The 55,000-nt window shown below is 43.7% G+C and overlaps 1 protein-coding gene across 1 annotated transcript; it reads left to right on the forward strand.

The window, feature by feature from the left end:
* The first annotated feature begins 25,445 nt into the window (after positions 1 to 25,445).
* Positions 25,446 to 30,213, forward strand: LOC307235001 (ras-related protein Rap-2a). Its single transcript, XM_080006930.1, has 2 exons — positions 25,446 to 26,443; positions 28,734 to 30,213. The coding sequence occupies exon 1, from the start codon at positions 25,832 to 25,834 to the stop codon at positions 26,381 to 26,383; it is 552 nt and encodes a 183-aa protein (XP_079863056.1). The 5' UTR covers positions 25,446 to 25,831; the 3' UTR covers positions 26,384 to 26,443; positions 28,734 to 30,213.
* The last annotated feature ends 24,787 nt before the right edge of the window (positions 30,214 to 55,000 follow it).

Genomic DNA, 55,000 nt, shown 5'->3' on the forward strand with positions numbered 1-55,000 from the left:
TGTGTGTGTGTGTGTGTGTGTGTGTGTGTGTGTGTGTGTCTGTGTGTGTGTCTGTGTGTGTGTGTGTGTGTGAGAGAATATAGCGTATGAGGATGTTTTTCCATCCGTGTGAGAGGAAGCTGATAGCATCTTTTTTGCTTGTCATTCACCTCTGTGGGTTAACTGTTATCTCCAACCTAAATCTGTTCGCGCACCACCCAAAACCACACACACATTAATGAGTTTCGGTGAAGCGCTTATTTCGTAATTTTTTTCTTTTCAACGTTTGACATACCGCTGTTTCAGACTTTTCACTGTTGTATGTGAATTTCCTTTCACATTCCACACACACACATCCATGCGATGATTTTAATGAGCCTAAAACATAACAAATACTGTATGAGCTTATTGTCGAGTTTGTACAGTAACAGCACATTATCCTATAATCTCAAATGTGATTTAGATCATCGGCACACATTGAGGAGTCACTGAGTAAAATATTAACCAGTAATTAACAAGTTTTTACCCGACTGTAACCTGTTGATTGGAAAAAAAAGACGACTACCACAATGGCACCCTGAGTAACTCCTGAACTTCCTGCCACATTCCAAACACACACACACACACACACACACCCACACACACACACACGCGCACGCACGCACGCACACATCCATCCATCCAGTTTGGTGCAAGCATAGATTTACTTTGTAGATGCCGAAACTGAAGCTGTTATTGATTAGTTTGTTCCAAAACTGACAGCGATCCGGGCTTCTTCTTTTAATAAAGAGTAAGAAGTAATTCAGTTGACAGCCTTTGGGGGGAATATTTGCTCCAAACAGACACCTTTGTCTTTAATACTGGGGCCTGAGAAACGTGGAGCAGAAAAACGTGGAGCTAAACTTAAACAAATGAACTTCCTTTCACAATATATGGGAGCTGGGAAGGCAGCGTTACGTCTGCTGTCATTTAGATATTTACTAAGGACAAGTACTTTGCTACTGTACTTCAGTAAAGTTTTCATGTTCTGTACTCACTTGGGTACATTCAGCTTTGGCGGCTGTGGTGTGGGGACGGTGTGGTTTGGCGTAACCACACCTGACCTGGATCTAGGTAATTGGTGGATCCAGGATCAGAGTGGCTGCATACCTGCTACCCGTTGGTTGGTCTAACAGGCAACAGGTAAAACCCCCCCATTATTTTTCAATGAGGGTTTAAATGTTTTCATGCATTCTGTATTTTAATGTATTTTAATGTATTTTTTTAATGTAATGTAATATGCCATGCTTTTTTGTAAATTGTAATTGGGATATGTACTGTACAGTATCGACCTTAGCACTTATCTGCAGAAATAAAAAGTCTGTTATGTCAGGGTACTGAATATAACAAGTCATTTAAATTTTAATACTTTAAGTACATTACAGAGAAAATAGCTTCTTACAATAAATACTATACTATACGACAATACTTACGACTATGCTTCTTCCCAAACTATCAATTTGACTATAACTGAGCAGCTAATTTCCCAAAAACCTATTTAAATTCATCATCTTCCCTTCAATTTCCATAAAGTCCATGTTTTTCTACACTTAAGGCCACTGCAGCAGTGGGAGGCAAATTAAGCGATTTTTAGATTCCAAGCAAGTCACACAATTACCAAAATATACACACAGTGTTGAGCACTTTGACAGATAACTAGAGTGGGTGGTTAGATGGCCAGTGTTTCGCCTTAAAGAACAACAGAACATCTACAAACCGTCGTAAGGATAAATATAAGGGAGGATCGGGACGGGGGAGGGGCGGGGGGGGGGGGTCTTGTCATTTTCGGCTTTGTAATAAACACAAATATTGGCAGAAAAACCGCGGAGGAGATAAAAAAATGAAGGGAACAAAAGGAGATAGAGTTTAGCTGTTTAATGTGTGTGTGTGTGGGGGGGGGGGGGGTGTCGATGAATACCAAGGGTGGAAAAAAATCAAGGTTATAGTGAAGGAGGAGGAGGAAGGGATGGAGGAGAATAATAGTGTGAGGTGGGGAGGAGGAGGAGGAGGAGGAGGAGTAGGCTGCGGGGTGAAGATAACATACCACCGCGAACCTACGCAGCTAGACAGCTCTTCATCTCCCTCTCCGCCTGACGTCAATTCAAAGAATTTTCCCCGCATGTCACTCAGTCGGAATAAACTGAATTAAACCCCATTATGCACTGGAAATGAATGAGCCTAATACATAACAAAATATTCCGTTCGGACGGTAACAGCACATAATCCTACCATCTAAAATTGGATTTGGGTCATCAGAAAACATTGATGACTCACTGAGAAAACATATAGTAAAACATATTAACCGGTAATTCACCAGTATGACCCGCCAAACGTGGTTTTTACTCAAGTGCAATCTGTCGAATGCAAAAACCGGGGGTACCAAAACGGTGCCCCAGTAACCCCACGCATTCTAGTGTAGTTCAAATTGGTAAGGTAAGATAAGATAAGTACTATAACACTTTATTAAACATGAGATAAGATAAAACTTTATTAACCCTATCAGTAAAGGCAGGTCCCACAGCAGCAAAAAAAAACAAAACGGTGCAAGTCAAACTCTGTGTATTATGTTTCAAATGCATGTGCTGTCAAGGATTTCATCATTAAGAATTGTGGGAATAATGGATGACTTTTGTATGCAGAGGTACATTCGATGCACCTATATACGCTGTAAAGTTGGCACCATAAACGGATGTTCAGTAATAATTATAGAGCTAAATCGTCATTATACAGTGTTGTAACTCTAATCAGAGAAATTAATAAAATAATAATAAATAAACAAAAACAATATTCATATTTGATGAATTCCTAATACATTAATTGATATTCATTCTCCCACACCTTTACAATTGTAGTTGCAATTTTATGAATTATGCAAGCGTTTTCCAAGCGCAGCGGCCAATTCTTAAGTCTTTGCAGAAAACAAACGACAATTGTAACTTGCGTTGGCTCACTTGTTGGTGACGTACATATTAATGGACTGGACATTCTATACTGATATCCAATAATCATAATATAGTTGTCTAGAGTTCTGCTCGGGTAAAATGTTATAGATTATGTCTTATTATAAAAACTAAAGTGTAAGATTTTAACATCTGTTTTTAAAATAATGTGATCATTTGTATAATTGCATGTATAATTATGTTTAATTTCCTTTGTGTTTGCACACTGTGCTCTCTCCCTCTCTCTCCCTCTCTCTCTCTCTCTCTCTCTCGATTAGGAGGATGAAACAGTGTCAGAGAGAATTCTGCACAGCGAGAAGAAAAAGCTGACAAAAACGCTCCCTTAAGCGGCCGCATGGACACAATAATCACAGCACGAGGGAGCGAGGGAACGAGGGAGGCATGCCGATGAATGAAAGAGAAAGGGAGAAATAAGTGAAGAAAAGAGGGAGCGATAGAGGCAGCGATAGAGGGCGGGATAGAGGGAGAGAAAGAAGCCGATTCAAGGATTTATGTCAACTTGGAAAAAGTCTCTGGGACTCTCCTCTCTCCATGTATCGCTCTCTCTATCCATCTCTTTATCTCCCTCTTCATCTGTTCCTCCATTTCCATGGTGTGGTGTTTACTGCACGAGCCAGCTCTCTCTTCCGGTCAGACTTTCTTTCTTTCTTTCTTTCTTTCTTTCTTTCTTTCTTTCTTTCTTTCTTTCTTTCTTTCTCTGTGATTGTATATACAGTATGTGTGTGTGGGCTGTAGGCAGAGTTGGGAAGAGAGTCCAAGCTCCAGTGAGTGATTAATGGCCTGGGCTTAAAAGAGGTGAGGTGTAAAATCACAGCACACACACACTTTCACCTTCTCTGGAGCCATGTCGGAATAACTGTGTGTGAGGGGAAAAACAAAACAAAAAAAAAACCAATACACGTAAACAATTTTTTTTTTTTTACGTGATGCGCTATCAAAAAATAAAGTCTGCCATGTTTTCTAAGAGGAAAAGCAATATTCCAAATTCAATTCCAAGACAGTGAATGAAACTGCAATTATGAGTGATGGTGAAACCCCCGTTGAAATAGGACCCAAAACTATTGTGGTGATTAGTTTGAGAATTATTTGAAAATTATGTAGTAGTTGAAGACGGAGTAGTTTAAGACTTATAATTCATGACCAATTCAAAAGGAATAATGATTGTAAACCATTTACGGAGGAATGATCATGATCCTTTAATGTCATGGTCTAAACTGATGACCCAAATTTGAAATTATTTATTTAAAAATCTTCAATATGTAATTTTGCCACTAACACAACTAAAATTGCCCCTGTGTATTGCTGCCTGCATCCATTGCTCGTCTTTGATTCATCTCCTTGTATCCATTCGAAGAACTGTAATACGTATCTCACACGAATAAACTGGACCCAGTGTATTGCTGCCTGCAGATATATTCATTAGGTGTCCAGCCTGTATCCAAAACTATCTGGAACACCAACTTCTGCAAAACACACACACACAGTTTTCGGTTATGAAACTTCAACCTCGTGGTCATCCAAACCAGCTATTAGCGAAAAACCCTCCAAATTGTATCCACGATTGCATCCACAATCTGATGCATTTCGCGCCAAAATATGTCCAAATCCCGCAAAAACTATATTTGTGACATACTTCAGCAGAACCTACGAATACAGTGTCATTAGGTGAGGTGTCGTTTAAATCGCTATGTCATAAGGATCTCCTGGTTTAAATTTCATCCAAATCTATCAACATACGGTGCAGATATTAAGCGAAGAAAACCGATCGACTTTGACCCTCATGTGTCTTGGTTAACTGACATGCCACTATTTGTAAATAAATGAACGAGGTGATATTTACAGGAGGACGCTTTATGACGTCATCATACTTTTTACTATAAATATACAGATTCCGATTGAGAATATCCAGTCAAACCATGTCCAGTGTGCAGTGTGGACTCGGCCACTCTCTAGTGCTTCAGCATTACCAACTATTGATTTACGTGTATATTTATATAGCTTCTTACCTGGTAGATGTGAGTAGATCTGTTTGATTGAGATTTTAAATCCCTGGTCCCCATTACTTTGCCAGCTTAATGAAAAATACAATAAAAAGTATTCCACAATGGGATGGAGTGATGCGTTCAAGATCCAGAAAGGCGTCGGAAAAATTGAAGCCGTGCATTGGTAATTACTCACAGAAATATCATGACGCTTTTCGTATTTAATGGAAACATAACTTACTGAAAATGTTATCCAACAAAGAACTCAAAAAATTACGCAAATTTGACTGTTATCATAAATTGATGTGAATACGTTATAATTGACATAAACGAGACACAACTTCACCTACTGTCACTGATACTCCAGATGTACTTCAATGTAACAAGACAAGTTATATCAATGATAAGATGTTGTTTAAAATAAAAATAAATTATATTTTTTTAAATAAACGTCATGTATAAACATTTTGCTCAACCTACACTTAACAAACTTTGATGAAAAGGCAGAAAGTGTTAAGTTTTGACAAGTTCTTCTATAATAACTCTAACGACAAGTAATGTAATTTATGTTATATGTATGAAATGTAAGTTAAGTAATGTAAAAGTTCCATAAATGTTGTCTGCATTACAATATCGACAAGTAATGATAATAATAATAATAATAATAATAATAATAATAATAATAATAATAATAATAATAATAATAATAATAATAATAATAATAATAAATGGGATTTTTATAGTGCCTTTCACAAACCCAAGGACACTTTACAATGGGAAAAACATAAAACAAGTAATCTATTAAACTGAAACGAAAAATACTCATTAAAACGAACATTTATTTATGATATTTATAAAATAAAATTAATTTATTATTATTGTTATGTAAAGTAATTACAAAGTTTGTTTTTGTTATTGTTACAGATGCCGAACAATATCCTAAAGTCTAAGACAAAGAAGCAATTGTCCAAAAATCCATTCCTCAAGGTCAGTCAATAGGATCATCCCCCAGCACTTGACCAGGAAGCTGAGACTGCTGGGCCTGAACACCTCCCTCTGCAACTGGATCCTGGACTTTCTGACGGGGAGACCCCAGACAGTTCGGACCGGGAACAACACCTCCAGCACCACCACGCTGAGCACAGGGGCCCCCGGGGGCTGTGTGCTGGGTCCGCTGCTTTTCACATTACTGACTCACGACCGCACAGCGCTACACAGCTCGAAACACAACATCAAGTTCGCCGATGACGCGACCGTGGTGAGTCTCATCGACAAAGAACGACGAGTCAGCATACAGAGAGGAGGTGAAACAACTGACAACCTGGTGCTAAGTCAACAACCTGTCCCAGAATGGAGACAAAACCAAAGAGACGGTTGTTGACTTTAGGAGAGCACAGAGGGACCACGCGCCACTGGCCATCGACGGCTCCCCAGTGGAGATTGTGAAGGACTCCAAATTCCCGGACCCTCAACACCGGCTCCACTGTAAAGAAAGCCCCGGCAGCGTCTCTGCTTCCTGAGGAAGCCGGGGAGAGCCCGCCTCCCGCCCCCCCATCCTCACCACATTCTACAGAGGGACTGTAGAGAGCATCCTGAGTAGCTGCATCTGTTGCCTGGTTCGGCAACTGCACCCACCCGGACCGTAGGAACCTGCAGCGAGTAGTGAGGACAGCTGAAAAGATCATCTGAGTTCCCTCTCCCCTCCATCTCAGACATCTACACCACACGCTGCATCGGCAAAGCAACCAGCGTGCACCCAACCCTCACATGAGGCACCGAAGCATACGGTCCCTCACATCTAGACTATGCGATGGCTTCTTCGCCCAGGCCATCCGACTCCTCAAGGCTTAGTCACTTTACTTTTCTGCAGCCACTTAACCCGCTGGACGACATGTAGCGTGTCGTCCAACTGTGTTCCATGTTGCACCGAGGTTCTTGGGAAAGGTTATCTCATTGCACTGTGTACTGTGTACATGGCTGACGTGACAATAAACCCTCTTGAATCTCGAATCTTGAATGAGTCACAATATTCAACAAAAAAAGTACCAAGGAAAAATACTGTGAAAAAAAAACACTAATGAGAAAACTTTCAATATCAGTGTTAATTCGCCATAACTGTCAGTATTAAGGGGCTCATTTCAGCAGGATGATTTATAGTTTGGAGACCTGCCAATGTTGTAATAGATTCCAACTCAAGGAGAAATACAAGTGAAACATGAAATGAAACAGAAATGACAAATGATGCAGTGCACGCCAAACGGGATGTTACAGTTACTATTACAATGTCTATCATGCAGCATTACCTGGTCAAATACACAACTATCCACTTCATGACAGATATTTCAGCCACCCAGCGACAGTTTGTTTCAGGAGGCTCCTTCCGTGTCAGCTACACCAACAACAATATGGTGACTGTAATTTCCAAAGTAGAAACAATGGTAAAAGCAGACACAGAAGGTGAATCATTTCTTTATTTACCTTTGTGAAGATGGCTTAGTTTTTGTAATAAATAAATAACAAATGTCAAGCTGTCTTCATAAAAATGAGATTCCTGAACATTGTCCTTTGTTGTTCAACAACTACATTTAACACAGTGTGTGTGTGTGTGTGTGTGTGTGTGTGTGTGTGTGTGTGTGTGTGTGTGTGTGTGTGTGTGTGTGTGTGTGTGTGTGTGTGTGCGCGTGTGCCTGCATCCATTGCTCGTCTTTTTTTTTTGATTGATCTCCTAGGCATTTTTCGGCCTACAATTCTCCCAAACAAGACAATCTCAGAGCTTATAGACATGTTTGAGGTCTCGTTGGAACCAGAACGTTTCATATGTGTTGTTGTCCAAGTTTGATTCAATTTGATTTTTTCTAGGACTTATATCAGGAAATATTGATGAAACTTTACAAACTTACCGAAAATTGAAGAATATTGGCATTACATTGAGAACACAGTCACTTTGTGATATCATGAATTAACGCCATATAAATCCACAGTCATTGAAATCCAAAAATTGTAACTCGTGCTCCATTGCACAGAATCCGGAGAACTGTAGTATGTATCCAACATGACTAAACTGGACCCCGTGAATTGCTGCCTGCAGCTATATTTATTACTTTTATTATTAGTGTTCAAACCCTATTGTTATTGTCCAGGTTTTTATTATTATTATTTTCCAGCCCACAGCGGTGAATCCTTATTGTTATTGCTCTGACCTTTATTTTTATTAATCTTCGGCAGCTCGGTGGTTGAGGTCTCATTAGAACCAGGACGTTTCAGACGTCTTGTGGGTCGAGTTTGATAAATATCGATATTTTGGAACAGGCCTCTTCGCGACATCTTCATCCGAAGTTATATGCTGTACGTCCAAGCTTCGTCTCTCACAAATTGTTCACATCCAATCACTTGTGAGTGCGACACCGAGACAGACAACTTGAGCCAGTGCTGCGTTTACGTGAGGCTCAGAAAACTGTCACTCGTCCTGCGTTTTACAGAACCACGAAAGCTATAATCGGTCACAGAAGGTGTTTTTGCACCGCAGGAAGTTCTAAGAAACTTTGGAGGAGCCGTCTCCTTCTCTTGTGTCATCCAGGAACGATTGTAATTGTTAAAGCAACGTTCTTGAGGGACATTTGAGCTAAACGACACAAGAGGAACGTTCAGTGAGGTAAGTGCAGTACGATGTGTTTTAGGGAACCTCGGAAACCTGGAATACGTAATATTATTGGAATACGTTATATTATTTTTAATCTCTGCGTTTTCGGGCAAACTTTTAAAAGTATCTCAAACAAGTACCTCAAAAATGGCAGGACGCACAGGCATGATTGAGGTCCCATCAGAGCCGGGGCGTTCCTAGACCAGACGTCCTGTCGTTCGAGTTCGAACAATATCGACCGACATTAGTGGCAGAAATGAGTGAAAAAATTTCGTCGTTTTAGTACTTTCGGGAGCGGGCCGCTTGTGACATCATTATCCAAAGTTATATAAGTCCAAGCTTTGTTTCTTGGAAGTGAATAGCATGCATAGCATTCACAGACAATCCACGTAGACAGACAACCGCAGCAGGGCTCGAGGCTAACTGAGTCCCGGGGACGATAGAAAATGTGTTTGGGAAGAACAGAGATCTTCTCCAGGACGAAAAGGGATTTTCGCGTGTATGTATCAGCCCGACAGGTGGAAATAAATATTTTTATAACGCCAGAAATGATGCCAAATATCCATTCATTATCTGGTATCAGCTGCGCTCGGCTCGCGCTCTCCACTCTGACAGTGAGTTGATATACACACCCACACACACACACACACACACACACACACACGCCCCGCTGTGTGTGTGTGTGTGGAAACGATCCTTCTCACTAGCAGGGCATGTCAGTTTATTTGTGTGTTACGTGTGTGTGTGTGTGTGTGTGTGTGTGTGTGTGTGTGTGTGTGTGTGTGTGTGTGTGTGTGTGTGTGTGTGTGTGTGTGTGTGTGTGTGTGTGCGTGTGCGTGTGTGTGCGTGTGCGTGTGTGTGAGTGTGAGTATTTCCATTTCCAATTTATTTTTTATTGTATTTTATTCTATATATTTTTATCTTATTCTATAAGTATTCAACTTACTGTATTACGTTTTAGGAGTCAGTTAGTCGGTCTATTAGAAAGGAATTTTTCTACTTTTATTTCTTATTTTTTATTTTTTCCCTAGGACATATTGTGTGCTATCACCGGGTGCGTTGCATTACATTTCACTGCATATATGTATGAAAGTATGTATATGTATGTGACAAATAAAAAATCTTGAATCTTGAATCTTGAATCTTGAATCTAGGTGTAAACTCATCTGACGCGGTGAGTTGGTGTGAAAGGGCAACCCCAGACAATGTCCTGATTATCCGGACATCACCTATACGCTAAGGTTCTACAACTTCCGTTCTGGTGGTGGAGCAAGATCCATCTCAATCTCAATCATCATCCAATTCTTTATCTATGTGCAGGTTGTAGCTCTGGACGCGCATTCACATTGTGTGTGGTGCGTGGTATGTATGTCTGTATCTGTGTGTGTGTGTAAGCGTGTGTCTTATCTGCTTGACGTCAGCGAGACTTTTCCTTTGATATTTCATCTCTTTTGCCCTTTTTGTAAATAAACACATTGTGTTCGCTGCGTTGTGCACAGCGGTTGCTCCGCGAGACGAGCAACCGGGATACGACAGATCGGTGGAGCCAATGCGGCGTTGGGCGTAAACTCGGAAAAATCGTGCTGTGTTGTTATCGTTTGGATTTTTATTACTACAGTATTATTCTTCTTGGCATTTTTCGGGGCTTAAAGTGTCTGGAACAGGACAACCACTGGACACATGAACATGGTTGTTGTGTGTTTGTGTTATTAGAACCAGGACGAGGCAAACATCTCGTGGTTCAAGTTTCATCCAAATGGATTAGTGAAAAACCGACAAAATTTGACTGGAAGTTGCCGAATGTTCGTGCATCTCCGAAAAGGCAAAACGTTCGAAAACTTCCGCTCGGGTGTCGGAGCGAGATTGGTTTGTGACACCATCATCCAATTCGCTGTATATGTGCAGGTTGTGGCTATATACATCCATTCGCTCCGTGCGAGCTACGTGGTGTGGACTCCATCGCGATGTAGTGGTTACAAATTGTGCATGTGTGTGTGTGTGTGTGTCTGTTTATCATCTTACCTGCTTGACATAGGCTGGGCATTTTGTTTGATATTTATTCTGCTGCCCTTTTTGTATATACAAACGCATTCTGTTTGCAAGTAACCTGGTGCTCTGTCCCTCCTAATATTATGACATTGGGGCCAGGACAACCCTGACCCGTAACACGCAAACTGTTGGAGTCAAAAACAGTCCTAAGCATGTTCCTTGTTTGTGTCCTCACACATGGAGTTCGCTTGCAGCTCTAGACCAACGGATCCGAATCGTCCCCGTATCATTTTTAGCCCCAAAAGTTAAAAAAGTTGCTGAAATGTCTCTGAGGGACCTGCAGTGTTTAATCCGTTTGAATGGAACCGTGTTGTCGGGAACGTCCACACGGAGCAATTTCCTTCGACGGGGACACCGTGAGGCAGGACTCTGTGGACTACAGGTAGGAGACAGCCACCTTCTAATTTTTTGGAAAAAAGTAATTACACGCAACAAGTGTATCAGCTTGTAGTAGTAATTCAGTGTGTCAACAGGACTATTTTCTTTATTATTACACTTTTCGGGCTAAGAAGAGGAGAGGAACACAGGATGACATTCAAGAGTGCAATCTGAAAGAGATTAGTAACTGCAAAGTGGTGGTAGGGGAGTGTGTCGCTAGGCAGCATCGGATGGTGGTCTGTAGGATGACTCTGGAGGCCAAGAAGAGGAAGAGAGTGAAAGAAGAGCCAAGGATAAAATGGTGGAAGTTGAAAAAGGAGGAGTGTTGCATGCAATTTAGGGAAGGGGAAAGGCAGGCAATAGGTGGGAATGAACGGTTACCAGATGACTGGGAAACAACTGCAGAAGTGGTGAGGGAGACGGCCAAGAAGGTACTCGGTGTATCATGCGGGAAGAGGAAGGAAGACAAGGACTCTTGGTGGTGGAATGAGGAAGTACAGGAGAGCATAGAGCAGAAGAGGTTGGCGAAGAAGAAATGGGATAGAGAGATGAAGAAAGTAGACATGAGTACAAGCTGATGGGGCGCAAGGTGAAGAGAGATGTGGCAAAGGCAAAGGAAAAGGCATACGACAAGTTGTATGAGAGGTTGGACAGTAAGGAAGGAGAAAAGGACTTGTACCGATTGGCAAGACAAAGGGACCAAGCTGGGAAGGATGTACAGCAGGTTAGGGTGATGAAGGATAATGATGGGAATGTGCTGACTAGTGAGGAGAGTGTGTTGAGAAGGTGGAAGGAGTAGCTTGAGGAGTTGATGAATGAAGAAAATGAGAGGGAGAGAAGAGTGGATGATGTGGGAATAGTGGATCAAGAAGTGCAGCAAATTAGCAAGGATGAGGTGAGAACAGCATTAAAGAAGATGAAGTGTGAAAAGTCATTTGGCCCAGATAACATACCTGGGGAAGCAAGGAAATGTTTAGGTGAGATGGCAGTGGCGTTCCTAACGAGACTGTACCCTAACGAACACCATGCTGGAAAGGGAGAGGATGCCAGAGGAGTGATGAAGAAGTGTACTGGTACCCATGTTCAAGAATAAGGGAGACGTACAGAGCTGTAGTAACTAAAGGGTAGTGGAGGCTTGGTTAAGAGGAGAGGACGGGATCAGCGAGCAGCAGTATGGTTTCATGCCAGGAAGGAGCACTGCAGATACAATGTTTGCTTTAAGAATGCTGATGGAAAAGTACAGGGAAGGCCAGAGGGAGTTGCACTGCGTCTTTGTGGATTCAGAGAAAACATATGATAAGGTGCCGAGAGAGGAAGTGTGGTATTGCAGGAGGACGTCGGGGGTGGCAGAGAAGTACGTAAGAGTGGTGCACGATATGTATGAGGGCAGTCAGACAGTAGTAAGGTGTGTAGTAGGCGTAACGAAGGCATTCAAAGTGGAGGAGGGATTGCATCAAGGATCTGAGCTCTGAGCCCTTTCTTGTTTGCCGTGGTGATGGAAGGTTAACAGATGAAATCAGGCGGAAGTCTCCGCGGACTATGATGTTCACGGATGACATTGTGATCTGTAGTGAGAGAGGGACCAGGTTGAGGAGAGCCTGGAGAAGTGGAGGCATGCATTAGAGAGAAGAGGAATGAAAGTCACCAGGGGTAAGACAGAAAACATGTGCCTGAATGGGAGGGAGGGCGGCGAAAAGCTGAGAATGCAAGGAGTGGAGGTGGAGAAGAAGGATGAGATCAAGTACTTGGGGTCGACCATCCAAAACGGCGGAGTGTGCGGGAGAGAGGTGAAGAAGAGAGTACAGGCAGGGTGGAGTGGGTGGAGAAGAGTGTCCGGAGTGATCTGTGACAGAAGGGTTCCAGCAAGAGTGGATGCGCAGAACAGAAGCTTTTGGAGGCGGATGAGCCGCTGTGGCGGCCCCTAACGAGAGCAGCTGAGGGAAGAGGAAGAAGAAGACACATTTCGGGCTAAACGTGTCCGAGACGACTGCTGCAGCTACGGACATGGTTGAGGTGTCTATAGATGGGATATTGCAGACATCATGGTGGTTCAAGTTTCATTCATATTCCAAAATCAATAATAATAATAATAATAATAATAATAATAATTATTATTATTATTATTATTATTATTATTATTATTGATATTATAATCATTGCCATTATTTTATGTTAATTACATATTTAAAAAAAAAATATTTAGTGTTTGATGTTTAACCTATGTTAACCTATTTGGTGTGTTGTTATTGTTCATCCATGATATTAATCTATACACTCCAATGACAAAAGTTCAGAATTATTTCATATATCGTTTGTTGGGTATGTGTTTAGTTCTATGGCTATTTCTACAAGATATGACCAGCTCAGCTCAGCTCAGCTCAGATGAGATAAGGTAACACTTTGTGGAAATTAAATATATCCTTGAATGTATGTTTTTCAGCATGATACCTATGATTTCAGCTGAAACGATCCTTCTCACTAGCAGGGCATGTCAGTTTACGTGTGTGTGTGTGTGTGTGTGTGTGTGTGTGTGTGTGTGTGTGTGTGTGTGTGTGTGTGTGTGTGTGTGTGTGTGTGTGTGTGTGTGTGTGTGTGTGTGTGTGTGTGTGTGCGTGTGTGTGTTGCATATGTGTGTAAGTTGATCCTTTGTCCTGGATTCCCTGCTAAAATTAGCCACCTGTCGGCTATGGGTTCATGGTCGAGTGGTCAGATGCAGCAGCAGCCTGCAGAGTCTTCGCCTCCAACCCAAACACCGTCGTCATGAGGTTCAACGAAACGTAACAGATCCCTGTGTCTCATTCCCTCCTCGTTTCTGGACTACCAACCTCATCCTCAACCGGGTAATTGTTCATTTGGCAGCAGGGGATTAGCCCGGTGTCCGTCCCAGGGGTTAGAGGGGAGACACCATGTGGTGGACACCTGATCTCTATGGAGTGACATGGGATCTGCTCCGCAAAAACATGAAGTCAGAACCCACTCACCTCATTCACACATCCAACCTCATTCAGACCTCATTCAACCTCCTGAGGACCTCATCCAACCTTGTCCAACCTCATAGAAACCTTATCAACCTATAATATTGAACCTCTTGAGGACCTTATCCAACCGCATTCAATCTCCAGGGGACCTCATTCAACCTCCAGGGGACCTCATTCAACGTCCTGAGGACCTTATTCACCCTCATTAAACCCCATCCAACCCCCTTCAATCTCTCAAGGACTTCATCCAACCTCATTCAACCTCCTGAGGATCTTATTCACCCTCATTCAACCTCTTCAAACCTCATTCAACCTGGTCCAACCTCGGAAAAGCCTTATCCAACCTCATCTGTCTGTCTGTCTTTCTGTCTGTCTGTCTGTCTGTCTGTCTGTCTGTCTGTCTGTCTGTCTGTCTATCTATCTATTTCTATATCTATATATCTTTCTATCTATCTATCTATATAGCCCAGTTAATTACAAGGATAACATTTCCGGCACCGGTAGTGGGTTTCCAGAATAGATGGGGCAAGGGACAGCCCAGCAGAGGTCATCCAGTTCAGACCAGGACACGCCCCAGGATGTATGTGGACCTAGCATGCAAATTAAAATAGAGATGGCTATGAAATAAATCCTGAAATAAATAAACAAGGCAATAAATATGTAAATGAGTAAATAAACGCCCCAGTGTGATCATTTTCAACCTGTCCTACACTCTCTGCCTCCGGAGAATGAACGTTCTCCCCCCGTTGTACCTCTCCCTGTCCGCTCGCTCTGTCTCCGGTTCTGCGCTCCGGCAGAGACGTTGTACAGACACAGAAGCACATGGTTCTGGCATAAAAGACAAGTCTGGGGTCTGAGTGGCATTTTTAAGAAGTAAAATAATTAAATTTAAGAATATAAAGACCTAGCTCTGTAGAGAATGAACGTGTTTCAGTTTCTCGTCTTTGCAGCCTGCAGTTCGGGTCGCATTTGGATACATTTTGGACATACATTCGGATACATTTTCCAGAATTTATTTTTTTTCTTCCCAAAAACAAATAACTGAAAAAATATTTGTACGGAATAAATATTCCTTAAAAAACACACTATTTGTGCTTTGCCCATACCATATTCGATTCGGTTCCACCCCTACTTCACAGGCTTGTTCCAGCAATGTTACTGCTTCCATTCACAACACAGCCGTCCCGGCATTTTCCTGAAAATGATACTTGGTCTTGAGGTGGGAAATTGCCAGAACAGATTTCCCAAAATATTGATTCCTGCTCCCATTCACAAGACCCCATGCGGGAACGGGTCCGGAACCCTGCTGGGAAGGACTGCATGTGTGAACAGGGATTTAGTTCAGCACATTTTTAATGTGTGTGTGTGTGTGTGTGTGTGTGTGTGTGTGTGTGTGTGTGTGTGTGTGTGTGTGTGTGTGTGTGTGTGTGTGTGTGTGTGTGTGTGTGTGTGTGTGTGTGTGTGTGTGTGTGTGCGTGTGTGTGCATGCGTGTGTGTGTGTGATCATGGAGACAATGGTGGTTAACACACAGAGAGAGACAAAGACAGCACAATATGTTAACACACACACACATGCACACACACACACACACACACACAAAATCACATTCTACACAAGAATAGATAGATAGATAGATAGATAGATAGATAGATAGATAGATAGATAGATAGATAGATAGATAGATAGATAGATAGATAGATAGATAGATAGATAGATAGATAGATAGATAGATAGATAGATAGATAGATAGATAGATAGATAGATAGATAGATAGATAGAATTTAATAGAAACACACACACACACACACACACACACACGCACACACACACACACACACACACACATTTACCCATTTAAATGTGTGAATTGCTGCCATTGTGACGGCAGCCGCAACAATTACATTTCATCACTGAAGCACACACCACACACGCCTCAACATTTACATTCCATCTCTACAACGTTACACTGACTACAATACTTACATTTAACTTTAAAAATCCTAATATTCAAGTATAACACAAAAAGATTCCACTTGCACATATCGCTACAGATTAGTATCATTGTTAGTATTAATCTCCATTCTTCCTCAAATGGACTCGAAAAAAGGAGGAAGTGAGTATTTCGGCTCCTCTGCGACTTCTAAACTTTAACCTCCTGCAGCCTGCACCGTATGTATTATTAATGACGCCCGAATTCCACGAGTCAAAGGGCGGCTTTGTGGATGCAAGAATAGAGGCTGTGTCTCCCTTCCCTTTTTTGTCCTCTCTCTCTCGTGCTCTCTCTTTCTACTGTGCCTCGTCTTCCCGCTGTTATTTCCTCTCATCGTGTGATCACTGGCGATAGAGATTTGCGACACTGGGGCCCGTTCATTTGACTTCATTTGAGAGTTTCCACAGTCAAATAAAACTTAATTAATAAAAAAATGACACATGTTGTAATTTCTTCTTTAAATGCGTTGAAAGTTTGTGGCGATAAGGGCTGCAGTAGTAGTTAAAGTCATATAAACACAAAAAAACAAACCCAGAAATTATGACACCAGTATGGAATGCATTCTTTCATAGTGTTAACCAACATGTTTTTCCTGAAGATAGGGAAACTGGATTGACATTGAGTATAATATTGAAATTTTTTTATTGAATGTATTATGCAAGCTTGTTTTTTTATTATATAATTTTATTTTGTTTGCTATTTTATCGTGATTTTATTTTGTTTGGTATATTATTAGGGGTCCCTAATATTGCTTTTGTTAATGAAAAATTGACCTCAGTAGTTTATGGATGACATGGATCCGCCGCACTTGCAGACAAGATGAATAAAATGTGTGTCCGGGGCAGTCCCGACATCGCTTCGTCCAAGTTTGATCCGGTTGATCGTTCAATTATTGTGGAATAATTTCGTAAAAAAACTGTATTTTTTATCATCGCCGCAATTCAAGTATATGCACAAAAGACGGCTCGCACAAGTCACATGATAGCACTGCAGTCTAGTGACTGGTCAACAACCGATTCCTCAACGAGATGGCGGCACGTGCAGATGGGGACTGATGTCAGAACTTCAAGGATGTCACGGATCAGACGAACCCACAGACATTCTGAACAAGATTTGTATCCGGGGAAGTTCCAACATGGTGTTGTTCAAGTTTCATCCAGATCGGCGGTTCAGAATTTTTGATGGGAGTTTATGATCAACAATGACTACCTCACCAAGATGGCGCCATGCATAGATATATGCTACAACGAAGAAATTGTTGCGCTCATGCGCAAGTTGACAGAGTACACGGATCACATGAGTCCATAACTCCAACCGTACCAAGATACTGTCAAGCACAGATAAAGTCACGATTGGACTTCAACTAAAGGAAGATAGGATACGTACTCTTAACCATACGAAGTTGCAAAGTGACAGGTAATATTTTCCCAGAAGATAATTGGATTAAACAAAGCGCAGCGTATTAAACGTCATAAATATACGCTTCTGAAGACAACTGCCACGCACTAGAGTAAGTTCTACAAACTAAAAACCCAATAACATTACTGTCATAATTTACAGACATTAAGGAGATATCAATGTATACAATCTTCCTGAATAATGATAATTGGTAAAAAAAAAAACAACCATAAACAATGACAAGATACAAGGAACATGTCATTATTGTGTATGTGTTTTGAAATATTTTATTTTTTTGGTTGTTTTTGGGTCCCCTTCCAGATGCCTAATACAGGAGAAGCCCAAATTCCAAGGCAGCAAAGAAATGATGGGAAGAATGTGTTGCTTTAAAGGTCAGCCACTCTCCTCTTAAAAATAAGGCTAAAATACTTTCTGAAACGTCTGAACAAAACTCTGACAATTCTGGACCAAACTCTAACGTGAGGACTGCGAAAACCTCCGAAAGAACGACTGGAAAAACGCCTAAATCTCTGACAACATTTAATACAAATGAAGTTCCTTTAAATATACCTGTTGATTGTCCACACATCTCAGCGTTAAGAGGCTGATTTCATCAGGGTGATGCATGGTCTGGCTGTCAGATTGACAGCAGCACTTAAGAGCAACATCCAGAATGTTTTGACATAGACAGAGAGTGACCCAGATGATTTTTCGAGTGAAAGGAACTAACCTCTTATGAGGAAATGAAAACGTCTGGGAGAATAAAAGACAATGTTTTCGGAAGAGGTTATATTGCAACACCACGATTTGCCAAGGCCACACTAATTCTGTAAGACAACATTTGCATGAACTCTTGCTGAAGCGGTTACTGGCTGAACTGGGCTTGAAAATTATGACTTTGCATTGCGGAATATGGCCATGCCGATTGATAAAGCCCTTCACGGTAAATAATGACGCATGCTTATTAACAATTGCTGGCAATACATTGGACAGTTGAAATATGACTCACCCAGCAGCTTTGGAGCTTATTACAACAACATTAACAACAGGTATTTCTGTTGTACTGCACATGCATCCAGTGAAAGTCAACCGCTATTTGAAAGTAAGTTCCACAAAATAAAAACCCAATAACATCACTGTCAGAATTTATAGACATTCCAAAAAATATCGATGCATACAATCTACCTGAATTATATTACTGGTAACAATAATCATATGCAATTATAATAATACAAAGAACATGTATTTATTGTGTATGTCTTTTGAAATATTGTCATTCTATTTGCGTTTTTTGGTGTTGCCCACTACACACAATTAATTCAATAATAGATCCTCAACAATTGAAGCACGTTAAACCACTTACCTTAGTTTATTTATTTATAGGTTTATAAAATACATTACTATTGTGAAGGCAGTTTCCTGTTGATTTACAAAGTGCCATAAAATAATTCTGTTCCCCAAATTGGATTAGTAATCTTGATCAATAATCAGGATCACAATATTGACAAAAATAATCATGATTATCATTTCAGCCATAATCATGCAGCCCTTCTTCAGAATGATAACCGCCATTAGTTGCAGAGTAGGAAACCCACCCACATCGCCAAACAAAATCAAAGAATTAGACTGTTACCAAACAGGAACGAGTCAACTTCTGCAGTCGCAAAACACACCGGAACAGAGAGCGGAAGCACACTCGTCCATTGAACTTGAATGAAGGGACGACTCCCCTGCACCCCGGGTATTGCTGCCTGCAGCTATATTTAGGCATTTTTCAGGCTAAAACTATCTGGAACACGACAATCACTGTACGCACAGACATGGTTGAGGTGTCGTTTGAACCGGGACATTTCAGATGTCTTGTCGTTCGAGTCTGATCAATATTCATGTAGATTTGGAGCAGAAATTAGTGAGCAACTGTTAAAACATTTTCCCGGAAGTAGAAGAACATTGAGAGGATTTAATTGGTTTCAGGAGCGGGCCGCTTTGTGACTTCATGCACTGATGTGATATAAGTCTCGTTTCCGTGTCCGGGTGCTCATTCGCATTGCCAGGGTTGCACGGTACAGACCGCAGAGTGGTTGCTCTGCAAGAGGAGCAACCATGAGACAACAGACCGGGGGAGACGATGCGGTGTTCAATGTAAACGCGGAAAATCGCGCCGTGTTTCAGAGAGCCCAGAAAACTGTATTATGTACCTAACGTGACTACAGTGGCACGGTGGCGCACTGCTCCTGGCTGCCCCGCCGGAGGAAGGACAAGCCAGGATGGGAGAAGTGCAGAGGCCTCATTTCTCCGGCCACCATCCAAAGCGTGTGTGTGTGTGTGCATGTGTTGTAGTGTGGTGTGTTGCGTGATAATTAAAGATTCTTCTTCGTCTTAAAATGGACCCTGTGTATTGCTGCCTGCAGCTAATAATAATAATAATAATAATAATAATAATAATAATAATAATAATAATAATTTGGATACTACTACCATTTGATTGTGTTCAATTAAAGTAAAGCACTTTTTAAGTTTTATGCTATGTATGAAAGGTGATGGGTGAATGAAATAATGTCATTAGGTTAAGATAAGGGATAAGATAAGATAGTTCTTTACTGATCCCTCCAAAGGGAAATTCAGTGTTTTCATCAGTATTAGGATTGTTTAATTGTAGTATTATCAGTTTTACTACTATTGTTATTGCTGTTGCTTTTATTATTATTATTATTGATGATTGAGTTGCCATTTTGTGCTACATATGTCTCAAAACTCTCTTGGCGCGTACACTTAGATGAAACCCTGCTGCTCTCTGCTGGACACATTACACAGCTGCAGCACAGATAAATAACTGGTTGACTGAAAAGCACTTTTTTCTTGCTCATGTTTTTGGATCCAGCAACAAGGGCACAGATAGGGATGGTGGGAACAACAGTTGCTTTAAGGTGGGAGAGATTAGGGAGAAACCATCCTAGTTTGACGACCGACTCCAGTCGAAATGCATCCAATCCATCCTAAACTCCATCCATAATTCATATTGTGACACCTCGCAGCACATGGGCAGAGTGGGGCTCTGCAGTTAAAGACCACAAGATGGCCACGGAGAGTATATACATTACAATGTGCAGCCATCCAATTGGAATGATGAATGAGCACTTCTCCCCACGCTGAAATCTTCATAAATCAATAAAACAAACACTGCCAGGAGAGATATGTCTCAATACATATTGGGGGAAAATGGAACATGTGTTCAAGGTCATCCATTAAAATATAAGAAGCTATCCGAGTCAGACCACCCGTTTGTTCCCCCGATACGACTATAATAAAGGACGAGGGCTTAGAAATGTTTTTGGTTTTTACCAAAGCTCAGTCCAAACTTTGGGTTTGCCCACTCTGTCATGCATTACATTACCTCTGTGATCTGAGACATTTTAATTACTCTACTCTGGCCCTGCAGGGGGCCTTAAGGTGTGGGGATTAAAGACCTGTCACTATCTGGTTTATTGCTTGCTTGCAGATTCCAGCTAGGAGGATGTGTATTCCCTACTTTAATTAGGGGATGCTTGTCTGAAACTAGTATGAGATTCCTGGAAATATTCAAAGTGCAGCAGATATATTCTCTGTTATGTAAGATATACCGTCTCAAATGATTAATTATCATGGTCTAATGGACTTATTTCCCATATATATATATATATATATATATATATATATATATATATATATATAACAGCTGAATTCACCAATGCAATGGAAAACTCATGTTGGATCAGCAATATGTTTTCTTCATTATGTTGCAAAATCTTCTTCACTTGAAAATTCCCCTCATGGGGAATTATAGCCTGTGTATGTGTGTGTGTATGTGTGTGTGTGTGTGTGTGTGTGTGTGTGTATGTGTGTGTGTGTGTGTGTGTGTGTGTGTGTGTGTGTGTGTGTGTGTGTGTGTGTGTGTGTGTGTGTTGTGTGTGTGTGTGTGCGTGTGTGTGCGTTAAGGCTCAAGCCTTAATGGGGAATTCAAAAGATGGGGGGGCGGGCGGCACACTGGACTTTATGTTGTTTTGTTTTGTTTGGCGAAAAGGGGAACAGTGATTGGGGGCCGTTAGCAGGCACTTAGTTTGTGTGTGTGTGTGTGTGTGTGTGTGTGTGTGTGTGTGTGTGTGTGTGTGTGTGTGTGTGTGTGCGTGTGCTCATGAAGTAGAAGTACTAAATTACTGTGCTTTTCCGAGTATCTGTACTTGGGTCTAGTCAGTATATTTAGACTGACAGATGAGACTTTTACTCCACTACATTTCACATTATATTGTGATCTATACAGCATAGCTTGGATTTAGATTTTATTTTATGTCTACTTAAGTTACTTGAGTTTTTTTTTAATTGACTGATATTTATTTACATCTCGACGGCAAGCAAAAGCAAAATGGGGGCTCAGTTTGATCGCTCAAACTGGTGATTTTTGACCAGCTCATTGATTTGGTCCATGTCCTTGTCAATGACACCACCGATGTTGTATTTCTGGTAAATAGGATATGCATGATGAGCACTCACTCACAGAAAAAGGCACATTTTTACTGAGTAGAAATGTCAATGTTGCACTTTTACAGAAGAGCTTCGCGTCAGGTTTTTGAACATTTTACTTCAGTCAACGTGTGTGTACGTATATTGGTGTTTTCAGTTAAGGCAATGCACCAGACATCAAACAGTGCCACTATCATTTTACTGTGTTCCGAAAAAATAAACCCCCGAGAAAGTCACCTGAGTGCCAACGCGCCATGAGGTCGGATCCAGGACTATCACTCTCACCGAGGTGACAATCCACATCACAGGGGTTGAGGGTCCAATTACCCCCACCCCCCACCGTGGGGTTTTCTTAATGAGATTTAGGGAGGGAACCGGCTGCAGGGGCTACTTTTGACTGACCACATGACAGACCACATTTTTTAACCATGCACTAAGGTTTCTTTTTTTGTGTGTTTATGTGTGTGTGTGTGTGTGTGTGTGTGTGTGTGTGTGTGTGTGTGTGTGCGTGTGCGCGTGTGTGTGTGTGTGTGCGTAGAAGTGGTGGTGATTTGTGGAGGAACTCAAATATTCTTTGTTCTTCTTGCTGACTTTTCCCAGGCTTCAATAAGAGGTGATGAGATCACAGTGAGATTTTAATCCTCAAAGGCCCCGTGTAACAGGAAATGATCCAAAACAATGTCCCTTGCACAACAGAGCTGCTGGTATGCAGACACACACACACACACACACACACACACACACACACACACACACTCGTTGTTAGGTAATGTTGAGTAATAAGGAAAAGAAGATTATTCAGATTTTGGATTGCCTAACATAGCGTAGGCGTGTCTGACAATGCGTTTGTCACCTGTAAGCTCTTGCTGCTGCCGCTGAGTCACTTCTTGTCCTTCGCTCTCATTAGGACACTCACTTATAATATGGCTTTTTGTGGCGCAAGCAGGTGCTGCATTCAAAATGTTGGCGTTTAGTTTAGTTTAGTTATGACAACAAATGTAAAAGGAAAGGCCAAAATGAAATCAAAATACGCCGGAGAGGCTGAAAACAAAATAAAAGACGATGATTATATCAAGTGGCTCTTTCAACAACCGTTAAATAACCGTATAATCTCAACTAAACGTTATTTTTTAAATGGGGCCCCAACTATTGGGAGAATTATTTAGATAATTATTAGAGAATAGCTTGAAGTAGTTTAAAACCAACAATTCAAGACCAATTATTCAAGAGAAACAATAATTTATAATCATTTCATCGAGGAATGGCCATGCTAAATAGATGACCCAAAACGGAAATTGGTTATAATATTTACTTCTTACTTTAAAACAGCTGCGTTGCTTTTTGCTCTATTAGGGGTCCTGTGGGATGGACCCCCTATTGTAATTGCTTGGGAAAATGTATCTGAATTTTTCAGGCTAAAACTATTTGAAACAGAACAACAGCAGAAGTAAGGACCAAGCTATCACAAACATCTCGTGGTTAAACTTTCATCCAAATCAGTCCACCTACAGTGCAGAAATTCACGAAAAAGCCGAACAAATTTGATCTATATCACAGACGTGGTCAAATGCATTCAATGCATTTCATGCTGAAATATGTCCAACCCAGCTAAAAGTATCTGGAACACAAACTTCGGCAGAACATATGAACATGGTTAAGGTGTCGTTTAAACCACTATGTCACAAGGATATTGTGTTTTAAATTTCATCCAAACTGATCCACCCACGTACGGATATTAGTGAAATACCGAACAACTTTGACCATGTCCAGTGTGCGGCTTGGACTCGGTCACTCTGTTCGACCAACTATCGATTTACGTGTATATTTATATAGCTTCTCACCTGGTACATGTTAGTAGATCTGTTAGATTGATATATTATCTCTGTAGTCCCCATTACTTTTCCGGATTCATGAAAATGCAATAAAAAGTAGACCACAAAAACCTGTCACCGCGTTGAGTCGAACCCACTGAAATGTGAGACTGAGTGATGTGTTCAAGATCCAGCGAGGCGTCGGAAAAATTGAAGCCGTGAAATGGTAATTGCTCACAGAAATACCACAACGTTTTTCGTATTTCATGGAAACATAACGTACCGAAAATGTTATCCAAGGAAAAAAGTCAACAAAATTTTTTTAATTTGACTGTTATCGTAAATCAATGTGAACACGTCATAGTTGACATACGAGACACAACGTCCCCAACCGTCACTGATACTCCGGATGTACTTCAATGCAACATGGTAAGTTATAACAATGACAAGGTGTAGTTGAGAGTAAAACACAAACGTCAGGTACAAACATTTTGTTCAATCTAAACTTAACAATCTTTAATGAAAAGTCAGAAAATGTTAAATTTTGACAGGATCTTCCAAAATAATTCTAATATCCAAATTAATGTTAAAGTTCCATAAAAGTTGTCTGCATTGCAATATAGACAAGAAATCTATTAAACTGAATTTTCCAATTTTCCATTTTTCCAATTATTAATTGAAAAAATACAATAAAGTAGTAATTTCAACTAGCATGTCATTTTAAATTTCTGAAATGAAATGTATTTATTGTTATTGCTATGGAAAGTAATTACAAAAGTTGCTTAGTTTATTGTTGCAGATGCCGAAAAATAGCAAAAATTCAATGACAACAAAGTAGCCATTGTCAAAAATCCAGTCGTCAAGGTCAGTCACAATATTAAAAAAAAAAAGTACAGAAGACAAATTCTGTGAAAAACAAAGTGATGTAAAAACTTTCGATGTAAGTTTTTGGATTTATTGTCAATGGTGGACGCCTGGTTGTAATGGAAACGATTCATACGTAATGTCATGAAAGTTGGATTTGTGAAATGACATGGACGTTACTTTCAGTGTATCTTGCGGCACTACACAAAAGAACAAAAATTGCTACAAGAAAGTTTGGTTCGTGGAAGGACATGAACGCGACTACATGATCTTTGTAAGTTCAGTAAAATTTGATGCATTTCACAAAAAAATAACGTACCCAACTTGCCTCTGTGTATTGCTGCCTGCAGCTATATTCAATATTATTATTATTAGTAGTAGTAGTAGTAGTAGTAGCCGTAGTAGCAGTAGTATAGTAGTAGTAGTATAGTAGTAGCAGTCGTATCATTGACATTTCACTGCATATATGTATGAAAGTATGTATATGTATGTGACGAATAAACCTCTTGAATCTCATTATCATTATTATTAGTAGTAGTAGTAGTAGCAGCAGCAGTAGTAATATAGTAGTAAAAGTATAGTATAGTATTATTTAATCAAGTAGCACAGTACATCAAATAAAACCTGTCTCATCCAGGAAGCTGTGGCTGTGTTGCGCGCAGTGACTCAGGCAGCAGATGGATGATGAGCGGTGCTGGAATCCAAGGTGTGACCAGGGGCCGCGCGGAGGGCCCCCGCGGAGGGGCCATTCCAGGTCACACTGCGCCTTTAACGCGACGCAACTGTGACGTGGCACGCACCACGCACGCTGCGTGCCGAGGGTGGGCAGGAAGCGGAGCGCGAGCCGCCGCGGTGCCACATTAACGAGGACACGGGGGGAAAGCCACGGTCCGCGTCCACAACCGTGCGACTACCCGTGGGAGAGGGGGGCTCGGCTCGGCTCGGCACGGCGCGGCGCGGCACGGCACGGCACGGCGCGGCGCGGCGCGGCTTGGCATGCGGGGACGCGGCTACAACCGACCGCATTCACACCGTTGACACGGCGCGACGATCGTGCGCGACAACCGAAGCGACCAACCACGCCCGGTTCATCCGCGCGGCGGCTCTCACCGGAAATCTGCGCGCGGTTTGAACCAAGAGAGGCACCCACACCCACTCCCACACCCACACCCACTCCCACGGCGGCGGGGTGTGTTCGGAGCGGCCGCTGATACGGAAGCCGGGAAGGAACGACCCGACCGGGACCGGGACCAGCACCGGGAGCCATGAGGGAGTACAAAGTGGTGGTGCTCGGCTCCGGCGGGGTCGGCAAGTCGGCGCTCACCGTCCAGTTCGTGACGGGCTCCTTCATCGAGAAGTACGACCCCACGATAGAGGACTTCTACCGGAAGGAGATCGAGGTGGACTCGTCGCCCTCCGTGCTGGAGATCCTGGACACGGCGGGCACGGAGCAGTTCGCCTCCATGCGGGACCTGTACATCAAGAACGGCCAGGGCTTCATCCTGGTCTACAGCCTGGTGAACCAGCAGAGCTTCCAGGACATCAAGCCCATGCGGGACCAGATCATCCGGGTGAAGCGCTACGAGCGGGTGCCCATGATCCTGGTGGGCAACAAGGTGGACCTGGAGGGCGAGCGGGAGGTGTCGTCCGGGGAAGGGAAGGCGCTGGCGGACGAGTGGAACTGCCCCTTCATGGAGACCTCGGCCAAGAACAAGGGCTCCGTGGACGAGCTGTTCGCCGAGATCGTCCGGCAGATGAACTACGCGTCGACCCCAAATGGCGACGACCAGTGCTGCTCGTCCTGTGTCATCCTCTAAAGGGGGGTCCGCTTTTGAGGAACCACAAGTTGATCTCTGCCTGTTTTTAAGTTTTCGACGGTAAGTGATGCACGGTGTGGTGGCGTCCGATTTAAGGTGGCATCCTTTGACGGTACGATTTGATGCCGTCCGGTTCCTTTCCCAATTGAAAACCACCGTTAAATACCAGTTCCTGTTCGGGCATTTAACTATATCGCGATATTGCGATAGCCGATGTCTAGTGTCCCATCACAATGTCATACATACTTTGACCAATATCGTGATATTACATACAATATCATTCAGCTATTATCACAATACTCTTCTAACCAAAACCCCAGTGTCATCGAAATATCAGTATTATATATCCATTAAATGTACATATATGTATTATACATATCTTATGATACAATATTGTGATAGTACGATGATCAAAATCCCAGGCGATGTCAAGTCTCTTATCACAACGCCGTTATCAAGACATGAGACAAGGATATCGTCTGGGATTTTCTCCATAACGTCGCGGTGCATTTAAATGTTGTTTTTAAAGTCATGGCATTCTCTGAACTCAATAGACTATTATAGTTGTTTAAGGATACAACGATAACCAAACTCGATGTTGCACAATATCCCTATTTTGACATGAGACTAGACGTCGTCTGGGATTTTGGAGATGATAATGTCGCGATATGTCCAACGTAGTTCAACGTTGCCTTCGGGGCTGCGCTCAAGTAAAGCAAAGGCAATTTTCCGAGGTTTTGGGGCGATTCAATGCCTCGACTGGCTCGGTCAAAATGTCGACATAAAATTATTATTATAAAACTTATATCGTCTTGTATTCGCCCATAATCATCACCCAAAACATCATCTAAATGATCGCTATCGAACTATCCATCAAAAAAGACCGTCAGTAATATTCTATCTTTTTTAGCCAGTATCGGGCCTGCCCCAGTCCTTGGAGACGCTTGCCAGTTTAGTTTTTTTTAACAACCTGTTGCCTTGGGGGGGGACGTGCAGTCGTCGTTTTTTTGTTACGCAGATTGGAGCGTTTTAGCTCCCTTTGCAGAACCGGCGCAGTCGGCTGAGTCTGACTCGTAAAAACAAAGTATCCTGCGGAATCTGCAAGAGCTAGAATGTTGTTTAACAGGCACTTAAAACCTTTCAACCCCTCCAGCGTTTCCAAGCGCTATTATTGTTTGCGCCGCCGTCGCAGAGACAACCGGACCGCTTTTTAAGATTTCCACAGTGCCGAGTTCCGTGTAAGACATCCGTAGCTGTCAACCCTCCAATTTTTCTCGGGATTTTCCCGCATTTTTCCCCTCCCCCCGCTGTCCTCTCAAATTTTTAGTTTCCCGGAATTTTAACCTTTTCAAAACAAAAATCAATTGGCTGTGCCGCCGACCTCCGCTGTATCATCTCCGCTGGTGAGGGAAGAAAAACACACACACACACACGCAACGGGCACTTTGCCCCTGCCTGGCACGTAACACTGCGATCCCCGCTCCACTGAGCCATCCGCTGTGCGTCCCCGTTCCTCCAAACAAAACCAATAATAACAGTGTGTTTTTTAGCTTTTTGTTTTTTTTATATTGTAGATGTATTTACTGTAACAAAAAAAAGAACTTGTTATCCCTGGAGGGAAATTGTGGTGCAGCTCACATCAAAAATAGGCAATAAAATAAGGACATAGAATAAAAATAAAAAAAAGAGAAAATAAATGGCAACACACAATAAACCTTGACGTTAACTAGAGGATGGGAGAAATGTGGAAAATAAACAGTAAGTTAAAAATAAAATATAGTCATACACAACAAACCTGTTCATAAACAAATATGAAACCAGTAACAGTAAAAAGGGACAAAGAGATGAACAAGAAAAATTGGCAATGGACAAAAACCAACAACGCCAACAAGAAGACATGTAAAAGAAACCTAAAACGTGAACAATAAAATACACCAGGAAAAAATCAATAAACCGGAAAAATGGGCCTAAAGATAAACAAATGAACAGTGACGATTTGGCAAGGAACAAACAATAAACCTAATGAAAGATATTACATATGAACAATGAATTTGGCAAAAAAAGAAAAATCTAATATTGTCTTTTATCTAATAAACCTAAAATGGAATAACAAAAAAACATTTAAACGGGAAACAAGAAATGGCAGTCTATAGTAAACCTAGAAGTTGACTAATTCGCCAATATACAATTAGAAGATGTGTTTTGGGTGGTGGTGGTCAGCATTCTGGGATCGGTGACACACTCTAGGTCAGTGTCAAGAAAATGAGCCCAAATTCGGGAAGAAAATGATGTCATCTGAAGTCACGTTCAAGTCTTCTGACTCTGCCCTTTCCGTGGCGGTGTGTTGCAGGACGTCTCGGAGGAAAAGCGAGTGGAGGAATGCTGCACGGGCAGGGGGGCCCAAAGGAGGAGACGAGGGGGAGGGATGAAGGGAGGAAGGGGCTCTCCCCCTCTCCCTCTTCGGGAATCCTCTCTCCGGCTGGATCGATGTGTCAAATCCAGAGTTCTCGCCCTTCCTCCCTCCCTCCCTCCCATCTCTCCATCTTCCATCTTCCATCTTCCATTTTCCCACTCGGAGCCGAAAAGGGAAAAAGCCCCCAGGTGGAATGAAAAAAAAAAAGAACAAACTTGACGCACAATGATGGATATTTCTGTACAGGAGGAGACGGAGGATGGATGGATGGATGGATAGATGGATGGATAGATAGATAAAGTATATTTTGTTTTAATATACCTGAGCATTTCTGGAAAGAGAGTGGGTGGCGGGGGATACTTTGCTTCTCCATCTCCTTAAATTTGGGGGACCTTAAACTGAAGTAAAGACAGGGACGCTGACCCCACCCGTGACCCCAGACGACGCAAACCCCCCCCCCTCACCCCACCCCTTGTGTTGAGTGCCTTTTTCAAAAAAACGAATCAGCTGTTCAGACTCAGTGCCAACCGTGTTACATCACCACGCACCTCCCAAAAACTGGTCCAAAAACAACCCCCTCCTCCTTCTTCTGGATGTTCTCCTAAAGGGCTGGTGGAAGGAACGTACAACACATAACAATTAATCTTAAAAGCCTTTTCATGCGTGGAACGGCTGGTTTTCCTTCTTTCTGTCTTGCAGATGGCCTTTCTTTATTTTCTTTTTTTTTTTTTTTTGGTGTTGTTTTTGGAAAGACTTAAGAATTCATTTTTAAGCAACGTCCACTTAACGTGGCAATCTCGAAGATTTCTGTTTGGTTGTTTTTGGCGGCACCTGTGGCGAAAAGCCGTAACTGCAGGTGCGGGTTTTGGAACGCACTAAATAACTGCGCCGCTTGCGATTTGAATGCATGGCGGGAACGTCACCACAGACACCCGGTTCTTAGAACTGAGAATACTGCAAATGCAAGGGCTTTCATCACTGGGCCATAGGCCCAATCACCTTTATGTTACCTCATTCAGCGATAGATAGTGACTTAACAGACATTTGTTTCAATGAAAATCTTCGAGATTGGGCACTTTTAAGTTTTTGGCCAAACTTGTATTTTCCAAAATGCATAGGTACTGGAACGTCTACACTTGATGGCAACAAACAAACAATGCTTACCATCCAGACCGTGTAAATCAGCATAATTCTGTTTTTTGGTTTTTTTTGTTTGTTTTTTTGTTTTTTTTTTGTGTTTGTTTTTATTTTGTTTTAGGTGTTTCTAACAGGAAATGTGACAATGTACCTTTTGACAAATCTAACCTGATTGTAAGTTCGATTTCAGGCCAGCCATCCGTGAGTGGCCGGTCTGTTTAAAAAAAAAAAACAGGAAAAAAAACAAGACTTTTAATACAGATTGCATTTTTTAAAAAGACACTGCTGCTGTGTTTTTATTTTATGTTATATTTTCATGATCTCCTTTGCTCCAATCTCATTCATTCACAATGCTGGAGACGGCCTTGGAACGTCATAGTCAAATGACGGTCTAATTTAGCCTGAAAGCGTCATCGGAGATTTGTTTTTTGTTCCTCTTTTTGTGCGTAAATTGTGCTAATTGCAGGTGGAATTGGGGACCGAGGGGAATGGATGAATTGTTTGATCACGCCTGAGATGTATGTGTGAATGGAATGACACTAAAACACGGCAACAGTACAGAAAGATGGTGGTAAGGTGTCAAATTGGAAGAGAGAGAAATCCTTCTCTCTCTCTCTCTCTCTCTCGGTGTGAGTGTGTGGGTGTAGCAGAGTATTTCTGTTTGCAGCCCAGGTCTGGGTGCAGCGTGTGGGTGGAGTTGTGCAATGTGGAGAGTTCTTCTCTGGAAGCCCGGTAGTGAACTGCAATGTTTACCTGTGTTGAGTACCTGGCCTTGTGCCGGAGAACAACAGCGTTTCGGGGGCCTCGACTGTCTCCGTCCGAAAGCCAAATTTGAACCTGGAGTCGAAGGTTTTTGAATAGAACTACGCCCTATGTGCTGTCACTGTGTGTGGGCGTATGTGCTCGTATCTCCCTGGCCTATTTGCCAAGACGGGCCAAAGGTGTCGTGTGTCCTCGACCCGACCGCATCACATCCTGTACATACAGTGTGTAACGATATTGGGGGGGAAAGGGGAGAAGTGAGGGGTCGTATCGTGACGTTCTAAAGAGAGTGTGAAGTGTTTCCAAACAACGGCTGTGAGACGCTGCCGCTCTGCTCTCACCGCCGGGCAGGTGCATGCGCACGCATCTGTGTTTGGTGGGAGACCGTGAGGCCGATGGTTCTAACCATGCCCATGCACTGTTACGTCACGGTGGGAGGGGATGGTTCCCGTTTCCAGGGCTGACTGCTGGGAGTCGCGGCGGTGGCCATCCCATAAAAAAACACGTTATCTAAGGGAAATTGCCACCTGCGTTCCTACACAAAGGCATTGGTAGCGATCGCGATGAGACGTACAATGAGCTAACGCTGCGTTCCTTCGAACTTTGGAAACTCGGGGGGAAATTCTGAAATCCTACCGGTGAGAAGCGCAGAGGACGGCGGAATTGGAAAGTCAGCGTTTTTGGGGCAGATCGCGCTCCGCCCGAGTCGGCCGAGATACCAGACCTGACGTTGCGGCAACGTGGCGGCGCACAAACCTCCCCTTCGCATTATTATTTATTTATTTATTTTTCTTCGAGGGTCTTGGAACGCGTCTCAACTTGGAAAACTCCCGTAGATTTGGCTCCTGTGCAGATGCTGGTAGGAATCGCAGGCTTTCGGCCGAACAAACACAAAAGTTACCGCGGGCGTGAACGGTTTTCCCAAACAGGCGGTGGAAGGAGTGGAGCTCGGAAGCGGGGGAACTACCGACGACTCGGAAATAACGGTTTTGCACATTCCCGGTGGAATGCGGCGCCGGGTGGCGAGTGCCTCCAGGCCTGTAGCAGTGAAGTAGATGTGGAACGGGTGAGGTAAGTTACTATATAGATACTGCACCCACCCCCACCCCCGCTCCGACTGCTGCGCGCTGCAGTGGTAAAAGTTTGATAACGCAAGAATTTGAGAGAATGTGGAGTCCCGCAATGTTGTCTTCCTGTTTTCTTTTCATCACTGCGTTCTTCCTGTGATGAGCGAGAAGGTGAAAGTTTCACTTCCTCTCTTCTCGGCACCGACCGCAAGCGGAGCCGCTCTGAATGGAGGTGACTTTTTCTTTTTTTTTTTGTAGGTTAAATTTCAGTGTTTTCTAAGGTGTTGTTCCACCGCGGCCGACAGACGATCGGGAGGCCTCGGTTGCCTGCCGCCCTGTCATGGGAGCCGGTCATGTGGTGTGGTTGCCGTGGTTACGGAGGAGCTGTGGTCTGGTATGGAGTGCACCGGGTGGCCTTGTGACCCATGACCCATTGAAGTGATTCCACTTTTGAAAATATTGCTTTCATTGGTAAAATCTCTTCACCTTACAATTGAGATATTTAGATGCATGTTTTAGGTTGAGGAAAAACAAATAAATATATTTGTTTAATAAATTAGACCACTCATTTAAAATGGAACCCGTGAGTCCAATCAAATACGTTGCCGTTGATGTAACTGTGACGAGGCTGGGGAGGAACGGAGGAATTCCAGGGCAAATCAGACGATTTCACACAATTTTTATCGTTATCACAATATCAAGTATCAAGTCAGACAAAATCCTACGTTAAGAGGCCTCAGAAACGCCTTAAATCTATTTTTACACACACGTTTCCTGTTAAGGAAAATAGAGTTGCAGGGTAAATTACAGAGAATCGACAAAATGCCATAAACTGTGATCTTCGATCTGTGATTGAAGTGTTAAAATATTTCCCTTACTTTGCATAAAACAAAGTCAAACCACTGAAATCAAACCAAACTCCCTCCAATCATACACAACATGACAATCACACCTAAATGACGAGATTCATTCTTGACGCTCAGCCCTTGCGGCCACCACAGTCCTTTTCAATGGTATAATCACAATGTTCTCTGTCATCAAAATATGCGCAATATTAACATATACTGTACATGTCTTTTAGAGAGAGAGAGAGAGAGAGAGGGAGAGGGTGGTGTGTGTTTGCATTTTTTACATGGGGCTTAATCACTATATAGGCTCCTCGCTGAATTACAGGCTTCTCTTACGCTCCCCACGTCAGCGGGCTATTTCGGAGGCTCTGTTGTGTTCGGCACTGTGGCCTCCTCTGCCTTTTTTTTTTTTTTTCCGTTTTCTTTTTATATTTTTTTCATTTGCAGATGTGGAGGAGACCGTTGTGTATCTCTCCTCAGGAAGTCATTTGACTGTTCTGCCATTTCCCCATTCTCCGGGCTCTTTTTCGATTTGGGTACAAAGTCTCTTGTTACTTAATGGTACGTTTAAGATAAGAAAAAACTTCCTCTTCGGGAGGTTTGTGTGATTGTATTTGTGATAGACTGTTTCTGTCTTTCATCAGTAACCACAAAAAAAATACATGGCTCCCATTTTGAATAACCTTTCAAAAGCTTGACAAGATTCCTGTTTCTATCCTTGTATTTTCACCCTTCTCCTAACACACACACCCACAAACACACACACACACATACACACACACACACAACAATGCAATTAAACCAAATTATGTGCACATACACATTTAATTACACACTGCAATGCAGCTGAAGCACTCCCCTCCCCTTGGTCTGCACAGACTTGCTGCATGGCAGCAGATGGTTGGATTACAACTGACAGCTTTTTTTATTGGACAATTGTTGCTTAACCCTAACCCTTATCGCTGTTTGACCGTACAGGGCTTCAAAAAAAAAAGTGGTGTATTCTGAATTTCGAGAGGTCCTGAGATGAGAAGATGCCAAAATGTTGCCCAAAGTCCTTTAAAAAACATTCAGATTCAGTGTGTGGCGGTCGCTGTGCACTGGTGTTTTTAAGGTGTTCAGTCTCTTTTTTTTTACGGTCGAACGCTAGACAGAGCCTTTATTTGAACACACACGGGATCGGTATCTTTCAGTTTGAGCCAAAAGGAACTGAATTGGAGAGGAGCTTTAGCCTCAAGGCGTGGCCCTCACGTCTCAGGGCCGACTGTCAGAACGGGAATGTCCTGGGATTCCTCCCATTCCGCTCATTCCTGTAGCCGCACTGTTTGGACACGTCTTCCCTGCCGCCGTCACACGTCTCACGGATGGAATGCAATAGGAGGTTTCGAGACGGTGAAGAGGTCCTGCAGAACCTTCAAAGCGGTCAAGGTTTTGGAGCTTTCGCTCACGGCTCTGATTGGATTCCGACGCCGCGGGATGAAAGCGCTGAAAGGGAAACGTCCGTAGAGGCAAAGGAGATTGGGGGATGGAGGGCGAAGAAGGGGTTTACGATGAAGGGGTCTAATCAAGGTTCCAGACGCCACCACCGGGTCGCAAGATGGATCCCGTCTCGTCAGACTTTAATTTTACTTTTTTATTTATTACTTTTATTTTTAACCCATCTCGAGATAATTACAGCACAGTTATCTTGGCGCACACCGGGGGGGGGGATATATCTAGGCCAAAAGATCCAGTTAGACAAGACTAGACACTTGCGAAATCCCCTGTGTGGCTCCCTTAACTTTTTGTTCACTTGGGCGTGCGTCGATGAGGAGCGGGCCCTGGTTGGCCATTCAGACGGAGTTCAGATGCAATCACTATTTAATCATTTTCCGGGGGTGGAATTAGGTCGTTAAGTGTATTGAGGCGTAGGGATTCTATTTTGCCTTGCCCTAGGTAAGACTAAATTCATAATTGGCACGTTGGGCTGATGGGATCTATGATTTTAATGTGGGCATGCTTGATTGGAAGTTCTGGGCTTCCAAAGAAAGTAACTCATTAGCCATAAGTCATTTGGAAATGGGTATTATTTGCTCTATTTGTCTCTCCCGTTAAGCAGAAAATTGTGTACATCTGGGGTTATATTACTTTGTCAAAAGTAAAAGTTAGAATTCAGGGTGAATCCACCTCCTCAGCCGTGCATTTCTGGCTGAATTACCACGGAAGCAAGGCAATAATGACTTCATTCTTTGTATTTAGTCGTTCATAAACGACTACACTCTTGAGGCAGGGATGGCTGTGAATAGTCAATATTTGTTCATGGTGGTTGGAGGATTCGTTTTGAGATATTTAAATGTTGTAAATTACTGAAAGGTGGAATTTGATTAGGATAATTATTCTGCAGTGTTGGAGATGCTCCAATCCGATGAGATGTGGACACTCCTTACGCCACTCTGCCGTGGCCTTTTGCAAAGCGTGCTCTAGTCTTCCACGGCAGGCTGGGTGCGGCCTCTGGCCTGGTTGCCAAGACGTTTGCTTTTGAACGTTTCGCTCGTTTGCGCCTCGCGGTGTTTTTCGACACAGTCGAGGTATGACCTCCAAGCCAAGGTTCCTGTGTGTGTGTGTGTGTGTGTGTGTGTGTGTGTTACGTAAAACCAGAAAGCAATTTACACAATTCAAGAACATAGTCCTCAGCTCAACAGCACCACAGCAGCACCTCAACCAGGAGGATTCAGTACTATAAAATAAACAGCTTAGCTATTTGTCACATTAGTACTATTATTATTATTATTATTATAATTATTATTATTATTATTATCAATAAACTACTATTATTAATATTATTAATAATATTATTATTATTACTAATTACATTATCACGAATAATACTATTAATATAAATATTTATATAACAATATTATTATTAATATTAATATAAATATTAGTGTAATAATATTATTATTAATATGAATATTATTATTATTATCTATCCTCCCTTCCCTCAATCTTCCTACCCCATCTTCCCATGCTCTTCTTCCCTCATGGTCCATCATGATGACATCCTCGCTCCACGGTTCGATGCCTGGTCACGTGACTCTGCCTCTTGCAACCCTGGCGTTGCCCCCCCCCCCCCCCCCCCCCCACCACCCCCCATCACCACGGGAACCTCTGCATTTTGACTAACATGCAGTGACATCTTTGACCTCCACCCCTTCCCCCCATTCCCTTTTTCTTCTTCTTTCTTCTCTGTCCCAATTCTTCCTCTCGTCACATCATCGTTGTGTCCTCACTTGGTTTTGACTCCATTTCTCTCGTAGCTTGCTCCCCAAATGTAATTTATTTCCAGTTATTACTAAGTGATAATCTATTCTAGTGATTACCAAGCTATTACCAATTGATTAGCAGGTAATTATCCATTAAAATAATGGTCAAATGAATGCTTTATTTACCGTTTTAACACGAGGAAAGCCAGAAGATGCCTTCATCCCGACATCAGAGCGGTGATTGAAATTCTGCTCCTGGTCGCCTTCGCACCTTCCTCCTGAGATGCTTTACGCAACGCAGAGTGTGGGAGAGAGAGGGCGACCGGGAAGAGAGCACAAGAACGTTTCATTTAGAGAAAGGAGAAAACACAGAATCTGTTATATATCAGATATTAGATATTTTTGCAAGCGCCCAATCGCTCCATGTTTTACGTTATCTCAGGGGAAGGAGGGGGGCGTCCTTTATTTATATTACATTACATTACAATACGTAATTAACCAGACTTGGAATTTCTTTATTTTTTATTTTTAGGTGGGGGGGGGGGGGCGTCTTTCATTGTCTCATGTCCTTATCTTTGTGGTATTTCTAGTACAGTTGAAGGGAGACTACACCACTTTACTGCCACTGAAGAAATTGCCCCTGAATTTGCCAGGCTTCTATCAGAAGCACAATCTGTTTAATAAGCCGAGTACATTTTCGTGTAGGAGGAAATTGAGGGAACAGTCTGAAAAGAAATAGATATACATAGGTGAAATAAACAAAACATATACAGAGAAAATAGCCGAATAAAAGAAAAAAAAATAGAGAAATCTACAGAAATACAGTATAGTATAGTGTATATATAGTATAAACTAAAAGAGATTGCATGCACACGACAGTTATATATCCTGATGTTCTTTGTATGACCAAATTTAAGACTTGCGAAAAATACTCCATTTGACAAAATATTGGTCAAAAACTGCATACGCTGGTTTTAATCCCACCGGGGTTAGTGCTGATCAACACCGGGTGATTTCCAGAACATTTCAGAAAATGTGTTGAGTGGACGTGTGCCGGAAACAGTGTGGACAAACTGCCGTGGTGTGTAAGAGCGTGTTGCTCACACTGCCCTGAGGTCGGCCGCTCCCCACAACGCCTGAGCATCCGCTACACACTCGAATAAAACCAAAACACAAGCGCGTGACGGTGCAGAAGCCGGAATTGGGCGAGTCATGCCACTGAGTTAACACATGACATCTGATTTGTTACCACATGAGTCACACGCCTTCTTTCGTTTTCACCGAAACTTGTTTAGCATAAGCCGAGAGTGTTTTTGTGTGGCTTCTTGCGCGCGCGCACACACACACACACACACACACACACACACACACACACACACACACACACACACAACCACATACGTATGAGTGGGCCTATTGTCTAAGAACAAATACTAAGACAGTGTTTGTACAATGAAGTATGTGTATATTTAAGATGTGGGAGCGTGACTTAGCTCTGAACATAGTGAGTTGATTTCTGGGATTGTGTAATTTATTTTACAATTATTTATTTATTTAATTATTTTTTTTGGAAAGGCTGAGTCTACGAGGAAATTGCTCGTATCCTGCGTGGAGCTGTTGGACAGGAAGTCTCCAGTGACACTGGAGACTTCAGCTCCAGTCCACTGACCAGCTCCAGCTCTAATCCACTGACCCACATTTATGGTCTCACACACCAGCGACATTGTTATTAAAATAAAAAAACACTTCATATCGCACTGCGAGCACCACATATATTTGGAGAACAAAGACCTTTTGATAAACCATATAAATGTATAATTATGAGATATCTGAACCAGTAGCTCATGTTTTTTCCTGAAAAAAGAACCGTAACTACCATATATGCCAACTGTTGCACCTTTTTTTCCACAGTGCTTTACTACAAGTGCTTTAAAGTCGTAATCAGTGAGTATTTTCGAGAAAAATAAATAAATAAATAAATAAAAAATAAAAATCCCATATTTGATATTTGTATTATGACATTTATTTAGCTGGCACACTACTGTATAAGAAACAGCCATGAAATGTTTCCATTGTTTCCATCAATGCTTCCATTGTTGGTGACGGGGTCCGCCACCTGATCGGGCGCATGCAAGAAGTGAATTAATTTGATAAATTGCATAGATCGTTGTGGTCCGTAAACTGTCGATATGGATGAACATTCACGAAAAAGAACATTGCCCTCACGTGAAAAAATGTCCCCACTATCTCAAGGGACCAAGAAAAGAAAAAAAAAAAAATGAAACCAATCGATCAGAAGAAGGCAAACTTTGGAAAGCAGGAAGTGAAGATGAGGGTAAACATGAATGTTTAAATAAATAAATACATCTACCATTAAAAAAAAAACCCACTGTGGCAGTTTCGCCTACCACACGCCACCCAAGTGGCGCCACAGAGATACAGAAGACTATTGTAGGACTATTGTAGTTTTTTGTAGAGAGAGGGCTAGTGAGAATTAGCCCAGGAACAGATGGAGGTGTGTCATGACAGGGCTCCTCTCCTGAGTGAGTGTGGGGATGGGGGTTTTACCTGTTGCTCGTTAGGCCAACCAAGGAGCAACAGGTATGCAGCCACTCTTATCCTGGGTCCCCAATTACCAAGATGCAGGTCAGGTGTGGCCCCATACCACATACCCCCGACACCAAACTGAGGCCAGGGAGAAGCCTACTCCCCCACCACCCCACCCCACCAAGCAGAGAACAAAAATGAAAAAAAAAAGGCTAAAACACAGACTCTGAAACACTGTTGTTATGAAAAGGACAGACTCTGACACAGGGTTCCTGTACCTTAAAATAATAAAACACGGAAACAGGGTTTCCATACCTTAAACCAACAAATGTCCAAAAAATAAATTAACTGTTCCTGGTTACCCCGGAACAGCACGGTCCCCCGTCTTCCTTCCCCCAGGGCGACGATGCAGACTCCCCTCCTCTCTTCCGGAGCGTGGGACCTCAAGCTGCTGTGTTGGCTGATTGGGGCGTGGCCTGGCTGCTGGCCTGCTGGATGGTCCCGGCGGTGGTTGCTGGACAGAGAAGCTAGCGGCCAGCGGTTACCTGTGGTGGTTGCTGCGGCTGCTTCTCCCCCGGAACTCCGCCGGACCCCCTCGGTGCTGCTGCTGCCAGTCGGGAGAGGGTTGGCTCCAGGGCGTCTTCAGACGGCCCTTCTGTGTTCCTTCCTGTTCCGGAGAGTCCTTGTTCAGGTGCCAGTGTGGAAGTTTCGCCTACCACGCACCACCCAAGTGGTGTTTCAGGGACCTCCAGCACGGAGACACAGAAGACAGGGTTGTAGACACCAGTTTATGGTAGAGAGAGGGCTTGTTGGAATTAGCCCAGGAGCAGATGGAGATGTGTCATGACAGGGCTCCTCTCCTGAGTGAGTGTGGGGATGGGGGTTTTACCTGTTGCTCATTATAGACCAACCAACGAGCAACAGGCATGCAGCCACCCGGATCCTGGGTCCCCAATTATCTACATCCAGGTCAGGTATGGCTGCTCAAACAACACCACCCCCACACCACAAACACACTGTTTTCATTTGTTTTGTTTGGAGAAACGGGGAACAGGGACACGCAGCGGAGCGGAGATCACTTCTGAGTGGGCCCTCCTCAAATCTACTTTTTAATCTTGCTTTTATTTGAACAAGATTATTGTTGTCTTCCATGGGCCCCCCTAGCAGCTGGGCCCCAGGAAGCCAGACACCACTCCCCTTATGTGCGGCCCTGCTCATATCCTCAACTAATGATAAGTTACAAAATAGGAGTCACAGTTTCCCCATGTAATGTTTCCCCTGATAACTTCCTGCTGTAGTCCCACGATCGGCGGAGCCATAATTCATGTCACATGTGTCATGTGACCTACGTTGGGGACAGGAAGGAAGGGCGTCGCCATCCAAGACTTCCTGTCCTGCTGCGTGACACAGCGATGAGCCCTGCGCCTCTCCTTTCTCTCTTTCCTTTCGTCGCTCCACGCTTCCCTCACACAGGCTTTGACTACTTGTTTTCAGCAATTTTTTTTACCATTATCATTGCTTTGTTCGCATGGATTCTCAAACTGTATTTGACCCTGTTTTGAGGTCCCAAAATTATGGTCGTGTTTTTTTTTTCTGCTTTGACTCATTGGTATTTTGGAGCCAGTTAATTTTATGTGTTACAAGTCACATTTAGATTGATTTAGCCTCAATAAAGGTGTTTCATACGACTGTTTAGTTTCATCTGAAGTGTTAAATGTGAATTTTATTATTGCAGAGAATTTTTTTGTTTTATCTTACCAAACGATTAATTCAAAATGATGATGTATTAAAAGAAACAATAATAATAAATATTGAAAATATATCAATCAAACATCAAAACAGCAATCTTAGGAATGTCCCACAACCCTGTGTGCATATCACGTGACCCCCACATAAGGTTGAGAATGTCCATATCCATTATGTCTGTGCATCTGTGTTGATTATTTGGGTTTTCAATAGCTATATACAGTATATATTTATATATATATATATATATTTTTTTTTTTTTATATATGAAGGGAAGTATTTGGAAGTTGTCCTTGGTGTGAACCTTGAATCACATAATGACTCAAATATTCGAGAATTTCGAGATGACTCATATGAACTCAAAACAGATTGTTCTTAGAGTAGGCCTATGCCAGGAACTATTGTCTTTGGTGTAATTATATGTGTAATTGTGATTTAATTGTCAAGGTAAAAAAAAAAATAATTAGAAAGTTGCGCCTACAAACAGTGAAAAAAGTGGCCAGTCGTCAAATTGTGATTAGATCTTCTTCCGTGGCTCAGCGGTCTCTCAGCCTCTTAAATCCCTCAGCATTAAGAGGCTGAGTCAGAAATACCCAGCACTTTCCACAAGCGTCTGAATGAGATGGTGATCACGGCCGCCACGCTCATAGCAGCAGAATACGTCAAACAGTTGAGAGCAATGACGTGTTTTGATATATCGATAAACTGCAACAAACCAAAAAAAATGTTTAACCCTTATTTCACCGGGTTAGTCTCACTGAGATTCAGAGCGGTTGGCCATCATGTCAGATCATCCCCGGAGAGCGGCGCCCTTGCCCCCGAAATCCAAAAGCCTTTGAATCGTGTGAGCCTGAAAACATACAAATCAGAGTCTCGGAACTCCAGCCCCCATCCTTCTCCTCGCTTCTTCCCACTCCCTGGTCCTTCTCCTCCTCCTCCTCCTCCTCCTCCTCTTCCTCCTCCTACGTCCTCCCATCCAGCCGCCCCCGGGGGTTTGGACTCTCATGCCATCTCTGTCGTTCTGTGTAAGCCTCCGGACCATATGGGCACAGAGGGGCTTAGAGGACCCCCCCCCCCCGAATAACTTCAAGGGGTGTTTGTCTGTGTCTATGTTCTCCTGATCTTCTTCTCCATCCCCTGTCAGCTGTTGGAGGTTCCGGTCTCCTTGTTTTCATCAGTGCGTCTATCTACAGTGGACAGCATTTCGGGTACGGGCGGCCGGGAAGCCCTCGCTGGTTGTGGGAATATAATGACGTGGCTCCGTGATCGCTTGGTCCTGTAACTCCAGGATGGACAGATGGCTCTGTCTCGCTCTCTCTCTCTGTCTCTCTCTCCCTCCCTCCCTCTGTCTGACTGCTCGTCACTCTATCTCGCAGACACAAGCTCATTGCACAAAAATGAAGTGCTGTGTGTGTGTGTGTGTGTGTGTGTGTGTGTGTGTGTGTGTGTGTGTGTGTGTTTGTGTGTGTGTATGTGTGTGTGCGCAAACTAAATAACATTGTTCAGCCCACATTCCACTTTGTACACGTTTGGGGTGATGTGACGTGTGTAATGGTGTGAGTGTGTGTGTGTGTGTGTGTGTGTGTGTGTGTGTGTGTGTGTGTGTGTGGCTTGTTTCAGGAATATCTACTCTAACACTGGCCATATGGTTAAAGGCTGCCTGCTGGGCAAAGATAAACCCCACACACACCCACACACACCCACACACACACAGACATAGACACACACACACACACACACACACACACACAGACACACACACACACACACACACACACACACACACACGTTGTCTGCGGTCGTTGAACGATTCTATTGATGCATTAAAAATTGATGGTCTAGGTCAGTGGTTCTCAAATATTTTTTAGTAGTGTACCCTCCTCTACAATCTCTTTTCAGCTGAGTACCCCATAAAAAATGTACGTGTGTGCACATGTGCATCGCATGTGTTTCTTTTAAACAATATATTTAACACATTTTATTTTCTTTCTTTCGGAGTGCCCCCTGCAGTATCGCAAAGTACCCCTAGGCGAACGAGCACCCACATTTGAGAAACACTGGTCGAGGTTATGTTTTGCTGTTTTTTTTGGCCACTGTAACACCTGAATTAAGAAGCCCTTATTCGATCTTAACTTGTCGGTATACAAGCGGTTACTTACACGGTCTCGGTATTGTGGCGCTACTTCGACTAGAGTACATGAGAACACACACATCTTCCATCTTGATTCCTTTATGTTTGCTCTCCTTCACACCTCGCTCCCACCCACTCGCAGTATGCCTGCTTCTACTTGTCGGAATCCCTTCTTCTCTCCCTCTCTCTCACTCCCTCTCTCACTCTCTCTCTCTCTCCCTCCCTCCCTCCCTCCCCCTCTCTCTCCCTCTCCCTCTCACTCCCTCTCTCCTGCCTTGCCTTGCCCCCAGTCTGGGTGAGTCATCGGGGCCTTATCTGAAGTAAAAGAGAGAGAGAGAGAGAGAGAGAGAGACGGAGAAAAAAGAAAAAAAGAAACGAAAAAACACCTCGTACCTGCCATCCCACACATCCCACCATCGCTCTGGGAGTCTGCCCAGATACTCGACCCCCCCCCCCCCCCCGACGCCCCCCTGACAAAGCAACATGTGTTTCGCCTTCATATCTCTCTCTCTCCCGCTCTCTCTCTCTCTTCACCCTCTCTCGTCACCTTTCCCCTCCCGTCTCGCCCGCTAATTTGGGCGTTTTGGGGGAAATGGCGTCCCTTACGTAACTCACTTCTGAACCTGGTCTGCTTCCTCTGTTCCTGTGTCCATCCCAAAATGCCACATGCGACGAATACACGCCAGACGAAGAGTCTTCCCTCCAGCTCCAAATCTTTGAGCCGCTTTTCCGTGTGCCTGATAAACCTGTACACGCAGCGCTAAGCATCCCCCTATATTTTGGAGAAAATTATATATATAAAAAAATATAAATACATTTTAATAAATTGCTATATTTTGTTGTGGTGAGGATCGGTGCGTTTCTCAACAGAAATCTTTTGCATTGCAAAATAATTTAGACAAATGTGCAGAAAAAGGCCAAAGACAAATTGACCGAAAGAGCCCAAAGATATAAAATATACAGAATATACAAAGTGTGATTCTGTGTCAGGATAGATTTGACTTCTACACAGAACTGTGGTTGTTCGTTCAATATAATGGAATGAGCGGCACCAAACCTCCAGCTGATCAGTGATCAACGTCAGGTTCATCGCACCTAAATTACGCCGAGCAGAGCCGCCCCCCATGTCCAGTTATCGGGTTGGAAAAAAAGGGCTGGAGATGTTAGAGCAGTATGAAGGACACGGATGGACGGAGAGACGGACGGAGGGAGGCGGAGGACGAGCCGATGAAGGTCGAGAGACGAGACTTGGTGGGGACGGTCGCCTGCGACGCGGTGATGCTTTTGTCGTACTCATGGAGACGGTCGGAGGAAAGAACTAAGCAAAACAGTGACGGACGTGGACGGGGAGAGCTGGACGGGGAGAGCTGGACGGTGAGAGCCGGGGGAGGGAGCGCTGGGTCCCCCGGAACAAAAGCAACATCTTTTTTTTTTATTACGAAACAACATTTTAGAGGTGTTCGTGGCTTCGTCGCCATGACAACAACACACACTTGAGGCATGGCATTTAATTGGTGCTGGCTGTTTTATCTCTCTACCCACTCGCTGTGGCTGATGTATAATTATACTCTGACTTGTGGATGTCTACCAGCGCAAACCTGTAGGAACCATCCTCAATGCTCATTATCTATAGGTGTGTGTGTGTGTGTGTGTGTGTGTGTGTGTGTGTGTGTGTGTGTGTGTGTGTTGGAGCACAGCGCATTAGTGCTGCTGTTGCTACTTGATAGACTTGATACTAACACCCTATTGGACAAAATAGATAGATAGATGGATGGATGGATGGATGGATGGATGGATGGATGGATGGATGGATGGATGGATGGATGGATGGATGGATGGATAGATAGATAGATAGATAGATAGATAGATAGATAGATAGATGGATGGATAAAATAAATATAAAAAGGAAATGAATATATGGAAAAATGTGAAAAATATAGAGGTTAACTGTACACAGTTAAATATGGCAATATACACTGAACCTAATAATAAACAACAAATATAACCGAAAAAGTGTTTTTTGAAAAACAACTACAATTTTAAAAGAATTTAAATAGAAATTTCCCCCCACCCCCCCCAAAAAATAAAATACAAACAGAAAGAAAATCAGTAAACCGGAAAGAATATTCCAGAAAAAAAAGACCCCCGATGTATTCATTCCTATATACCCATAATATGCTTTCTCCAAATTGAAACGCAAAAGAAAAGTTTATATTTTATTTACGTTTTATTCTTTGTTTATTTTTCTTTTCCGATGTCGTCTCTTTCCCCCTCAGGCGTCCATATTTTGGGGCAGCGGTGGGACGTGACCACGGTGGACAATAACATTTTGATTTCCAATCAGACTTTGCCGAGTGAAAGGGCAGCGGTGTCAACACCCCTGATTGGTTGATGCGTCTGGCGGTACCAGAGCTCAGGCTCCACGCGGTGTGCTTGTTTCCCTCTATTTTCCCAGAGGATTTGGGGGAAAAGAGCAGGTGAAGACATCAGAAATCATATCACGCTATTTCTTTTGAATCGTCCACGTCTACTGTATGGACGCCCGGTCATTCAAAATACGAAACTTCAAAATAAAAGCGTTCCTTCAATAAAAGTCGCGATGCACCGGTATTTATGTCATGAAAAATGACCCAAAATGACGCCACAATAAAATATGTACATTAAAATCTTGTGGATATCGTGATTGCTGAGGCAGTATACTGCCAGTTAAAGGGACATTTCAACTATAAACTCTCGTAAATGTACAATTCAATCCGGTTTTTATTTTTGGGCGTGTACCTTATTAAATCATGATGTCGTTATCTTTGTTGTTTATTCTGTCAGGCTTGTTCTGGATGTTCTTCAGTTTGCTGTTCTCCTGTTACCCAGCGCTCATTTTACCACCCCCTTCTAAGCTAACATTAGCTAAAAGGCTTAACTCAAAAGCCTACGCCCCATAACATCCCCTGATCTCACCTTTCTCCTTATTTTATTTTCCTTTAATGGTCTAATAACTCCAGAAATTACATTTTTTCTTGGGTCCCAGTTTGGTTGTTTGACCTATGCCGGGCACAGGGTCTTAAAGGGATATTCAGGCTTTTTGGGGAAATTTAGTTTTTGCCTAATTTATCCAGGTTCAGACGAGCAGGCCAATACCAATTTCATCCCTGTGTGCCCGGAACGAATGGCGACGGGCTGCATGCTAACTGTGTTAGCTCGATACATGGCTGCCGATGGGATCAACTAGCCTAGCCCTTGTGAAATGACAGAAATACGCTTTTCCAGCATCCCCAGAAAGACGTCTCGTGTTATATTACATGATATCTTGTTTACAACGTGAACGTCATCGCTCTTTTAAATGCTGCTACATTTCAACGTGCGTTAGTGCTCAAGGGTTGCCAGTTGAGTTGACTGTAATGGTCTGGCAGTTCGTACCTGGCAACCCCCCACTCAGCTGATAGATAGATAGATAGACAGATAGATAGACAGATAGATCGATAGATAGATAGATAGATAGATAGATGTACACCAGACATTTAGAGTCATGAGAAGACTCAGCTGTGCATTCCTGCAAATTCTCTCTCTCTCTCTCTCTGAAGCACATACACAGTTCCGTGGTAATGTCTGACCCTGCACTCGATAAGATAGTCAGTGTGGTTGGGTTGCACGCCTGCAGGCTGACACCGTTGTAACCGATGGCAGGAAGCAGAAAAAGAAGAAGAAAAAAAAATGGGAGGGGGTCACATGACTCCCAGCACACAGGCCACTCACTGTTTGTGTGTTTTGTTGTCTTTGACCCGTCCACAGTCACCGCCTGTGTTAGCCTCCCTCCGCTTCCAACGTCCAGACCAAATCTTTCTCCGCGCTCCGGGTTGTCGCTTTGTAAATGAGCGAGTTTTCCCCCAAAATGAAGAGCATCAAGAGACGCGGTGGCGGGCGGGTGGCGGCGGCGGGCGGCGGCAGCAGGCGGCAGCCTTACTGTAGGTCAGTGCGTGAACCAGTACACACAGTGCAGCGTCTGTACTGGCTGACACTGTTGTCTGAGGCTGAATGACAGCCCTGTTTCACACTACATCACACCAGTGAAACCAGCCGCACGGCTCTGGCTTCTGGCGTTTTTCGGGGGATTCCGGCATTGTCGTTTGCATTCTGACTTTGAGTTTTATGTACAGTAAGTCACGTTGCAATTGAAAACGAAATAAATACATAATCTAACGGATTAAAAAAAAAAAAAAAAAGTAAGAAATAAACAAATGAGCATTGAAAAAAGTGGACGTCTGGCACCTTTTAAGCAAAATAAATCGAGAAATAAACAAGCAAACAGATAAAAGTTGACAAATAAGTGACAATAGAAACATTTGGAATTCTGGTGCATATTATGCTAAATAATAAAATAAATGTGTACTTACAAATGAAAAAAAAAAAAAAACAGATATCTAAGAAATAAAATAAATGAATGGTTATTTTGAAAGTCCTTCTTCTACCTTTTATGCGTACAGACCTTGATGTACTATACCACAAAAATTATTTTAATTGAGTCTTTTAATCGACTCAGGGGTCTGGAGTCACCCCAGTGTTTTGCCTTGAGCCAAAGACGATCAGTCGTCTGCAGCACTGGTGTTTTTTGTGCTTTTTCTTTTTTTTTTGTGTGTTTGTTTTCGGGCTGAGAGCCGTTTCTGGGAAGTGCAGGTGTAAATGTGTGTAAATATGTCGAAACCTGCTCCTGCCCGGAGACTCCGACACTCTGTGGAGCCTGTGGCACTTTGTACACACACCTTCCTGATTCAGCTGGAGACCGCCATTAAGCATTCTAACACCCTGCGGGGTCGAATAGCTGGAGCTGGATTACAATGTGTTGTCTATGGAGAGAGAGAGGGAGGGCGGGAGGAAGGGAGAGAGAGAGAAAGAGAGAGAGAGAGAGAGAGAGAGAGAGAGAGAGAGAGAGAGAGAGAAGGGGGTGGTGGGAGGGGGGGCGAGGGAGAAGAGGAGTTATCTGAGTGTGGAGGGATGACTCAGTGTGTAGGAGCAGGAAAAATAGATTAGAGCCTGAAGGACCCACAGGCATTTTATTTTATCACATGGAAAAAAAAATAAGAGCGAGAGAGATCGAGATAAAGTGACACAGAGACAGAGAGAGAGAGAGAGAGAGAGCGAGAGAGAGAGAGAGAGAGAGAGAGAGAGAGAGTGAGAGAGAGTGAGAGAGAGAGAGAGAGAGAGAGAGAGCGAGAGAGAGAGAGAGAGAGAGAGAGAGAGAGAGAGTGAGAGAGAGTGAGAGACATGCGAAATAGAAGTGGCAGAGGTATTTGCTCACAGTAAGTCAAACAAAAAATTATGAAGGCGAAACATTGTGAAGCTAAGGATTAAGAAGAAGATGAAGATGATGATGATGATGATGATGATGATGATGGTGGTGGGTGAGGATGAACGTGGTGGATGCATGGGTGGATGTGTGAGTGAATAAGTAATGTGCATATCCCCAACAGTGCGTATCCCTGCGAGGATCCTTCATCTTAGGATTCTTCGCCTCCTCTCTCTCTCTCTCTCTCTCTCTCTCTCTCTGTCTCTCTCTCTCTCTCTCTGTCTCTCTCTCTCTCTCTCTCTCTCTGCATGGTGTGTGTGTGTGTGTGTGTGTGTGTGTGTGTGTGTGTGTGTGTGTGTGTGTGTGTGTGTGTGTGTGTGTGTGTGTGTGTGTGTGTGGAGGCGTGTGATGTGCCAGAAAATGTGTTGAACACCTGTAACTGCAGGACTGATATGGCTCTGACATCCTTTGCACCACACGCACACTAGTGACGCAAGACCATTTGTGAACGATTCGGTCCTATCGAACACATCTTAAATGACCCGGGAGTCTGGAATCACTCAGGCAAAAGGCAATGTTTGTTCAAGGCATTAGCCCTGAGGCCCTATATTACTCATACAGTGTACAAGAATTCAAAATTGATTTTTTTTTTTCAAGGTAGTAATTGACATGGAGTATGAGGAAATATGAGTTGTGCTCTGCCAAGGTGTTTTTATTTTCAACTTATTATCTGATGTTTCCTCGAAAACTACAGGGAGGGCTTAGCTCCGACTGAATGAGAGGAACAAAGTGTGAAAATCGACGGCTTTTTTTTTTTTTTTAACCTGAGTGACTCGACAAGAACCCATTCTCCAAAAAAAAAAATAAAATAAAATTGCTGAAACTTTAATGGTTAAAGCACATTACCTCACCCTCTAGCTGTGATCCAACACGATGACCTCATGCCGGAGAGTCTTTGTTCCCTGATGGTCAAGGTGATTCTCTCTCCTCAAAAAGTCAATTACCTGCCTCTCGCCCCGATAGCAGAAACACCATTGTGAGCACTGAGGCGTGCGGACGTAAATCTGGCCGTGACATCACCCCTTTTTCTCTCGCCGGGGGGAAGGAACCTTAAATACTTCACCGCGGGCATTTGTGGCGCGGACTGTGATTATGCGATTGTGACTCCCGGTTAATTCACAGTAAATCAGATTTGGACGAGGAGAGGTGAGGAAAATAAAAAGAAGAAAACAAAAAAGAAAGGAACCCGAATGGCGCCTTGAGTCACGCCCGCTCGGCACCACTCACGTGTTCCGGGTGTTCGCTCTCTGCGGATTTTTATATATATATATATATATATATATATATTTTTTTTTTTTACGTTCCCATCACTGTCAAGTTCGCTGAGTTATTTTTTCATTTCCTGGCCTTGTGCATGAAATGGCGTGTATTTTCCTGAGACGGGGTACTTCTGGCGGTTGCGTTATTATTTCGTTTTTTAGCTTCGACGGATCGAGGGGAACCCTTCCCAGGACGTGAACGGGAGTAAAAAAAATAAAAATAAAATATGCGGAGGCAACGCGGGAAGCGGAGCGCATCTACATTCACGGAGCCCTGCGTGTAGGATTCTGTTTCTACACAGTGAGCAAACAACCTTCACCTGCAATAAGTCTATCAAAGGGCTATAACCCTAACAACCTAGACTATCCTCATTCATCATTATTAATCTGAATTATAATTATATTTTGTACTTTGTGGTTATACCGCTGCATATGGAACGCTCGCATTTCGGTGCCTATTAAAAAGGGAAGACAAATTGAGAAGGAACAACCGGGGTCCTCACGCGGTGCCGCTTCGAGGATCGGACGGATGTAAAGCAGCTACAAGGCGGAGAAAATGATCCGTCCTCGGTGTCATGGCGCAGACGTCCTTGCCAGGAAATGTGTCAACGCCTGTTTTGCCGCGCGCAAACGATTCGGTCATATCGAGCAAATCTCTCAAACGCCTCAGTCGGGCGCCCCTCCGGCGAAGGAGCCCAGCGTACTCCCGGGATCGGGCTCCTTCCGTACGTCTCAAATTTTAGTACAGCGTCCTTTCTCTTTTTGTCATTATCCCAACCTGCTGCTACGCAAAGCACCGGTAGGCTAACGACATCTCCACTAATGGATGAAAACCACTTTACATTTGGCTCCTCGTTCAATGCCAAAATCAATACACTTAGACCGGGGCTGTTTCCCTCGTCGCCCACGGCCGTGCCCCCCTCCTTTATCTTTTTGGCACTCGGATTGTGGAAGACTGATTCTTAAAGTTGAACGGACATACATTCAGATTTTTTTGAGAGAGACTACCGTGCAAACGTGATTTCAGTGAAAGGTACGTTTGACCGCCGTCCTCCGAGCGCTCAACGTTCGCACGGCGTTTTGCACGGCGCCCGAAACGGATCGACGTCCAGAGGAGTGCACAGCGGGAAATCCCGGGGTTACCGGGGCGTATTTTTAATGGAGCACCGAGGGAACCAAGGCCGCCGTGAAGACATCTCTGCGGCGGGGGAACCCGTCCGTTATGGAGCTCCAGGCGGTGCTGCCTTTCAAACTTGGGTCTTCCCTCCATTCGGCGAAAAAGCAGACGCCGGGCTGTTTCGGCATCGCGGGAGCTTTTTTTCGCGGCTCTGAGAACTGTGAAAAAGGAGGAGGAACCGGAGGAGCCGTCGCTTTTTTTTTTTTTCTTTTTTAAGCTCTTAGAACGCCGTTTCGAAGAACCCTTTGAGCGTCCTACTGCAGAACGAACCGGCACAAGAGGAACCTTCAGCGATGAAAAACCCGCGCCGAGGCCGTCTTCATTCACACACAATTTATTTCCAAATAATTTTTACTCGTGGTCAAAAAAAAAACGCGGCACTCCGACGCGAAAACCCCCCGACGAAAGTCGGAGCCGATGTTTAGATGACATGTGGTGGATCCCGCGTGAGTGCACTGGGTGGCGATATTTCTCGCCTCGAATTTGCTGGGAGAGAGACTTCGGTGGAAGGGACGAGGCGAAATCGGTGAAAGCTCTGCGGAGAAATGCAGCGCGGGACACGGAGGTGTTGCTGAAACCCCGTCCGGCCTAAGTCACGTCAGCGTCGCTGCGGCGTTCCCGCGAACACAACCAGAAAAAAAAATTAAAATAAAATAAAAAGCCCTCGACAGTATCGGGTTCTCGGGGGTTGCGGGGGGGGGACTCCGCAGTTCCTCGTTCCCCTCAGGCCGTTCCCCGGCAACTGTCCGAAAACGCCGACTGCAGACGACCCTCGGAAAGCGAGAGAGAGAGCGTGGTGTTTCCCACGGGTACGAGGAAACAGCAGGAACGGTTCCTACCGAGGGAAAGCAAGGAGGTGAGGGCCGTCGGCAGAGGGACGAGGACGCAACCGACCTTTTTTGTTGATCGTCGCACAATCGGACATTGTTTGTTTTGCGCGTGGAGCTCTCCCGACGACAGCGGCACGCGGCCATCCCCTCGCTTACATGCGCGTCGGCTCTTTTATGAACTTGCGCGTGTGAACGGGGCAGCGCGTTGAGGGAGGGAACTACAGCGTCCAGAAGGGCCCATCGTCTGATTTAGTGCTTTGCGTCACCTCTGCGCACCTCCCCTCTTCTCCTCGCTCTCCATCCTCTCGCCCCTCAAACGTTCCCCTCCCCACGTTCTCCTTTTTCCTCTCGCCATGTCTCTCTGGATCCCCGTCTTTTCCCAGGTAATAAAAATAAAACTTTGAAATAAATTAGCCGGAGAACGGAAGCAAACCTGCGGTGGAAAAAGGCGGCGGTGGCGGCGGCGGTCGTCCCCTCCTTTACGGGTCACGAGCGACAGGCGATGCGAGACTTGCGACCGATTCGTCACTCCGGGAGTCACTCCGGCAAAAGAGTCGTATGTTGGGGTTTTTTTTGTTGGCGACCCGGTAACCGCAGCCAGGCACGCAAGTCTGAGTCACACAGAAAGGACAAGAGCCGTGTCCTAAATGTGCATGCTTGCATACTCATTTAGCACGCCACATGAGTACGTAAACCTGTTTTTTTCGGCGCTGTCGGAGTGACACATGTTTTGTAATCACTCTAGCTCAAATCCAACCACAATCCCTCTCCACGCGAGGTACGGCTCCGCCGCTATGGGGACAGGAAGTGATTTTATCTCCACTTCCTGTCGGGTAACTATAGATGGAGGAGTGGAAGTTTGTTTTGCTCCGGTTCGGTGTGTGTGTGTGTGTGTGTGTGTGTGTGTGTGTGTGTGTGTGTGTGTGTGTGTGTGTGTGTGTGTGTGCGTGCGTGCGTGTGTGTTACTGCTGATAAGGGCACGCTGTTTTTAATTATCTCATCATCACTTTCTCTGCATCCAAAACCATCTGCAACTAGAGAAACACACACGTGCACACACACACACACACACACACACACACACACACACACACACACACACACACACACACACACACACACACACACACACACACACACACACACACACACAATCAAAAAGAGAGGCCCAGCGAAAAACAGAGTTGAGGGAAGTGGGTTTGAGTTGCAAAAGTAACCTGGGTCTAAAGAAATGTTTGTTGTGCTGTTTCCACACCACAATCCACGCCAAAAAAAAGATAAAAAGATAGTCAATAGTCAACACCTTTCCCATTGCCAAGAGAAATGCTGTTTTTTTTTCTGGTGCGTTGCATTCGACGTCACGAACCCGTCGGAAAAGGGGCGTGTCACGGTTCCGGCGTGATTGGGAACAAAACAGTGGAGGAGACTGACAACAACGACAAAAAAAACTGTAAAACTTTGGGGGAAAAAAAAGTATCTTGAGCCGTTCAAAGCAATGTGATCGTTCACGAACGACCCAACACCGGCGTCCGGAACTTCAACGCGCTTCGCGCCGCGCCGGTAAAGGGGCCAAAATAAGTGGATCGACCCGGGTGTCCTGTTCACAGCAGAGCCGATCGGAGGTGGAGCCCATTATAACCTGTGTCTATTGCAGGGTCATTTGACCCGGGGACTGAGACCCGGGTTTTTCCTTTCCCGCTGGTGACAAATGCCGATTGTTGGCGGGTGTTACCGGGTTTTTGGTGCAGTGTGAAAGGGGTATTTGGGGGTTAATAGTCCTGGCGGAGTCCCTAACCAAGGCACTGGCAAAAAGAGCTGGAGTTGGTCCCCCCGGGCGCTGCACTGCGGCAATGAAAAGAAATGACAAATGAAGCAACGTTAACTTCGTGGAACTTTTCTTGTGTAGCTCTTTTTAAAACGCACAAATGTGAAAAGGTGCTTCAGGAACCAGAGGCAGGAAGTGGGGGGATGCCTGGATATTATGAGGCGGTTAAGAACATTTTTGACAGAAGTCGTCACCTGTGTACATCTACAATTAGGTCAATCGTTTAAAGGGATAGTCCAATTTTCTTTTTTTTTGGGGGGGGGGGGGGATTAGCGTTGTGTCTATCTTGAATCTTGAATCTTGAATCTTACTTACATCAATACCAATGTCATCCCTGTGCGTCTTTTTTATTTAGTTATGGGCTGCATGCTAACTGTGCTTAGCTTCAAAGCAAGGCAGCGGATGGGATCAACTAGCCTAGCTCCCGTGAAATGAGGGAAAAAACTCAAAAGGTGGGTTATTTAAGCGATACGAGATTAAAATGAAATTGTAGTTGTTCTTAATTCAGCTACATCCAGAGCTATGTTTGATCCTCCATCCACTGGATTATCAGCTTCAAGTGCAGTAGGTGTTGCCGGATATGAACTGCAATGCCCCGCACCAGAGCATTACTGTCAACAAAGCTCAGCTGACTGAACTGGCAACCCAACAGCACCAATGCACTGAGTTCCACAGCCTCTCAAGCTGCTCGGTCTTTAAGTAATCACGTGAATTATCTACCACATTCTTATATTCTTCAGAGATCTTAGCTGTGAAAATGACAGAAAGGTGTGGGATTAATGGACTTTGCTGTACATGTGGGGAAACGTTTCTTTATGACGTATTCATTTGAATGAAAAAATGAGTCACACTTTCACGCAGTCACTTGTGGACTCTCTTTCTTTTGGATCCTCTGGATCTCTTGCTCCGCCCTTCTCTTCCTCTTTCTGTCTCTTTCTTTCTTTCTCTCTTTCCCCACATGCCCTCTACTGGTGAGCATGCACAGAGACACTATTGCCCAATAGTTCAGACTCAACCCGACCCAAACAAATGGCTTCCATAACAGTTTGGACACCAGCTATGTTTGCTTTTTGGGGCCAAAATCAACTCAATCAAATGCATGCCCTTCCATTGATCTGCTTCTGATCTCATCGTTTCCAGGCTCCCCGCACCGCATCATATGGATCAAACATTATTTCTGTTGCAGCATGCGTGGCAGTCGCCCATTGTGATCATCGTCATCGCGTTTGGGCATCGCGCCAACGGGAAGCCACGGGGGGGAGGTCAATTATGGGCCGCCGCTACGACGGCGGCCAATCAGAGGACGCCGAAAAAGGGCCGGTAACCATGGCGAAGAGCTGGGAATCAGAGAGACGTATGTATGTGGCAGATGCCCCGAGAGTGGGTTCCATGTGTAGTAGTGGACGTAGACACGGTTCCACGGCAAGGATGAGATACATGAAGGGGAGACAGCCCAAATCTACAAAATCCACAAAAGCATGAGATGACAAAACAACTGAACATGGTACTTTGCTGCAGAGTGAGAAAAGTTTGGCTCTTTTTGGAGATTCGGCTCTTTATCAGTGGCTCAGTAGAAAGATAGGTTCAACTTTCCGACTCTTTGTTGGTTTGACTCGGTCGGTGTGACGAGCCAGAAGAATCTGGTCGTCCTGCTCAATATTGTGAATGGAATTCACACAAGAATAATTTAATTCTTCAAAATTATTTAGTGCAAATCCCTCACATTCAATTTGAATTATGCCATATGCCTCCATCCTTTTTTCAAAATAATTGAATCCTCAGTAATTATTTTCATAATTTAGATAAAAAAGCTGACTGAACAGGCAACCCTGGATTAATAAATAAATGATCATGAGGAACATAGACACACATAGTTGAAAAAAGGTGATAAAGAATCTATCTGCAATCTATATATCTAATCCTTAACCGACTGAACTGGCAACCCTCAGTGAAGATGAATCGAGGATGATGAAGAACGCAGACACACACGGGTGAAAAAAAACAACCCGAAATGGAATGCAAATGAGTGCTTGTGCTATCTAATTGGTTATTCCCTGAGCGAGGAGGATGAGTGGGTGGTGGTGGGCGGGAGGGTGAGGGGGGTCCGGAGTTCCGAGAGGAGACCAGGCAACACATGCAAACACAGCCTGCGGGGTCGGGAAAGTTTAGGTGAAACTGTGAGTCAGTGGAGGAGAGGGAAAAAAGGGTGAGCAAGGTAGAGACGTATGTGATAAAGAAAGGTGTGCTGAGGAAAAGGTCAGTGTGGAGGGCTGTTTTTAAAAAGGCCAGCCGACA

This window comes from Zeus faber (genome assembly GCF_960531495.2).
Source record: "Zeus faber genome assembly, chromosome: 9".
In the NCBI taxonomy this organism is placed as follows: Eukaryota; Metazoa; Chordata; class Actinopteri; order Zeiformes; family Zeidae; genus Zeus; species Zeus faber.

Coding starts and splice junctions, on each gene's coding strand:
- LOC307235001 (XM_080006930.1), top strand. CDS start 25,832: ATGAGGGAGTACAAAGTGGTGGTGCTCGGCTCCGGCGGGGTCGGCAAG.